General features: G+C 38.5%; 4 protein-coding genes and 1 pseudogene across 5 annotated transcripts; 3 read left to right on the top strand and 2 right to left on the bottom strand.

Moving 5' to 3' along the window:
* Window positions 1–28,195: 28,195 nt before the first annotated feature.
* On the top strand, window positions 28,196–34,390 carry GCK72_007931 (uncharacterized protein; the record flags this gene model as incomplete). Its single annotated transcript, XM_053726542.1, has 8 exons — window positions 28,196–28,225; window positions 28,362–28,547; window positions 29,253–29,785; window positions 30,519–30,715; window positions 31,399–31,669; window positions 33,348–33,435; window positions 33,497–33,697; window positions 34,283–34,390. 8 exons carry the CDS (start codon window positions 28,196–28,198, stop codon window positions 34,388–34,390), a joined length of 1,614 nt encoding a protein of 537 aa, XP_053590736.1.
* A 6,333-nt stretch (window positions 34,391–40,723) lies between these two features.
* On the top strand, window positions 40,724–42,006 carry GCK72_007930 (uncharacterized protein; the record flags this gene model as incomplete). The annotated part of the gene is made up of 4 exons (XM_003097118.2): window positions 40,724–40,820; window positions 40,885–40,958; window positions 41,106–41,198; window positions 41,995–42,006. The coding sequence occupies 4 exons, from the start codon at window positions 40,724–40,726 to the stop codon at window positions 42,004–42,006; spliced, it is 276 nt and encodes a 91-aa protein (XP_003097166.2).
* Window positions 42,007–45,240: 3,234 nt separating this feature from the next.
* Window positions 45,241–52,514, bottom strand: GCK72_007929 (annotated as a pseudogene). The gene is made up of 7 exons: window positions 52,465–52,514; window positions 50,211–50,304; window positions 48,333–48,524; window positions 47,484–47,634; window positions 47,283–47,376; window positions 46,747–46,890; window positions 45,241–46,324 (listed from the first exon to the last, which is right to left on the bottom strand). Coding segments are annotated over exons 1-7 (1,809 nt in total).
* Window positions 52,515–59,043: 6,529 nt separating this feature from the next.
* Window positions 59,044–61,127, top strand: GCK72_007928 (uncharacterized protein; the record flags this gene model as incomplete). Its single annotated transcript, XM_053726541.1, has 5 exons — window positions 59,044–59,204; window positions 59,252–59,364; window positions 59,828–60,028; window positions 60,075–60,250; window positions 61,071–61,127. 5 exons carry the CDS (start codon window positions 59,044–59,046, stop codon window positions 61,125–61,127), a joined length of 708 nt encoding a protein of 235 aa, XP_053590735.1.
* A 2,435-nt stretch (window positions 61,128–63,562) lies between these two features.
* Window positions 63,563–67,267, bottom strand: GCK72_007927 (uncharacterized protein; the record flags this gene model as incomplete). The annotated part of the gene is made up of 6 exons (XM_053726540.1): window positions 63,563–63,741; window positions 64,591–64,839; window positions 65,388–65,734; window positions 65,796–65,898; window positions 66,445–66,529; window positions 66,998–67,267. The coding sequence occupies 6 exons, from the start codon at window positions 67,265–67,267 to the stop codon at window positions 63,563–63,565; spliced, it is 1,233 nt and encodes a 410-aa protein (XP_053590734.1).
* Between the last annotated feature and the right edge of the window lie 2,797 nt (window positions 67,268–70,064).

Below are 70,064 nucleotides of genomic sequence, written 5' to 3'. Positions count from 1 at the left end.
GATCCAGATGATTCTGATAGGGATTATTCAGCATTTTCAGAGAGAATTTCAGCAGCTTTTGAGGGGGAAAATTGAAAAATTGGAAAATAAAAAGAGATCCCTGGGAATACGGTATTGGGAGAGATAAGAAGAAGATCGGTGGGGAGAGAAATTAAGAGAGAAACTTCAGATTTTTTCGGAGAAATGGGAGGGAAATTGATGGATTTTTAGGAATTTTCAGTGATTTTGGGGTTTTCAAGTGGAAAATAGCTAAAATTTCAAAACGGTGACATTTTTCAACCCCGAAAACTCAAAAAACGGAAATTTTGAGGTTTTTGAGCTGGAAATCGGCTAGAACTGAATTTTTCTAGTTTTCGCTCTGAAAACTTTGAATTTCGGCAGTTCTATTGTCAAAAATCATGGATTTTCGAGTTTGTTGAGCTTCAAAACCTAGTTTTGGCCAAAAAACTTGGGAAATGACCGGAAATTCAGTTTTTTGAAGTTTCGGAACCCAAAAAGTGAGAAAAATCTAATTTTTAACTGAAAATCCCACTTTTTCGATTTGAATAACTGAAAATTTGATCAATTTTTGGGTTAAAAACTCAATTTTCCTGCCATTTTCAAGCCAAAACTCACTATTTTCTCCCAACTTCCCTTAAAATTGATACACAAAATTGAAAAATTATACAGGCAGGGGGAAGAATTTCGTTGTAAGCACACTTTTGAAAAAGAGAAAACCCATAATTGAGGAAATAAATTAAAGTGAAACGGAGGGGAGAGATTTTCAGATAATTTGACAGTTTTAAGGAATTTTTTGAGGTAATTTGACAGATTATATATGAAAGATTGAATTTTTGGTGATTTTTTGATGAAAAATTGGTCAAAATTCATCAAATTCATCACAATTTTGAGAATTTCGACATATTCTAATGGTCCATGAGCTGTTGTGGTGGTGGAATTCCACCATCGTCCTCTTCCATTTCGTCTTCATCGTAATCGTCGTCTTGATTGGATGTCGTGACGTTTCCGCCCATATCGACAGCGTCCGTTTGGTCGAGGGATAGAAGCATTTTGCGGAACTGAAAGAGAGGGAATTGTAGTTTGTAGTGGGGTAAGCTGACCCAAAACTGATTGAAAATCAAGATAAGCAGGGCCTCATTAAATCAAAATTGCCTAATTAACAGGTGAAGCAGACCAGAAACTTTGTATCATGTCAAAAATGTCTGAAAATGCAGTTTTTTAGAATGAAAATCTGATTTTTCGTGTATTTTTTTCAGATTTTTAGCCGGATTTTCTGCGATTTTCCAGTCGAAACAAAACACTAACGCTCCGTTTTTGAGCTACACAGGGTCAAATTTTGTCCATATGAATTCAAATTATTTTCGCGCGAAACCGGAAGCTCAGTGAAGCGCGTTTGCACACAACTTGCACGTTGCCAATTGAGTCGCCGATCAGCATAATGCGGCCTTTGTATAACGTGGGTACAGTAAGACGAACGATAGGGAGTCAAATTTTTCGAATGAAGCTAGCTTTTCTTCCATTTTTCTCGCTATTTTCGAGAAAACTTTGCACAAAAAAAATATCGAATTCATTAAAAAGGAGAAAAATACAAATTTTTAATACACAAAAAAAAATTTTTTGGATGAATTTTTTGAATTTCGCGCTAATTTAACGCTAATTTTTTTGGAGCGCATTTGCTTCATATGGGCATTCTATGACCCTGTGAGCTAGAAATCAATCTTTATATCAATTTCCACCTTATTTTTGTTCAGTTTTCAGTCTAGAATTCCCAAATTCTGATTTTTGATAGGAAATCGTTGAAAATCAGGTTTTTAGTCGAAAAAAGTTGATTTTTTGCATTTTTCAGTAATTTTTAACAGATTTTGATCAATTCATTGCTAGAAATTGAGATTTTTGACATTTTCAGCCAATTTTGATAGCGTTCTCATCATTTATCACCGGAAAACATCGATTTTGAACTGAAAATCGCTTAAAAACGTCGATCTTGGACTGAAAATCGCTTAGAAACGTCGATTTTTGACTAAAAATGAGCCATTTTTCATACTTTTGGACCATTCACTATCACTATCTCTATCGGTATCGGTTTTGAGCATTTCTAGACCAAAAATCGGCATTTTTGAGACCTTTTCGATCAATTTTAACCAATTTTAACGTATTTCAGATAAAATTTTTTAGAGTTTTTAGTCGATTTTAGTCAATTTTAACACAGAAAACCCATTTTGACCCCCAAAAACTCACTGAACAAATCTTATCGGCGAGGAAAGTGAGATGTTGGAACGACGCCCATTCATAAGGGAAATTGAGTGCCTCGATTGCTGTGATCGGTTTAAACATTCCGATATTTCGACGTGTCACCGCCTTCTCGTACACTTTCACCGCTTCTGATGGCAGGTATTCGGCTACTTTTCTGAAACATTTAGACGATTTTTGGTGTCGTTTAGACTGAAAATGACACAAATTTGGCCATTTTTCAGCATTTTTGACTGAAAATCGCTAAAAATGGGGATATTCGGACTGAAAATGACTCAAATTAAGCAATTTTTCAGCATTTCTGACTGAAAATCGGTCAAATTAGCTAATGTTCAAAAATCGAGGTATTTGGACTGGAAATGACTCAAATTCTGCAATTTTGGAGCAGTTTTCAGTGATTTCAGCAGTTTTAGGCCTAAAATGATGGAAATTTCAGCCAAAAACTCATTTTTCCTGGATTTCAGTCAATTTCCAGAAAAAATCAATTATAAACGTGGCTAGAATTTCCGCGTTGCGTTTTTGAACGATTTTGGCTGAAATTAACAGTTTTTGAGGCAAATTCAGCCAAAATACCTCAAAAATAGCCAAATTTCAGCGTTTTTTGAATGATTTATCTGAAACTGACTCAAAATTTCAGATTTCTAAAGGCATTTTCAGCCAAAATACCTCAAAATGTATGAAATTTGAGTCATTTTCAGCTGAAAATAATCCAAAATTTATTGAATTTCAGCGTTTTAGAACGATTTAACTGAAAACAGACCCATAATTTCAGATTTCTAGAGACATTTTTAGCCAAAATACCTCAAAATTCGAATTTTATCGTTTTAGAACGATTTTAGCTGAAATTTTCAGATTTTTGAGGTATTTCCACTCAAATTCCTCAATTTTTCCACTACAAACTACAACTTACGCCTCATTGAATCCATACAACTGCATGAGGAATGTGCGAACATAAAGTAACAAAGATGGCACTTGTGAATCCAAAAACAATTGATGGAATACGTGAATTTGTCCCAAATCTGAGAGACGACTCATCAGATTCTGATCGATGAATACGACGTCTTCATCTTCGCCTTCTTGCATTTGGAGATGATGTTTGTATTGGACGAGCAAAGATTGACCCGATTGAGCAATATTCTGATCGATTACACGAATCACGAATAACACTTCGTCGATCATCTGGAAAAATGAGATTTTGGAAGGAATTTTGAGAATTTTCAGACTGAAAATCAGGATTTTAGCCGATTTTTAAGCTTTTTGAGTAAATTTTTAGAGTATTTGGTCGATTTTGAGCATTTTCAGACAGAAAATCCCACAAGTTGATTCCAGAACTAAAAATGCTTAAAATCGACAAAAAACTCTAAAAATTACATCTGACAGACTGAAAAATAGGTTGAAATTGATCGAAAAACTCTTAAAAATGCTCATTTTCGGTCTGAAAATGCTCAAAATCGAGTGAAAACTGTAAAATTTTCCGCTTTTCTAACGAAAATTTCGAGTTTTTAGTTGATTTCGAGCATTTTCAGACTGACAATCTGCATTTTTGGGTGATTTTTGATCAATTTCAGCCAATTTTTCAGAATTTCAGAAGAAATATTCAGAGTTTTAGAGTAAATTTAGTGCCATTTGGACTAAAAATGACTCAAATTTGGCCATTTCTCAGCATTTTTGGCTGAGAATCGGCCGAACTCGCTAATTTTCGAAATGTTCGAATCTTGAGGAATTCGGACTGAAAATGGCTGAAATTCATGGATTTTCAGAGCAATTTTCAGCTGAATATCGATTTCGAGCATTTTCAGAGCGAGAATTCGAATTTTTGGGATCGTTCTCATCGTTTTCATGATTTTTGAGCATTTCAGATGAAATTTTGAGAGTTTTCAGTCGATTTTGAGCATTTTCAGACTAAAAAGAGCTTTTCGATAAGTTTCAACTCATTTTTCAGCTTTTTGAGAACAATTTTCAGACGGTTTTGAGCATTTTCTATAAGGCATTTGCAATTTTTTGGGGCTCAAAACGTCAAAAACCACTCTGCAACATAAGAATTCAATTTTGAGAGAACAAATATTTTTTCAGCACGTTTATGCCAGTTTCTCGTTGAAAATCTAAAAATACGGATTTGATGCTGAAAATGACATTTCTATTCTATTCTTTTGCTAAAATTCGAATAATTTTCCAGTTCAGACTCAAAATTTCGTTTCTGACGATTTCAGCCAATTTTTCAGTGTTTCAGACGAAATTTTTTGAGTTTTCGGTCGATTTTGAGCATTTTCAGACCGAAAATCATCATTTTGACACAATTTCAGCCGACTTTTCAGTATTGCAGACGATATTTTTGCAGTTTTTAGGCGGTTTTCGCAACTTTTTGGTACTAACCTGATAAGGGAACATTGCGAGATTGTCGGCAATGAAGATGTACTCAGTGAGTTGTGGTTTATCATGAGAGAACTCTTCACTGAACAATTTGACCATCGATTGGAGGAATGAACGACGTTGTTGACGATTCGTTCGCAGACTTTGATATAATCCTGACAGTACTGCCATTCCATCATGAGTCTTTTCGGGGAGAGCTCCCGGATGAGTGTTCACTGAAATTTTTATCATTTTTAGATGATTTTTGATCAATTTCAGCCGAAAAAACTATTTAAAAACTGAAAAATTGCACTTTCAGAGCGTTTTTGAGCAAAAATCGCAAAAAATTTCAGACTTTAATCGACTTTTTATGCCGAAAAACTGTTTTTTGGGAAATTTAGGTCCAAACCGGTTTTAGGTCATAAATTTATCTCTTTTGGAGGGAAATTCGGTATTTTTGAGAAAACTGAGATCTAGAACGCGTCAAAGGCGCCCCAGTAACCATTCATAACGAGTTTTTTTGGCGAAATCTCGACTTAAAACGCGTTACAGGCGCGCCAGATTTACTTTTTCTGGTTTGGTGACGTAAATTTCTCTATTTTTGGCAACATTTCGACTTAAAACGCGTCGCAGGCGCACCAGACATCTTTGAATGGATTTTCAGATAACTGGCGCGCCTCAGACGCAATTTTGTACCCAAATTTACAGAAATTATGTGGAAAACGCGTCAAAGGCACGCCAGACAACAGAAAAATCCAGCTGGCGCGCCCCGGACGCGTTTTGGCGGATTTTTACAAAAAAGCGCGCCAAAGACACGCCAGCCGCGAGAATTGTTGTCTGGCGTGCATTGGACGCGTTTTTGATCATCTTTTCTGTGAAAATTCATTATTTTAAGTCAAAATCCAACATTTTCGACGATAAATTCTGTCTGGCGTGCCTTTGGCGCGTTTAAACTCGATAGCGTATTATTTTATTCCGAAAAACGCGCCAAAGGCACGCCAGAATCAGATTTTCAGCTGGATTTCGAAATTTTTCAGATTTTGAGACGATTTTCAGCCAATTTTCAGCCAATTTTTGCCGTAAAAACTCACAATGAAAATCGCAGAATCGGAATCCTCTCACAAACTTGTGAATATGAAGTTTCTGATGCAGTTTGAATGCGAGACGAACTCCGAGCATCGCTTTGCTCTGTACCATTCCAGAATATTTTGAATCGATCTCTTTCAGAAGGATATCGATTCGATTTCTGATAATTTCAACTGGATCTGTGATCATTGCGATTAGTGTTGGAATAGAGGCACCCGGAGTGACAAGTCCTTGATTCAGGGTGAGCCAGACGACCTGAAATAAGGGGGAATTTTAAAATTTCTATGTTTAAAAATCGAATTTTCAGACTGAAATTGGGTTTTTGGAGCATTTTTCAGCCAAAAAACTGGATTTTCGATTTTTGGTTGAAAAATAGGTTTTTTTTTGGACTAAAATGAAAATTTCGAGCTAGAAATCGCTTTTTTTACCAGGAAAACTAAATTTGGCACAATTGATGTAGGATCTTCAGCCAAAGTAAATTTTCAGCACAACAAGACTGAAATCACGATTTTCAGCCTGAAAACTGATTTCTGAGGGTAATTTCACGATTTTTCGTCAGAAAACCAAAAAACTAGCTCAACATTTTTTTTAAAACATCAATTTCAGACAGAAAAACATGAAAAATCGTATTTTCCAGACTGAAATTGAGTTTTGGAGCAATTTTCAGTCTCAAAACTGAAACTTGGAGCAATTTCAGTTTCAGTCATAAAAACTCGAAAAATCTACTTTTTCAGACCGAAAAAAACACGATTTCCGCTCAAACACATCAATTTAAGTCTGAAAAACTCAATCTTTGGTCTTTTTTAGTCTAAAAACTGAAAAAATCGAATTTCCCGGACGGAAATTGTGTTTTGGAGCGATTTCCATACTAAAACCTCAATTTTCGCTCAAAATAGCTGAAATTGTGGTTTCGGATCAATTTTCAGCCCAAAAACTGATATTTAGAGCAATTTTCAGCGCAAAAACTGGAATTTAGAGCAATTTTCAGCTCGAAAACCTCAATTTTCGCTCAAAATAGCTGATATTGTGATTTGGAGCAGTTTTCAGCCCAAAAACTGAAATTTAGATCAATTTTCAGCCCAAAAACTAAAATTTCGAGCGATTTTCATCCCAAAACCTCAATTTTCGCTCAAAATAGCTGAAATTGTGGTTTCGGATCAATTTTCAGCCCAAAAACTGAAATTTAGAGCAATTTTCAGTCCAAAAACTGAAATTTAGATCAATTTTCAGCCCAAAAATTGAATTTTGGAGCAATTTTCAGCCCAAAAACTAAAATTTCGAGCGATTTTCATCCGAAAACCTCAATTTTCGCTCAAAATAGCTGAAATTGTGATTTGGAGTAATTTTCAGATTGGTGATGCCAAAAACTCAATTTTCTCTTAAAAACAGCATTTTTGGATCAATTTTGAGCCCAAAAACTGAATTTTCCCTCAAAAATAGCAATAAATTCTCACCTGCACAGCGGCTCTTCTCAAATTCACATCAGTATCCACATAGCTCTCCAAGACCGCCTTCCAATACTTCTGAATGACAGAACTACCCAATCCACTGCCACTCAACTCCATCTCTTTCAGATTTTGTGCCTCTTTATTCTCCTCCCATTTCTCGTGGCTCGCAGCGAGTTTTTGCTCTTCACACTGCAAAAACATTTCGAGATTCTGAAGTACCAGAATCCGTTGTTGAAGGTGTTGAGGCGTCGTGGAGGGTGCATTGAGAATTTCCAAATAAGTCATCGTCAACTGTTTTTTCGTCAAATAAGTCGAATGTTGGGCACAAAAGTGTCCAAGTGACGTCAACGCCTTCTGACGGATTCCTCCTTTATTATATCGAGAGAAGAAATCGAGAACTATGAATACTTTGTCTTTAAGTGCACTCATCTCTGCTTCTGTAACTCCGCTTGAATCAATTCTCACGAATTTTTCAAACGAAAAGTATCTAGAAAGCACTCCGACCGTAAAAATCGATCTGGATAGAATCGCGAACGTCTTCGGATCCAAATCATATTTTGGATTCGTATCAAAATTCCTTTTGATGAGTTCAAGATGCTTCATATAAGTGCTGAAAATCTCAATCGTTTTCGTGGCGCCTCGATTGAATTTCCGATAGATTGAGGCGACGCATGCGACGGCTGAAACGACGAGAGCCATTCCGTTGAACATTATCACTTTTGATAGATTCTCATCGATTGAATCCAATACTTCATTACTTGGGAATGGAATCAGTGGGATCACTCGTTCCAACATTCCAATCATCTCTTTTGTTACCTGAAAATCGGGGAAAATTGAAGCTTAAAATCGATTTTTCCATCAAAAATCACTGAAAAACTGAAAATTTCAGTTTTAACACGCTAAAGACACGCCAGACTTCAGGCATAGCTCTCTCACTGAGACGTTCAAAAACCAGTCTGGCGTACTTTTGACGCGTTTTAAATAGTGTTTTCGGCCTCTAAATTGGAAAATAGAGGTTCTTAATCTATTTTTCGAGCAAAAATCGTATGAGAACGGATATTTCAGTTTAAAAATGAATTTGGCGTATCGTTGGCGCGTTTTTCTAACAAATCTGGCGTGCCTCAGGCGCGTCTAAGAAATGCAATGAATCTGTCCGGATGACCAGATGTCCAAATTCCCTATTTTCAGAAATCTGGCGTATTGTTGACGCGTTAATGGGTCTACCTGTCTGTTGGCATGCCCAGATGTCTAAATTTTGCGGATTTTGAGCGTCTGGCGCACCCTCGGCGCGTTTTCAGATGCTGAGAGCTTTTTGAGTGTCTGTCTGCGGTTCAGTACGTCCAGATGTTTCATTTTTGCACTAAAAGTGGGCGGAGCTTCATTTCTGCAGTAAGAACTCTCAAAACTTCAACTTTTTGACTGAAAAAGTGGACGGAGCTTCAGATTTTCATAAATTTGGAAATTTTTCATCTAATAAGGGGAAAAAGTGGGCGGAGCTTCATTTCTTCGGTCAGAACTATCAAAATTCAGATTTTCTTACTGAAAACGTCAGGTTTTTTGCGATTTTCCGCTTAAAAAGTGGGCGGAGCTTTATTTCTACAGTAAGAACTCTCAAAAGTTCGACTTTCTGACTGAAAAAGTGGGCGGAGCTTTAGGTTTTCATAAATTTTGGAATTTTTGCCTAAAAAGTGGGCGGAGCTTCAGTTTTCCACGAAATTTTCGATTTTCAAGTTTCAAGTCCAACTACTCACCTGATTCTCGGAATTCGTCTTGGCTCCAGTGAACGTGAGATACGGTAGAAGAACTTCGACATGATTCGCAAGTAAATTCGGTTTAATTTTGCTGAAAACGGCGAGTGTCGAGAGATATGCCATATATTTGTCCTCTTGCTCTTTCAATCTTCTCATTTCTGCGTCAGGCGCCGCCCCCTCGCCACGCCCCTTTCTCATTTCCAGATTTAGGATGTGATCTACGAGAGAATCGATGATTTGTTTCACTGCAACTGACATTCCAGATGCTTCTGTTCCGTTTTTCACGATATGCAGAATCAACATTTCCAGATAATCGTTCATTGAGTCCTGCAAAAAACAGAAATTAAGGGTAATTAGGGTAATTAGTGCAAAGTGCGATTATACTCAAAAATTATCAAATTCGTGCCATTTTCAGCTGAAATAATCTGAAAATCGCAGAATTTCAGTGTTTTTGGCTCAAATTTTCCGATTTTTTTCGGTATTTTCGGCTGAAATTACCCCGAATTCTAGAAACCCTCAGATATTTTTCGGTATTTCAGTTGAAAATGGCTCAAATTCCATAATTTTTGAGGTATTTTGGCTAAACATTTCTCAAAAATCGCAGAATTAATTTGAGCCAAAATCATTCGAAAAACGATGAAATACTGAGATTTTTGGATTATTTCAGCTGAAAATGACACAAATTCGATAATTTTTGTTTGAGGTATTTTGACTGAAAAAATGACTCAAATCCAGGAAAAATGAGTTTTCGGCTGAAATTTCTATTGTTTTTGAACTATTTTGCTTTAAACTGCTGAAAATAGCTCCGAAAATGCAGAATTCGTGTCATTTTCAACCAAAATCCACGAATTTCAGTCATTTTCAGTCAAAATACCGCTAAATTCGGAAATTAGCGAATTTTCAGAAAAATTCAGCAATTTTCAGCTAATTGAAGCCGAATATTTATCAATTTTAGTCGATTTTCAGCCGAAAATCCATTTTTCCTAGATTTCAGCAAAAATAAATTTATTTATTTATTTTATATACGCACTCGAGGTACGTGAAAAGATGAGTGGTATTTTTGGCTGAAAATCGCCAAATTTTCATCCATTTTGCCTCCAATTCCCACTATTGCATTACCTTAATGAACAATTTTGGCTAAAACGAACTGAAATTTTCAGATTTTTCGAAACATTTTTAGCCAAAACACCTCTCGAATGACATTTTCAACTGAAATAATCCAAAAATCGCAGTGTTTTTTGAACGATGTCAGCTAAAACCGACTCAAAATTAAAGAATTATCGAATTTGAGCCATTTTCAACTGAAATAATCGAAAAATCGCAGTATTTTTTGAACGATGTCAGCTAAAATCGACTCAAAATTAAAGAATTATCGAATTTGAGCCATTTTCAGCTGAAATAATCCGAAAAACGTTCAATTTTCCGATTTTTGACCAAAATCATTCCAAATTACCTAATTTGGATCATTCTCAGTCGATTTTTAGCTATTTTTCAGCTATTTTGAGCGTCTTTTTAAGTATTTCAGCTATTTTCAGACCCTTTTTAACTATTTCTCCATTATTACCTTAATACAATGCTGTGCGACACTACACATCGTCGTCACCTTCGTCGACACTCCATTCGGATTGATTCTGGGATCAACCGGCTGAAACCAGAGTGTCGTAAACGTCTCATACACCAATTTCTTGACACCTTCCTCATCCGTCACTCGTCGAATCATCCGTGCCAACATGTCAGGAATCTGTTCAAAGCTCGGAAATCGTTCACAAATATCCCTCATAATCCGGATAACTCTCTTGCGAACAGCAACTCCTGTATCCAAAATTCTCTCCGCAATTTGGCTATAATACTTCCTCACATAGTCCTCATCATAGAGCACAAATCGACCGATAAGTTCCACAGCAGACTCTCGAACCTGCGCATGGGAATCCACCATTCTAGTATGGACCGCTTGTTGGACATCTTCCAGAATCAACACCGACGAATCCGCTTCAATAATCGAGCTCAAACACTTCAACGCCTTGCTTCTCAATGCTACAATAGTCTCACTTCCAGCACCAAATACGATATGTTTCAGATAAGTCTCAAAACTATGAGTAAACTCTCTGCATTGCGCCAAGTACTTCACCGCCCATATCGCATCCGAATCCAACATTTTCACTTTATTCGACTTTTCCAGTCTCCGTTTTATCTCTTTCTTATCTAATAACTTCGATAGGAAATCCTTCATATCCGCTCCTCGTCTCATCATCCTCTCGTATTTCTTTTCAGCTTTTCGAGTCTCTTTTTCAGTCTGAGATGATTCAAGACTCGTTTTGTGATTCGTCCTGACACTATCCATATCTTCAACCACTTCCTTATACCATTCTCCGACATAAAACGAGCATGGATAGATAATTATCTCCGAGTTATTAGATATCACCAAGTAATCTATCAGAGACGATTCCAACATTTTCAGCTTCTCATTCTGTGTTAACATTGAGATATCCACTGACTCGTAATGATCGTATCCTTTGTCATCCATCAAATAGAACGCCTTCTTCACAACTGAATCCAGACGACGTTCACCGGCTATCGCTTCTTTCATATCTCTACGCAATTTCGCTGTGATATTGCCGAGATAATCCAGAGACGCCTGGCGGATCGTCATATCCGTAGATTTTGATCTGAAAATTTGGAGAATTTTCAAAATTTCTGGAGGAATTTGAAAGAATTCTGACTGTCTGGCGCTCCTTTGACGCGTTTTAACCAAATTTCAATTGAAACAGCGTCAAAGGTGCGCCAACCAGCGCTTCTAAACCATCAGAAGTCAAAAGTGAAATACTGGCGCACCTTTGGCGCTTTTAATCGATGTTTGATTTGAAAGCGTCAAAGGTGCGCCAGTATCTAATTTTTGACTTCTAATGGTCCAGAAAGCGTGTCTGGTGCGCCTTTGACGCGCTTTCATTCAAAATTCGGTCAAAAACGCGCCAGAGGTGCGCCAGTTTGTCACTTTTTGATGTCTTTCATAGAATTTTAAGCTTTTTCCAGAGATTTTTTAAAGCAATTTTCCAGTTTTCTTTATGTCTGGAGCGCCTTTGACGCTTTTTCAGTATTTCTGGCGTTCCGTTAGCGCGTTTCGCTTCGAGACCGATGGAAATATTGAGTCTGGGGTACCTTGGACGCGTTTTCGATTTGAACGCGCCAAAGGTGCGCCAGTATCTCACTGTTGACTTCTGGCGCACGTTCGACGCGTTTTCGGTTAAAAAACGCGTCAGAGGAACGCCAGACTTCATTTTTGTGCTTTTCTCAGTGATTTTGAGCGATTTCATCAATTTTTACCTAAAATTCTTGACCAACAACGATCCCAATGCCGTTAGAATCATCTCAGACGCTGGCCATTCGGGTGAGTTGAGTGCGACGAGAAGTTCTTGAAGGAAATTGGAGAAAAGTATACGGTAGTCTTCCTCTCCGTCCATTTTGTTTCCTTTTTGGGAGCATTTCGCAAGGAAACCGTTGAGGAATGCGTTCGTCACTTTTGACGCCTGGAAATTCGGAATTTTTGAGGGGTTTTGGGTCGAATTTTATAATTTTTTACTCAAAAGATTGTGTCTGGCGCACCTTTAACGCTGTTTGGCTGATTTTCAAGAGGAAATGCGTCAATGGAACGCCAGTCAGGGTTCGTACGTCTTGGCTGCTGTCAGGCGCACCTTGGGCGCGTTCTGACCATTTTTTTTGGGAAAACGCGTCAAAGGAACCCCAAGATTTGACAATTTTGGACTTTCAGACTAACTGGCGCAACTTTGACGCGTTTCGACCAATTCTAGCTAGAAAACGCGTCAGAGACACCCCAGTATTTGAAATCTTTGGACGTTTCGATGGTTTCGCGTTCGCTCGGCGCGTTATGACAAAGACAAATTCAAGCTAGTAAACGCGTCAAAGGTACGCCTGACTCGATCTGGATGAGTTTTCGGTCGAGATTTCTGGATTTTTGGCACTTTTTTTCAATTTCTAACCTGTAAAAACGCCTCCTTGACGAGTGCCTCATCTTTCTTTGCTCGTTTCGCGAGTTCTTCCTCATCCAAATGTCTTTTGTGTTTGGGAACTTTGATAACAGCCTGAACGAGTTGTATGAAGAGAGCAGTGGTTGTGGAGATCCATGATCCATCTGGAAGTGTGTATCCGTTGTTCGTATTCTTCTGACTGTATTGGGGCGCCCGGTGTAACGAGGAGAGGAAATCGGTGATCATTGAGAAGCGGAGAGAATCCTCGGCACGCGAGAAGATGTTCGCTGATAGCAGCATTGACTGAAAATAAGAAATGTTTTGGTGGAAAATGTCTGAAATTGGGTGAATTTGGCTGAAAATCGCAGTTTTCTAATGATTTTTAGGTGAAAAATGTCTAAAATTGGCTTAAAATTTGCTGAAAAGCGTGGTTTTCATCGATTTTTCTGTAAATTTTAGCGTTTTCCCACCAAAAAATGACCAAATGACTCAATTTTTGCAATTTTTGACTGAAAATACTCAAAAATAGCTCAATTTCAGCTATTTTTAGCCACAATTCCTCCAAAAACTCACCGCAATCTGCAAACTTCCAACATTTGCGACGAAGAACGGTGTCAACGAGATGGAAGCGATGCTATGTACAGACGTATCGGTCATTGAATCGGATTTCGCGAGAACTGCCAACAATTGGACAGTTTCAGTGACTCTCTCGTAGACATATTCTGTGAATTTGTCACGTGTACACACTCCGACTTTCTTACGGCGACGGGCGTCTTCTGGAGCACGGTCTGGAATTGGAATTGATGAATTTTGACTGAAAAAAAAAGAAAATTTGGGCATAGGTTCCCCGGAAAAGTGACAAATGCGCTCTATTGATAACTCGATGTCGGAAAATCCTATTTTGAGGAATTTACACTCGAAAAATCGCATTTTAACAACACCTGGATTATCAATAGAGCGTATTTGTCAGATTTCAGGTGACTTCATTTAGAAATATCCGGAATTTCGAATGATTTTTCAACGCAGTTTTTGCTGGAAATCTGTAACCCGAGATTTTCAGCGTATTTTGACTGAAAATCGCTTTTTTTCAATAATTGCTCATTTTCCCGTCGCTTTGGCGTAATTTTGGAGGTTGTTACGCGCCAACGATACGCCAGACTGTAGCTAGAAACTTCAAAAACTACATCTGGCGCATCTTTGATGCATTTTCAACCAGAATTTGGACAAAACACGCCAAAGGTGCGCCAGATCTTCAATTTCCACTAAAACTTTGGTTTTGATGGAGTTAAGTCCGTTTTCGACAAAAAAACTCATTTTCAACGTTTTTTTCGACTAAAAATCGTTAATTTTTCATATTTTCCATCGGAAAAAACCCGATTTTTAGAGTTTTTTGACTGGAAATTGACCATTTTTGACATTTTCTCACCCTTCTTTCTAGTATTCGCCATCTTATAGACACTATCCGATGCGGGATAGATCAAATGAACGAGTAGAAGTCGTGTCAGCCCAATGCATCGATCAATAACATCCTCAATGATAACTTGTTTATGCATTCGATGACTCGACATCACATTCAATGCGATCACTGCCGCATCGGTCGCCCTTTTCACTCGTTCCTCACAAATCTCCTTCTCAAATATGTCGCCGACGTCGATTTCATCGTTACACGGTACCAGAAGACGTGTATTATCAGCTGAAATCGCATCTCGGATATTTCGATCCAACATTGTCACCAATTTCATTAAACGATCCGCTCCGAGTGCCGTCAACGCGTTATTCTCACGGAGACGTGTCGAACCGCGACGCAGTTCTTCTAGGATTGGCAATTCGATACGGAGATCTGGAATTAATTGCATTTTTTTGGGGTTTCTAGATGAATTTACAGAATTTCAGCATCTGATGCCATCAGTATATAGTTTTTATGGGAAAACGCGTCAACGGTACCCCAGAATCGGAAAACTTGGGACTTTTTGACACATTTACTAGAAGAAAAAACGGTCTGGCGCACCTCTGACGCGTTCACATCAACTCTAGTTAGAAATGCGTCGAAGGCGCGCCAGACCGTGTTTCAGACGCTCAAAAGTAGGACAGGCGCACCTTTGGCGCAATTTGATCAGATTCTGGTTGAAATCGCGTCAAAAGCACGACAGTCTCCTGTTTTTACCCAAAGAAGTCTTTCTGGCGCACATTTAACGTTTTTCGCATTTTTCAATGGAAATTTCCTAAAGTAAAATGATTTGACTGAAAATACTAAAAGTACAAATCTGGCGTGCCTTCGGCGCCTTCCCCTCTAATTTTGGCTGAAAATTCGTCAAAGGCTCGCCTGAAGGGAATCTGGCGCACCTTTGACGCTTTTTGATCTAATTTTGGCTAAGAATGCGTCAAAGGAACGCCAGCTAAGGTCCAAACGCCCTATTTTGACTCAAAATCGCTTTTAAAAAAAGCTATTTTTGCAAAATTTCTCAAAAAAATAGAGTAATTTGTTATTAAATCACCACATTTACAGTAAAATACGCGATTTTCAGCAATTTTTCGTCAGTTCCAACGGAAATTACTCGAAAATTTGTGTAATTTGGGGCTAAAATCACCAAATTTAGACTAAACCAGTCGATTTTCAGCGATTTTTCGCTCAATCTCATCTTAAAGCATTCTAAAGCAGGAAAATTGAGATCTGGCGCACCTTTGGCGCTTTTTAATCTAATTTAGGTTGAAAATGCGTCATTTTTGACTCAAAACTGCTTAAAATACGCGATTTTCAGCAATTTTTCGCTCATTCTTTTGAAAGTAGATTAATTTCACTGAAAAGACTAAAAGTGGAAATCTGGCGCACCTTTGGCGCTTTTTAATGTAAGTTAGGCTGAAAATGCGTCAAAACCACCTAAAATAACCGATTTTTAGCGATTTTTCGCTCTTTTTCCCCGAAAATTGAGAAATTTGAGGCTGAAATCACCAAATTTCCACTAAAAACCACTTAGAATAGGCGATTTTCACTGATTTTCAGCGATTTTTCGCTCTTTTTTCTTGAAAAATGGAGATAATTACCGGGATCAACCTCATCCCAAAGCATACTAAAGCTGGCTGAAAATTCGTCATTTTTGACTCAAAACTGCTTAAAATACGCGATTTTCAGCAATTTTTCGCTCATTCTTTTGAAAGTAGTGTAATTTCACTGAAAAGACTAAAAGTGGAAATCTGGCGCATCTTTGGCGCTTTTTAATGTAAGTTATGCTGAGAATGCGTCAAAACCACCTAAAATAACCGAGTTTTCTCTCTTTTTCCTCAAAAATTGAGAAATTTGAGGCTGAAATCACCGGGATCAACCTCATCCCAAAGCATACTAAAGCTGGCTGAAAATTCGTCATTTTTGACCCAAAACTGCTTAAAATACGCGATTTTCAGCGATTTTTTAGCATTTTCCAATCGAATTACCGGGATCAATCTCATCCAACTCCTCCTCTTCCTCCTCCTCATCAGCTTTCATAAGAAAAAACGCCTAAGGCGCCCCCAGTTTTGACCAAAATCTGGCGTACCTTTGGCGCTTTCTGATTTAGATTCGGCTGAAAATGCGTCGAAGGTGCGCCAGCTAGGGATCCAAACGCCCAGTCTGGACTCAAAATCGATTAAAATTGGCTGTTTTTCGCTTTTTCCATCAAAAAATAGAGTAATTTGGCGCTAAAATCACCAAATCTCCACTAAAAGATGCAATTTTCAACAATTTTTCGCCCTAATTTCTCGAAAAATGTAGATAATTACCGGGATCAATCTCATCCAACTCTTCCTCTTCCTCCTCCTCCTCATCCGTTTCTCCATCATCTCCTCTTCCAGATTGATCAGATCTCCGTCTCTTCTTGCTCTTCGTCATTCTGCTCATCTCACTCTCCAAACTTTCCGCCTGTTCCAAAACTCCATCAACCGTTTGACAGAATCTCAAATAAGTCTCATTATCAGCAAGTGATTGTAGACTCCACGCATTCTGATGCTCATCATCTGCTTTTCTCGAATTCTCTCTCTCCATTTTCAACCGTAATCTCTCTTGCCACTCTGCGTCTCTCGACTCAATCACGTCTTCTGGCGTCGGAGATCTATCTTTCCTCGTCTTTTCCTCCTTCCGTCGTTTCTTTCGACTCTCAAAAAATTGCTGAACATCGTCTTCTGTCGTCGTGAATCCTGTGACACTACTCGGCAATTTCTCTCCATTTTCCATTGCTTCTATCAATTTTAGATCCCTCTGAAGCAGCTCCTCCTCATCGTCTTCTGAATTCCTACCACGTCGTCTACCACGTCTTCCTGAATCCGTCGGAACGAAATTGTCAGTGAGACAATCGTAGAGATCACCGACCATATCTCGTTTCTTTCGTTGAGATGTTCCACCGCCACCCGCTTTCGGCGCTTTTCCTGGAAATAGATGGGGATAGCGAGTTTGTAGTTTGTAGTTTGTAGTCTAGACTCTAGACGGTCTAGAAAAATTGAAAAATCCTTTTAAAAACCGAATGTTTAACAAAAAATAGTCCCAAAAATGCATTTTTGATGACTAGAAATAGAAAATGTAGTTTGTAGTATAGAAAGTGGGAAAATCACTAAAAATCAGAATGTTCGGCAGGAAAACGTCAAAATTGACGGTTAAAATTGACCGAAAACAGTTTTTAATTTTTTAGGTTTAGAAGAGAAAAACACGAAAAATTGCGATTTTTGATCGAAATTGACTGTTTTAACGGAAAATTGGTGAAAATGACGGATTTCTCGATCCAAAATGACTGAAAATCGGGGGTTTTTTGAGATCAGCTAGAGTGGAGGGGGCGGAGTCTCAAAAAATCTAGAAATGTGGAGGGGGTGATCATTGGTCGCTTATATTATCGGTTGGGAACGATTTCGAACGATCAAAATATAAATAAAAAGAATTCGAGAAAAAGATTTCTATGACTCACAATAATAGGGGATTTCAGATCTTAAAATATAGTTTTTGAGTCTAAAAGTCTAAAAAAAAAGCACTGAAAACATCGTTTCAGAGAAAATTGTTGTAAGAACGTGTAGTTTGTAGTCTGAGCAGCGCCAAAATTCGCTGAAACACGGAATTTCGATTGAAAAATCGTTCTGAAACGCATTTTTCTCATTCAAAATTCATATTTCCAGAAATTTTTGTTCAAAAATGTCGATTCCGGCTTGCTCAGCCACGAAGCGCACATTTTCAGTCAATTTTAAGTTAAATAGCGATGAAAAGTCATGTCAAACGCGTAAAAGGTGGGCCAGATGAAGAATTTCGAAGACTGGCGTACCTTTCGCGCGTTTAGATTAAATTCTAATTGAACTAGCGTCAAACGCGCGCCAGACGATTAAAAACTCTTGGCTATAAGCGCGTTGAAAGCGCGCCTGTGGGAAGCTTGGCGCACCTTTGGCGCTTTCTGAACCAAGTTTTGTCTGAAAATAAGTCATTTTTGACTCAAAACCGCTCAAAATACGTGATTTTCAGACATTTCAGCGTTGAATACTTACCAACAGACATCATTTGTCGTCTCTTTTCAATGGAAATGGGCGCGGGGGTTTCTGGAGCCGTCGTGGTCATTGAAGTAGAAGAAGAAGGCGTCGTTATGGATGTAGAAGACGTAGGAATCTGGGAATTCTGATGATTCTGATAGACAGAAGGTGTCGTAACAGAGTGATAATACGGTTGTGGGACACTCGATGTGCTCCGTGTGATATCTTCAGTCATCATGACGTCTTCATTCTCCAAAAGTTCCAAATCATTATGAGAATCGACGTCTAAAGCGGACGTCGAGTGTTCCACAACTTTCTGAATAATCGGCGGCAATTTGTCCATAAATAAATCGTTATTCTCCTTATCATCAGGGCGGAGTTTATCCATTCGAGTGATTATATCATCGACTGACGTGGCATTCAATGCCGTACAAATAGATGCAATCACTTGTTGACTACATGAATGAAGAATTCCACCGTCACGTTCGATATCGAATACGTGCGGAAGCGTCGAATCGGACATACTTTCGTATGGGAATGGAATCATGTCGAGGACTGCAAAAAAATAGAGATAATTAGTTGATTAACGTGATTTTCAGCTGAAAACCCGAATTTTCAGCCCAAAATCAGGAATATGGGAATAAAATCCGAAATTTATGTCGGAAATCGGCTTGGAAACGTAGATTTTTTCATAGAAATCAGATTTTTTCAGAAATTTTCAGGAAATCGGTTGAGTTGATTTCCAGTCCATAAGCTTAGTTTTAACTGAAAAAATTGGAGAAATTTTGAATGGAAATTGAGGAAAAAGCAAAAGTTTTACTGAAAATTGAAGAATATTGAGTTGTTGATTTTCAACTAACTTCTAAACACCTCATCTGGCGTATCTTTGACGCGATTTCAACCAGAATTTGATCATAACGCGCCAAAGGTACGCCAGACTGTGGCCCTTTATCTGGCGTGCCTTTGATGCGTTTGAATAGAAGTTGGATTTGAAAGCGCTAAAAGTACGCCAGCTTTCAGCTGAAGCTGTGAAAGTCTTATCTGGCGTGCCTTCGATGCATATTTCATTTTCAGAAATACGCCAAAGGTGCGCCAGGCCTACTTTTTGAGCTGAAACACAGTCTGGCGTGCCTTTTGACGCGTTTTCTAACTAAATCCAGCAAAACGCGCCGGAGGAACGCCAGATTTTAGTACTAGCTAATTTTGAGTGAAAAATCTATAATTTCGTCTATTTTTCTAATGCTTTAGTCGATTTCTTTCAATTTTTGTCCAATTTCTGTCTAATTTTCATTCAAAATTCGGATTTTTAGTCAATTTTATAAATCTTGTCACGAAAACGCGCCAAATGCGAGCCAGACTCGATTATTCTGACTCAAATTCGGTGGTTAAAGAATGTTTTTTGAGCGAAAGGGCGTCAAAGGCGCGCCTGAGTCTGATCCAGCGGAGACGCGTCAAAGGTGCGCCAGACTCTAATTTGAACAATTTCAGCCGACTTTGACGGATTTTCTCAAATTGTTCTCTATTTTCTTCAATTTTCACTCATAAATCTGGAATTTAGTCGATTTTTACCATTTTTCCCCATTTTCGTCAGATTTTCCCTCATAAATCTGAATTTTCAGTTCATTTTGAGTAGATTTTTGTCCAATTTTCTCGTTTTTTCGTATAGAAACGAGTTAAAGGCGCGCCAGCCTCCGATCCAGCGGAGACGCGTCAAAGATGCGCCAGACTCTAATTAAAGCAATTTCAGCCGATTTTCAGTCGATTTTTGACCATTTTTATCAAATTTTGAACTATTTTTTCCCAATTTTTACTCCAAAAACTCACAATTCGGCAAAAAATGCGTTCCAACGAGTGTCAACGGCTGCCCAACAACCCCTTTAAACCGTTCCTCCATTCCACTTCTCTGTTTCAACGCTTCCTGTTCTCTCTTGTATTGTTCCTCCGCAAACTTTTGCATCTGTTCCCGTTCAATTCGTTCTTTTTCCTCCTGAATCCGTCGTTCTTCCAGAAGACGTGCCGCTTCTTCCATTCGTTTCATCTCTTCAATTCTCTCTCGTTCCATCGCTTCCCTTCGTATTCGTTGCTCTTCTTGAATCCGTTTTTCCTCCAGAATCCTCAATTTTTTCGCTTCTTCCGCTCGTTTTTTCGCTTCTTCCGCTTCCATTTTCTTCCGACGCTCTTCTTGTTCTTTTCTCTCTCTTTCTATCTGTCGACACTGCTCTTCAAATAGTTTCTGATGGGCGGAGAGTGGTTGGGCGGAGACTTGAGGGGGCGGGGCTTGTTGATGTTGTTGATGGTGTTGTTGAGAAAGGGGCGGAGCTTCTCTCTGATGCTGGAATTGATTTGAGGAGGATGGAGGCATGTGTTGGGCGATTGGTTGAACGATCGGCTGAAAATTTCAGATTTTCAGAGTCAGAAACGCGTTAAAGGCACTCCAGTTTGCTGAAATAACGCGTCAAAGGTGCGCCAGCCGCAAATTTAGACGATCTTTATGGTTAAAAGGGCTAAAATTAAATTTTTGGCGCTGGAATTGCTGAAAATCCAGTTTTTGATAGCGAAAATCGATCAATTCCGAGTTGAAACGCGTCAAAGGCACCCCAGACCGGGGAGTTTTAGTGGTGATTTTTTGGGTTTAAAATTGCTGAAATAACGCGTGAAAGGTGCGCCAGCCCAAGAATTAGAGGGTTTTGATGAATTTTTGAGAGAAAAATGTTATTTTTGGTGCTGAAATTGCTGAAAATCCAATTTTTGATGACGAAAACTGCTGAAAATGCAGTTTTTCGAATCAAAACGCGTCAAAGTCGCCCCAGGAAGAGCTCGGAGAGAAGATTAGTCGCTCGGTCACGCCCGTATCGAAACGTTTTCAGTCAAACGACGACTTGGAAAACTCAGAGTGTTTCAACGTTAAACCGTCAGTGATCTGTATCGTCATTGCTCTGGGGGAGAGGAACGCGTCAAAGGTGCGCCAGATAGAGGGATTTTAGTGGGAAAATCATACTTGTCACGGGCCGGGCCGGGCCGGGCCGGGCCCGCTAAAAAAATCTTCCGGCCCGGCCCGGGCCGGCCCGTCAAAATATGGAAAAAAAAAGCTTGCTGCGGGCCCTGCGGGCCGGCCCGGGCCCTGAAATTTTCAGAGGGCCCGGCCCGGGCCGGCCCGTGATTTGACAAGTATGGGGAAAATGTCTTCAAAATTGAGAAAATTCGCCGTTTTTCGACGCAAAAACGCGTCAGAGGTGCGCCAGACTCTGATTCGATGGAGACGCGTCAAAGGTACGCCAGACTCTAATTTAAGCAATTTCAGCCGATCTCAAGTCGATTTTCAACCGACTTCAGTCGATTTTCTACAAATTTCAGACGATTTTTGACCGATTTTGGCCAATTTCAGCCATTTTTCTCCTATTTCCCGTCAAAGGTGAACCAGACTCTAATTCAGTGGAGACGCGTCAAAGGTGCGCCAGCCTCGATTTCAGCCGATTTTTTAAGCAATTTCAGCCGATTTTCCACTGTTTTCAACCGATTTCAGTCGATTTTTGACAAATTTCAGCCCATTTTCAATCAATTTTCTACAAATTTTAGACGATTTTAGCCGATTTCAGCCATTTTTCTCCTATTTCCCCCCTCAATTGCTCCGTACTTGCTGTTGCCTCTGCAAAACGCGTCAAAGGTGCACCAGGCTTTGATATAAGCAATTTCAGCCGATTTTAACCGATTTCAGTAAATATTTGACTAATTTCAGTCGATTTCAGTCATTTTTTAACCGATTTCAGCCAATTCCAGCCGATTTTCCACTTTTTTCAACCGATTTCAGCCAATTTTTCACCAATTTCAGTCCTTTTTCAGCTCTTTTTTCCCTCAACATACTTGTTGCTGTCTCTGTTGTACTTGAGCCCTCTGAACTTGTTGAACTTGTGGTTGTTGTTGATGTTGTAGCATTTGTTGAATCATTTGTTGTTGTTGTGGATTCTGGAACATTCCATGTGGATGTTGCTGTTGTTGAACTGGATTCTGTTGTTGATGTTGTTGATGATGCATTTGATGTTGTTGTTGTTGCATCATGTATTGCTGTTGTTGAGCTTGAAAATCGAATACCGGCTGAAAAAAAACCAAAAATTGAAGGTTTTGGGTAAAAAATTGGGTGAAAAATGGGGGTTTTTAGCTAAAAATCCGTAAAATTTGAAGTTTTTCGGATCGAAATTGCGCTGTTTACTGTTTTCCATGAGAAATTGGACGATTTCGGTGGTTTTTGACGCTAAAAATAGCAAAAAACCCAGATTTTAAGTTCAGAATCGACTATTTTGAGCTTGAAAAGCGAATGTTAGCCAATTTTTTTGGTGGTTTTTACCTAAAAATCCGTAAAATTTGAAGTTTTTCGAGTCAAAAATAGCAAAAATTCACTATTTTCACCCCAGCATTTTTGAAAATGATGCGAAAAAATGAGAGGTTTTTCTGAAAATCCAGCGTCTGATTCAGTGAAGACGCGTTAAAAGTGCGCCAGCCTCTGATTAATTTTTCAGAACACAATTTCAGCCAATTTCAGTAGATTTTGACAGATTTTTTTCGATCGATATTTGACGATTTCAGCCAAAAATGTAAAATTTAGGTGATTTTGTGGTGGTTTTAAGCTAAAAATCCGAAAAATTTCGAGTTTTTCGACGAGAAACGCGTCAAAGGTGCGCCAGACTGTAGTTAGCCAAGTTTTGGCTAATTCTGGCTTCCGTTTGTGTTTTCCATGTGGCCAATGATGATTTTTGCGGTTTTTTAAGTCAAAAATAGCTAAAAACCCAGATTTTCAGCTCAGAATTGACAAAATTCATACTTTTGAGCTGAAAATCAATATTTCGGCTGAAAATCTCGTTTTCTGATGTCTAAGCGTTTTAGAGGTATAAAATCGCAAAATTTCACCATTTTTACCCTAAAAATCACATTTTTTGACTGAAACTGACATTTTTAGACAGATATTGGGATTTTCGCATTTTTCAGCTTTTTCCCATGAAAAAAGTGATTTCTGGGTGAAAAATGACAATTTTGGTCGTTTTTGCCGTGAAAAACAGCAAAAAAAGACGATTTTCAGTCAAAAATGCTAATTTTTTACCAAAAAACTCAATTTTTTCGGGGTTTTTTCTCGTTTTTCCACACTTTCCTACCTGATTATTCGCATAATTCATCGGGAAACCGAAATTCAGATATTGTTGATTCAACAACATATGATTATACTGTCCCGATTGCTGTTGTTGCTGTTGTTGTGGTGGCACTGCCCCCGTTTGAGCCATCTGATGACCGAAACCACCGGAATTCGATGGAAAACTGTTCGAATGGTGGACAGGAGCCCCTCCACCGCCCGAATTTATCGTATTCTGCATGTTATTCGGGTCCATTTCTCATTCGAGCTGTGTGTCTGCAAATAAAATATTCCAAATTTTTTTTGAATTTTTTTTTTGAAAATTTTCGGATTTTTTCCAGTTCTCTAGGATTTTCAGTGTTTTCCTACGATTTTCATGCGAAAAATCCAGTAAAAACAGCCGAAACCAGTCGAAAAACAGATTTTTAGCCAATTTCACGGACTGAATTTTTTGAAAATGTTTCTATTTTTTGGATATTTTCCAATTTTCTCCGTCTTTAGTGGTTTTTTTAACAATTTCCATTCAAAAAATCGAGTCAAAACACCTAAAATTGGTCCTAAAACTGATTTTTTAAAACAATTTCACGGACTTATTTTTTATTGAAAAAATTTTTTTTTCTCCAATTTTTTTTTGAATTTGTTGAATTTTTTCGAATTTCTAGTAATTTTTCTACGATTTCCATGCAAAAAATTGAGTTGAAATACCCAGAATCGATCATAAAACTGATTTTTTATCAATTTCACGGACTAAATTTTTTTGAAAATTTTTTTTTCGAATATTTTTTTTGGATTTTCTCATGTTTTTGTGGGTTTTTAACGATTTCCATGCAAAAAATTGAGTAGAAACACCTGAAATTGGTCGAAAAACTGACTTTTTATCAATTTCACAGACAAATATTTTTTTTCTCCATTTTTTTTGGAATTTTTTCCAATTTTGTTGGATTTATAGTGTTTTTCTACGATTTTTATGCAAAAAAATAAGTTAAAACACCCAAAACTAGTCGGAAACATCAATTTTACGGATCACTGAAGCGGAAATTGCAGTGAGGTGTGAAAAATGGGTTTTTCTACGATTTTTCCGGGAAAAATCGATATTTTTAGCTTTTAAATCTCAATTTTTCACTCTAAAACCAAAAAATTTCAAAAAATTCTGTCTTGAAATCACAAAAATCGATAAATTTAAAATTAAATCGGCGGCAAAATTGGCGTTGGCGGGTGGTATGCTAACGCGCTCCACTAGACTCGAATGGCAAGCGGCGCACGCGGTTTCGCAATCCGCCGCACGGTTTTGTGGGCGTTTTTTGGGAATTTTGATTGTTGGAGGAAAAACTGGGTTTTATGCGGAAAAAATGGGAAATAGGGGTTTCCGGGGTGAAAAATGACAGAAAAATCAATTATTTTCGGTAAAAATTGTCTAAAAATCTATAAAAATCTATAAAAAACGAGAAAAAATCACCGAAAGACAGAATGACAGGCAAAACACTAAAATATCAATTATTCAGTATGAAAATTACTCTGAAGCATTTGAAAAACAGTTGAAATTTGCTGAAAATCGTTAAAAATCAAGAAAAAATCGAGAAATATCACTTTTTCAAGATTTATCGACGTGAAGCCACCTACCGTAATCCAATTCGTGATGAGACCCAAAATTAATGGATATATTCAGAATCCACAAGGCAAGAGCTTTCAGAAAAGTATAATCATGCCTAGCTTTGAAGAAAATCGGGTCCCGCGACGAAATTTTCATTTTTGGGGTACTGTAATTATCGTGGTGGGACCCAACATGCACCAAATCTAGACATCATCATACTCATTAGAAGCGTCTTGGCGCGCTGAACCTATTGGTGTAGTTTTCATAATATTTGCGTAAAAACTGACAAAGTTACAGTAGAAAAAGTGATTTGGTGTGGTTGGGTTACTGTAGTTATCGTGGTGGGACCCCATTCGCTTCAAACCTAGGCAAGATTATACTTTTCTGAAAGCTTAAATTGTCTTGAGTCGATTGCTGCAGTTTTCATAAAAATCGGAGCAAAACCCACAGAGTTATAACAGAAAACGTGATTTGAGGTACTTGGGTTACTGTAGTTTTCGTGGCGGGACCCAATTTGCTCGAAACCCTGGCATGATTATACTTTTTTAAAAGCAGAGATTGCGCTGAGTTTGAATTTGCTAATGAAATTGAGTTTGGACCCAATCTGACGGATTTTCATCTAGATTCATGCTGAAAAAAAACGAAAAAAAAAATTTCCCATTCCCTTACCTTCCCATTCAAGACATCATTTCCACATTCATGTATATCCTATAAAAAGAAAAGAAAAAAGAGACAGATTATGCATCAGAAAGGAAGGAAACCACCCCAATACTCGGGGAGAGAGCAACAATTATCTGTCGGCAGGGGGGACCGGAGAGAAATGGGAAAAGGAAATATTTTTGAGAGATGGAGGTATGGAGGTATGGAGAGAGGCGGAGCTTGTTATAACATGTGTATACATTTTATGAGACAGATTATTATGGGTATATAAGGAGAAGCTCGGTGGAGAAGAGGTTCCCTGGTTTTTTCGAGATTTTTTTTTATCTACACCTCTGGAATTGTTTTTAATATGATTATTTATTAGTTTCAGAATGTCTAGAATGTTTTTCTGACTGAAAATCACGAAAAAGACCTCTGAGATCGGTTGAGATCGGCTGAGATCGGCTAAAATCGGCTAACTAACTTTAAGATCCCGTCACGGCTTACGGTTTTGATCTACGTTGTCAAATTTGCATTTATTTTGTAGATCAAAACTAGTAGATCATTTTTGTAGTTGACAACTTTTCGATAGCTCCGTCCACTTTTGAGATATGCGCCTTTAAAGATCGACTACTGTAGCCGGGGCTCCTCCTCTCTCTATCTTTAAAGGCGCATATCTCAAAAGTGGGCGGAGCTATCAAAAAGGTGTCAACTACAAAAATGTGTGAAATTTGATGTAAATTAGTTTATCAGTTGACAACTTTTTTGTAGAAACAATTCCGGGAAAGTTGTAAGCGCTTAAAGTTTTACTGGTACACTTTTGATAGCTGCGTTTAGGTGGCGACTTGCTTCAATAGCGTCTAGCTAAAAATTTCTCTACTACAGTATACCATTTTGACTGTCAGGATTTCATTTCTGCCATCAAAATTTACTGAAAATTGCTAGATAACAAAGTTCTACCTAGGTTTTTCAGCACTCTAGTTATAAATTGGTAATTAACAGGATTTAGGTACCATTCTGAAGCCTAGTTCTCAAAAATGTACCTGTTCAGGTTCAAGCGCCTATAACTTCCTAAGGCTTGTTTTTTCAAAAAAGTTGTCAACTACAAATTTGATCTACTTGAAATTCTACACATTTTACTAGTTGACAACTTTTCGTTAGCTCCGCCCACTTTTGAGATATTCGTTTTTAATTATTGACTACTGTAGGTGTGCGGATTTGAACCGTGGAGAATTTCACAAGTTTCTCTAGAATTGATAAGAATTTCAAAAATGTCTACGTATCATATATTTTTTCTATTACATTGTCTGTCGCTATGACGAGTTCTTTGTGTATTCCAGAAGAAAAGAAATTACAAGAGTGTTAATGTGTCCGAAAGACGGAGAATTGACAGTATATAAACTGGTCAAATCTAGTGTTTTGATGATGCCAATCTTAATTTGATTTCTTTTCTATATTGTAAAAGATTGACTAACTTATTGTGGCACAAACTCAGTTATATTGATTAAAGGATAGTAGATCAAACCTAGCTCTCCATTTTTGTAGTTGATAATTTTTCGATAACTCCGCCCACTTTTGAGATATGAGCCTTTAAAGATGGGCGGGGGGTGTCTGCTTTGCTATCTTTAAAGACGCATATCTCGAAAGTGGGCGCAGCTATCAGAAAGTGATCAACTACAAAAATGGAGAGCCAGTCATGATCTACAAAATTCATATAAATTTGAGAATCTAGATTAAAACCGTAAGCCGTGACAGGATCTCAAAGTCAGTTAGCCGATTTTGACCGATCTCAACCGATCTCAGACGGCCACTTTAGAGATTTACGCCTTTTAAGTTGGAAATTTCTCAAATTAGTCATTTTCATCGCCAAAATGTGATTTTTACATCAATATAACCGGAAAATTTTATTTCTGACATTAGAAACTATTCAAAATCTGATTTTTCATGTAAAAAATCACTTTTTTTTTTTAAATTCCGCTTGATGTTAATTTTCGAATTTTTGATTTTTTCTGTTTTTAGTTTATTTCATGTTGTAGATCAAACTTAGTAGATCATTTTTGTAGTTGACCACTTTTTGATAGCTCCGCCCACTTTTGAGATATGCGCCTTTAAAGTTGGGCGGGGGTGTCGGCTCTGGTATCTTTAATAGCGCGTAACTGAAAAGTGGGCGGAGCTATCAAAAAGTTGTCAACTACAAAAATGATCTACTAGTTTTGATCTACAAAATGTGTGTAATTTTCAATAAATTGGTTTGAAATGGTTACAGCTAGACGGGGTCTCAAGTTCTGGACCGATTTTAGCCGATCTCAGCCAATTTTCATAGACTTTTTTGGCTGAAACTAATCTTTTTTTTCATATTTCGTGCAATTTCTTTGATTATTCTGATATCACTTCGCTTCTAACCAACTAACTAACCACGCCCACATATTCCAGAAGAATTGTCGTCCACGTCTCCACTGTCAAAACTAATCGCGGCGGTGAACGTCGCGCGGAACGTTTCAATTAACATGTCGTCACTAACCAATCCTACTATCATGGTACAGTAACCCATTGATCTGAAAAAAAGCTGAAATACCGCGGATTCTGAATCCATTTTCAGATTTTTTCTAGCTCAAAATCCAACTGAATTATAGCGAAAAAAAAATTTTTTTCAAAATTTTTCCCTATTTTCAGGAAGAAGAAACTCCTCCTCCTGCCCCACCAGTAGATCAAAAAGGGGGCGGAGCTTCGTCGAAGAATCCACGTCGATACAGTTTGGTGCATCAAGCGAGTTGTGAGACACAACATCATATTGGGATACGCAGACAGAACACTATTCAACACAGGAAACAACTCACTGATCAGATGAGAGGACAGAAGGTGAGCGGAGTCTAGAGAGAAAAAGGGGCGGAGCTTAGGAATTTAGTTAGATCCCGCCCACTTTGAGAACCGAGTTGAAAGTCGAATTTTTGAATATCTACAAGTGGGCGGAGCTTTGAGTATCAATAATTTTTGTTGAAAAGTAATCATTAGGCTCCACCCCTCTTTCAAAATTGATAGTTCTAAAAGTGGGCGGAGCCTAACTTTAATTGAATTTCTTTGCAAAAAGTGGGCGGAGCATGAACTGATTAGATGAGAGGACAGAAGGTAATTGGGAGGAGACCACGCCCACAAAAAGGGGCGGAGTCTAGAATTATTGTCCACCCTTAGACTCCGCCCACTTTGAAAACCGAATTGAGATGGCTGAGAAAAAGTGGGCGGAGCCTAATTTTGTTAGAATCTGCGGCGAAAAGTGGGCGGGGCCTAAATTCTTTATTTGTAATTTTCTGTGGAAAATTAAGCTCCGCCCCTTTTCAAAAAAGTGGGCAAAGCCTAACCAATTTTTGAGCTTCCTAAAGCTCCGCCCCTTTTCAGAAAATCAGAAAATATCGTCCACGAGAAGAAGGGGGCGGAGCCTAGGTGGGCGGAGTCAATTTTTTTATATTTTTCCTCATTTTTTGATCTCCCGGACTCAAAATTTTAAGAGGAATCCGAATCTGAGCTCAGATTTTGTCTAAAATCAAAAGAAAACCTTCAAAATTTCAGATCCTCCAACAACTAAACGACGAGGGTGTCGAGGTGATCTTCGCGGCGCCTGACGTCTCCTTACCAATCGAATTTTCAGTCATCGCAACGTCCACCGACTCGTTGACACCGTTTCTCACAGATATTCTCAAGAATATGGAGACCGCCCATGTCACAATTGGTCACGTGGAGACACGCCCCTCCAAGAAGGATTCTGAAAGGGGCGGGGCCTCTTCTGAACCGTCAGACTCCGCCCACGACGTCCTTCTCTCGTGCCGAGCCACAAAAACCCAACTAATCCATGCCGCTGAGCTGCTTACCCAGAATCACGGCGCCCTGCAAGCATTCTCAATTTTTTCGATCAATAAATCGAAATCAATCGATAAAAATCAATCGATAATCTGGTTTCCACGTCATATCTCTGAATTGGATCGGTGCTCCAAATGCATTACGAAATACGAGCCGACGACTGATCCACGTCATCCTGGACATGGAGACACGGCATACATTGCGAGAAGGAAGTATTTGAATGATTTGGCACTTGAATTCAAATTGTGAGTCTTCTGCAGAAAAGGGGGCGGGGCTGAGAGATGGGGCGGAGCCTAAATCTAGAGATTCAACTTTCAGAGAAAGTTTAAAGTGTGAAAGGTTGTGGAGAGCTTAGGCATACGGTCGAAGTTAAACTGGGAAAAAAAAGGGCGGAGCTTAGGCTTAGGCTTAAGAATTGAAGGCTGAAAAGGGGCGGAGCTTAGGCTAAGGATTCCGAATGCAAAAAAAGGGCGGAGCTTAGTCTTAAGAATTGGAGGCTAAAAAGGAGGCGGAGCTTAGGCTTAGGCTTAAGAATTGGAGGCTAAAAAGGAGGCGGAGCTTAGGCTAAAGATTTGAAAGTAAACTAGAAAAGGGGCGGAGCTCAAGCTGCGGCTTAAAGATCGGAGGTTAAAAAGGGGCGGAGCTTAGGCTAAGGATTCCAAAAAAAGTTGAACGGGGGGGGGGCGGAGCTGATGATCAGATGGGCAGCCTAAGCTCCGCCCCTTTCTCTAACCCTCCAAACATTGGAAATTAGAAGCGTAAGCTCCGCCCCCTTTTTCGTCTCCAATTTCAAGATTTGAAGCATAAGCTCCGCCCACATTTGTGAGTGATACTAGGCTCCGCCCGCTTTGAAAGTCTTAAGCCCCGCCTACTTTTTGACGTCCTAAGCCCCGCCCACTTTTTGAGATACTTAGCACCGCCCACGTTTTGACGTCCTAAGCCCCGCCCACCAAACCAAAATCAGTTTTTTCATTGCAGTGGTGACGAGATCGACTATGTCGAGTACACTGAGGAGGAGCACGCCACATGGAAAGCGGTCTACGAGAAGTTGTGTGATCTACACGTGTCACACACGTGTACAGTATACCGTCAGAATCTGAAAATACTTCAGACGGAGCGTGTGTTGACGGCGGATCGAATTCCACAGATTCGCGATGTCAACAAGTTTTTACAGAGTGAGTTTTGGAGAGGGGGTGGGCGGGGCTAGAAAAAGGGGCGGAGCTTGTGAGAGGGGGCGTGGCTTAGATATGAAGAAAAGGGGGCGGCGCTTGCTTAATTCCACTTGGGAAAACTTAAAAAATTCAAAGAAACAACTTCTTAGCGAATATTTGAGTCAATTCTACAAATCGGAAAAAAGTGGGCGGAGCCTGAAAAATGGGCGGGGCTTAGAATATCTCAACTTTTGTCTTCAACTCGATTTTGCCACCCTTTTCTTCAAAATTCCATCAAAAAGTGGGCGGGGCTAAGAGTCACCGCATGAAAATGAAAAGTGGGTGGAGTCTAAAAGAGGCGGGGCTTAATCGGACATTCATTTGCCAAAATTAAGCTCCGCCCACTCAGAAGCAATTACTCAGAATAAAAATTCAGAAATTGAGAAAAGGGGAGTGGCCTATTTCGTCTTGTTTTGTTCAGAAAATGAATTAAGCCACGCCCACTTCGAGATTTCAAGCTCCTAAATAAGACTCCGCCCCCTAATTTGGTAACCACACTCTATTAAGCCCCGCCCCCTTAAAAGGCTCCGCCCCACATTCTGTTAAGCCCCGCCCCTTCCCCACCTAGTTTTAACGAATTTTGATCGAAATTTTGAGATTTTTTCAATGAAAACGGTCTAAACACCCTCATAATTCATTATTTCCAGAAAAAACGGGATTCGAGCTGCGCCCATGCTCGGGTCTCCTCTCGGCGCGTGACTTCTTGGCCTCCCTGGCGTTTCGTGTATTCCAAACGACAACTTATCTCCGTCATCACGCCTCACCCCATCACTCGCCGGAGCCCGATTTGATTCATGAGCTCCTGGGGCATGTTCCAATGTTTTCAGACCCGCTGTTGGCTCAAATGTCTCAGGATATCGGATTGATGAGTCTCGGAGCATCTGATGAGCACATTGAGAAGTTGGCCACCGTTTATTGGTACGTCATGGTTGAAATTTCAGAGGAAAAGTGTCAAAATTGGATTCAAGACAAAATTCTGCATCGATTCATATAAAATTTGAGAAATTAGGCCTCGCCCCTTTTCAGGCTCCGCCCATTTTCATTTCCACGTGTAGATTCTTAGGCCCCGCCCACTATTTGATGAAATTTTAGAGAAAAAGTGGCAAAATCGAGTTATAGACAAATTTCTGAGTAGATTAATACAAAATCTGAGATATTCTAAGCCCCGCCCATTTCTAGACTCCGCCCATTTTCATTTCCACGTGTAGATTCTTAAGCCCCGCCCACTTTTTGATGGAATTTCAGAGAAAAGGTGGCAAAATTGGATTCTAGACAAATTTCTGCGCCGATTTATACAAAATCTGAGATATTCTAAGCCCCGCCCATTTCTAGACTCCGCCCATTTTTCCATTTCATGCGGAAACTCTTAAGCTCCGCCCACTTTTTGATGAAATTTTAGAGAAAAGGTGACAGATTTGAATTCAAGACAAAATTCTGCGTCGATCCACACAAAAATTGAAAAAAATCAAACCCCGCCCCTTTTAGGCTCCGCCCACTTTACATTTTCATAAAGAAACCCTTAAGCCCCGCCTACTATTTGATGAAATTTTAGAGAAAAAGTCCCAAGTTAGGATTTTCGGCAAAATTTTGCGTCTATTGATATAAACTTCGAATTTCTAAGCTCCGCCCATTTTCCTTTCTACATGAAGACTCTTAATCCCCGCCCACTTTTTGATGAAATTTCAGAGAAAAAGTACCAGAATCGGATTTTAGACAAAATTCTGCGCCGATTGGTACAAAATTTGAGAAATTAGGCCCCGCCCATTTCTAGACTCCGCCCACTTTTCATTTCCGCACGGAAACTCTTAAGCCCCGCCCACTTTTTCATGGAATTTCATATAAAAAGTGTCAAAATCAAATTCTAGACAAAATTCTGCGCATCGATTCTGAAATTGAGCCCACTTTTTTGAGCCGTATCGCTATTTTCAGCCCTTCCGGGCTTCCAAAAATTGGTTCGGCGGGGAGTTGGACGAAGCCATTTCCGGCTATCCGACAGTAGAAATAGTACTGTATACCTCCATCCACCTTGCACTAATAGAGTGACATTGCGATTTACACAATGAAATGGAGGGTAGACATGCGGAGAGAGCAGCGGACACTTCACGGGTTCCGCCCGTCGCTATGGTATGTGTGGGGAGTGGGCGGAGTCTGGGGGGACACGGAGGGGACATGAGAGACGCAGAGAAGAGGCGGAAAGTTTGAGAGGACATAACTCGGCTCCTCACAGAGACTCGGCTTCATATTTAGCAGGTTTTGACATCGGAAATGGACTTCTCGTGGTCGAAAGTACCTGTGACCAAATTTATAGGTCGTTGGAAAGCTCCAAAGACCTTCTCAGCCGGCTTTATCAGTTTGTCCCAAACAGTTTGTCCCAAACGGGCAGTTTGTCCCAAACGGGCAATTTGTCTCAAACAGAACCAAATAGTTTGTCCCAAACGGGCAGTTTGTCCCAAACGGGCAATTTGTCCCAAACGGGCAATTTGTCCCAAACGGGCAATTTGTCCCAAACGGGCAATTTGTCCCAAACGGGCAATTTGTCCCAAACGGGCAATTTGTCCCAAACGGGCAGTTTGTCCCAAGCAGTCTATTCCTTCAGGTTCATTGTGGAATTCGGATTGTGCAAAGAGGATGGAAAGTTGAAGGCAATCGGAGCGGGATTACTGTCGGCTTATGGTGAATTGATGGTAAGTAACGCAATTAGGCCACGCCCACTTCTAAACCCCGCCCACCTCCGCAATTTTGCAGCACGCGTGCTCCGACGTGCCAGAGCACAAAGATTTCGAGCCGGCGGTCACTGCCATCCAAAAATACGAAGATTCCGACTACCAACCGTTGTATTTTGTGGCCGACAGTATCCATGATGCTCTTGCAAAACTCCGAAAATACGCCTCGTCGATGGACCGCCCGTTTTCTGTCGTCTACGATCCGTTCACAAAGTCTATTGAGGTAATTTCTAGTGGATTATATAGAAAACGTTGTGATCTACATTTTTGTAGTTGATCACTTTTTGATACGGAGCCAACTCGGCGAGTTATAGCCAGTTTTAGCTGAAATTAGGAAAAAATCGCCTAAAAACAAGTTCAGGCAATGTGGGCGGAGCTTAGCGGAGGAGGCGGGGTTTGAAAAGTGGGCGTGTCTTATGAAACAAGTTATGATCTACATTTTTGTAGTTGACAACTTTTTGATAGCTCCGCCCACTTTTGAGATATGCGTCTTTAAAGATAGCCCACTCCCTGTAAGGCGCAGAGAAGCTAGTGAGTTTAAAGGCGCATATCTCAAAAGTGGGCGGAGCTATCAAAAAGTGACCAACTACAAAAATGTAGATCACAACTTGTTTCTCAAGACGCGCCCACATTCTAAGCCCCGCCTCTTTCTCAAACTCCGCCCACTTTGCCTAAAGACTGCTTTGGCGATTTTCTCTCAATTTTAGGCTAAAAACGCCCAAAAAATCGCTGATTGACTCAAAATTTTGCGAGAAATCCGATTTTCAGCAATTTTTTTTACCAAAAATCAATAATTTCCATGTTTCAGACGATTGAATCGAGTGCCGACTTGGAGAAGGCATTCAGTCGACTGTCCAACGACTTGAGTGCAATCACCCATGCGGCGGATCGCATGAAAATTAGTGTTTCAATGTGAATTTTATTGATTTTTTGACTATTTTTTATATTTTTTGGATCACTCTAATAGACAGGCACCCATCGAAAAGGTTTCAATGGAGCGCACTTGCATTATCGGGGGGTGCCGGTCTATTAGAGGTAGTGTTTTAGGGCTTTTTTCATAAAAATTGTGCTTTTTCTTCATTTTTTGTATGAATAAATAGATTATTAGCTGGAAAATTGATAATTCTGTATATCAAATTGCTAAAAATTGACATAAATTGCCAAAAATTGGCAAAAATCGCTCAAAATTGTCTAAAATTTCTTAAAATTCACTGAAATTTAGACAAACCCGGCTGAAAATCGGATAAAAATGCTCAAAATACACTTTTACTCTCGTCTGCCTGTGTGTCCATATATGTCCAAATAACCGAATAAAGTTTCAAACCAGACCTGTCTGGCGCGCCTTTGACGCGTTCTCTTTTCCAAAGCCTACGAGTTTCCCACAACTACCGTACCCCTGGCTCATCATTTTTGGAATTACAGCGAAATTTTCAGAATCCTAATACTCGTACTCGTTACTCACCATATTTTTTGTGGGTCCACTGGTGGTGTTGCGGCCTGTAGTGGATCCTTGTAGGGGTTGGTGGTGGCTGTAAAACTTATTCAAGAGAATATATTAAATTGCTCAAAAAACGAAAAAGAACAAACAAAGACTAGCAAGTCCCCACATCGAATACGAGATTGACAAAAGAGCGAATGGAGAAATGCGCGCGCGCGCCCCGGTAGGTCAACCGCCAGACATGTCTGGTTTGCTTTTTTTTTTGGTTATTTGGACATCCGGACCAGGGCAGTGCGAAAAAAAGTTTCCGAAAAATTTTCGAAAAACTTTTTTTCGAAATCTTTGTACCGAAAAAATCGAAAAACTTTTTTTTTTCGAAAAATTTTGACCGAAAAAACCGAAAAATTCGAAAAAAAAAAGTTTCCAGAAACCTGTCTGAAAAATGTGTTTTTCGGGCCAAAAATCTTGAATTTGTGTAAATACTGTAAGTATTTCGAAGAAAGACTGATAGAAACCTGTTTTTGAGTACAGAATTTCAGGAAAAATCGAAAAATCACTATTTTTGTAACTTAAATTTTGAAATTTTAGGCGAAATTTCCAAAATTTTTCGAACGGTTTTTTCGAAAATTATCCGAAAAATTTTCGTCCGAAAAACTTTTTCGAAAAGCACCGAAAAAACCGAAAAAATTTTCGCCGTTAAATTTTTCGGATAATTTCGGCCGAAAAATTTTTCGCCTCAAAATTTTTCGAAAAGCACCGAAAAAAACCGAAAAAATTTTTCGCACAGCCCTGATCCGGACATCCGGACAAACAGACAGACATCTGGACATCAGGAAGCACAGACAGACGACTAAAAATGTGTATTTTTGAGCCGATTTTAATGGCTAAAATGATATTTTTGAGCAATTTCAGTAGATTTTGTTCAATTCTCCAGCTAATATTCTATTTATTCATACAAAAGTTCAAGAAAAATCACAATTTTGATGCAAAAAAGCGCTATATTTTTATATTTCTGAATGTCCGGGTGTCCTCTAGGTTTCTCTGTCTGTGTGTCTGTCTATTCCGGATGTCCAGTTGTCTTTTTCACCCCCCCAAGAAACCACGAAAGCTACAATTTCCCATAAATTGAAACAACTCTCTCCTCCCGATTTGCAAAACTCAAAATGCACATTAGTAGTCTTCCTTCAAAAGAGAAGAATCACAAATGCCAACTAATTCCAAATCAAAGTGACATATAAGTGTGTGTACACACCCATCTCTCTCCCTCCGTCATTTTGATTCCTTTTTCTCTTCTTTTTTGGTCTAAATTTTGGTCCAGAAGATTTTAGACAACATTTCAGTCAAATTTTGTGACAAATCTGAATGAAACATATCCATTTGTCCAGATGTCTCGAGTCTGTCTGTAATTATCCAAATTGGCTTCAAATAACTCTGTCTGTACATCTGTTTGTCCTGATGACCAAAATTCTTATGTTATTCCATGAGATTCAGAATCCACATAATTTCAGCAATCTTGTGATATCAAATTTGAACGCCATAGACATCGGATGTCCTAATTCGGGACACACAGATAGACACCCTAAGGATAACTGAAAATGTGACACTTTAGAGACCTGGGGGGCACAAAACTCAAGAAACGCGTCACAGGTGCGCCAGATATATAGCAAACAGATCGAACTCATGAAAACGCGCCAACGTCACCCCAGCCACACGCCTCAGGTGCGCCAAAGTTAAAAAATTAACCCCAAACGGGATCGAACCCTGGTACCCATTGGCCCACCTTGACCAAAATCTTTTCGGCCAAATTTTTGCTAAAAATGTGGTTTTTGACATGGAAAATTAGGTTTTGAATAGTTTTTAACGTCGGAAACGGAATTTTCCGGTTGTTTTGATGTAAAAATCACATTTTGGCCTTTTTTTGTTCGAAAACGCATATCTCAAAAGTGGGTGGAGCTATCAGAAAATTGTCTACTAGAAAAATGAAGAACTAGGTTTGATCTACAAAATGAGTGTAAAATCGAAAAAATTTATTGAAAATAGTAGCCGTGACGGGATCTTAAAGTTAGACAGCCGATCTCAACCGATCTCAAATTTAAAGCTCTCAAAAGTGGGCGGAGCTATCAGAAAGTTGTCAACTTCAAAAATGTAGTGCTACTTTTGATATACAAGATAATAAAAACCAAAAACAAGAAAAAAACCTTTCAAAAAAAAATTAACCACAAGCAGGATCGAACCCTGGTACCCATTGGTGCACCTTGACCAAAATCTTTTCGGGGCCAAATTTTTGCTAAAAATGTGGTTTTTGACATGGAAAATTAGGTTTTAAATAGTTTTTAACGTCGGAAATGGAATTTTCCGGTTATTTTGATGTAAAAATCACATTTTGGCGTTGACAATGACTTTTTCTTCAATTTTTTGCAATTTTCCAACTTTGAAGGCGCATATCTCAAAAATGGGCGGAGCTATCTGAAAATTGTCAACTAAAAAAATAAAGCGCTAGGTTTGATCTACAAAATGAGTGTAAATTTGAAAAAAATTATTGAAAATGGTAGCCATGACGGGATCTCAAAGTTAGTCAGCCGATCTCAACCGATCTCAAATCGATCTGAAACCCGCTTTAGAAATATTTTCCCAATTTTCCCCCAATCTTTCTCGTTATTCTTATTATTAATCTCCCAAAATGTAAAAGTGTATACCCTGATTCATCCAGATTCTTGTTTTCCATGTGCTCCGGGGGCCATCTTGCTCCTTGATGACGCCAATAGATTGGAGATGAAGAGGAGAAGAAGGTTGTAAATTAAATTAAATTCTGAATCTCACCGCGAGATTTTTTCGTATAATTTTCGTTTCTCTTTGTTTGTTTGCATTGTCAACTTTTCCTTTGTGTGCTTATTGGTTAGTTTTCGGGCGGTTACATTGAAAAATGATATTATTAGATAGCTGAGATCACAGAGATTCCAAAAATATATTTATTTTTGTTCATAGTTTTTAATATTGCTGGAAAACAGCAAATCATGAAGAAATATAGCTCAAATTACACATTTTACTCGCCTGTCTGTGTTTCCAGATGTCCGAATGTCTGTCTGTTTGTCCGTGTGTCCGGATAATTAAAAAAGTTTCAAACTAGACTTATCTGGCGTGTTTTCGGCGCGTTTTCTTGGTTAGGGAGTGTCTGAAAGATCTCTGGTCGGTCTAATCGGAAGCGTTCATCTCATGGCCATCCCATTCTTGATATCAAAATCAAAATCCAGCCGATTCCTTATGCTATTTAGACCTCCCCACGTGTTGTGACTCTAATAACTTAAAAGAGAGACAAAAAGAAGAGCGCCTAATGAAAATTAATGGTAGTATTCATAAAGTCTAGAATTACCAGGTTGTCTGGCGGTCTGCAGCACAAAAAACTATTTTTTATTTCAAAATTTTTGGTCTGAAACGGTGCCTAGGTACGTTTTAGAAGGGCCCGGAAAAAGATTGAAATACATTACTAGACCGCAGATGATTCAGTTTAGAGCACTTTTTACCAACTGGAAACGCGTCTAAGGTGCCCCAGACGAGTCATAGGCGAAAATTGATTCTAATTTTTGAATCCAGCGTTTCAAGAGCTTTCAAATGAATATAATCATGACTAGGTTAGCCTCAAGTTGGGTCCCACCACGCTAACTACAGTAACCGAGAACTGTAGATCACGTTTTCTGACATAACTCTGTGGGTTTTGCTATAATTTTCATAAAAATTACACCAATTGACTCAGCGCGGCGAGACTGCTCCAATGATCATAATCACGCCTAGGTTTGAGCCAAGTTGGGTCCCACCACTAGAACTACAGTAACCCCAAACTGCAAAACACGTTTAGAACTGTAACTCTTCAGATTTTGACGCAATTCTAATGAAAGTTGTATATCCGAATTCAGCGTTCCAAGAGCTTCCAGAAAAATATTATCATTCTTAGGTTTACTTCAAATTGGGTCCCACCACGAAAAGTACAGTAACCCGGAAAATCGTAGTGAGACCCAGCATGATTATAATCAGGGCATGATTATACTTTTCTGAAAGCTCTCGGAACGATAAATTCAGTTTTTAGAAAAGTATAATCCTGCACAAAGAAAAAAATATTCCGTCTGGCGCACCTTTGCCGCGTCAAGATAAAAGACTAGAGCTATTGCTCACTTGGTAATTTTCAATGAGTCCCATTTTTTAATCTGGCGCGCCATCGACGCGATTTTGAGGTCTAATTGAAAGCTCAACATCTACCGTGTGTTAGAGTTGTTAGAAGTCACGGCTGGCGCGTCTTCGACGCGTCTTGCTCAAGAAAGCGCCGCCCACTTCCAGACGCCCTAAATAACCTTATTTTTGCATCAGAATCCATAAAATTCTCAACGTCAGCAACCAGTTTTTCCAGTTTTCCCTATTTTTACTCAGAATATCCGGAGATATTCTTTGATTCTCAAGTTTCCCATATCCCATTGTTTGTTGTTTTTCCTCATCTTTAAACATGTGACATCCCCATTAGGCTCCGCCCACTTTCGCCCCTGTCACCAGGAAAAGGGGGCGCCTCTAAAATTCATTAAGCATAATGGGTTTTTGTCATCACTCTCGGTGTGCTCCTCGCTCCTGCTCAACACGTCTTCTTCTTGATTATTTGACGTCTTCTGAGTTTGACGTCGTGGATTTTTATAAAAATTTTGAGATTTTCGGTCTAAACCAGTGCCCAAACTTCATTTTAGCATTTTTAAAAAGTCTGGAACCCGGAAAAACATGTCAGATGACTTAATTTGTAAATTAGGGCACTTTCCTGCTGCTTTTTACCGATTATAACAAAACAAACGCGTCAAAGGAGCCCCAGATGAGCATCTTTAACATTTCGAACATGATTTTCAGACTCAGCGTGATCCCAGCTTTCAAATGAGTATAATCATGACTAGGTTTGAAGCCATTTGGGTTCCACCACGAAAACGACCGTAACCCAGAACTACAAATATGTTTTCTACTGAAAATTTGTTAGTTTTGACGCAATTTTTACAAAAATTACATCAATCGATTCAACGCACCAAGACGCTTTTAATGAGTACAGTCATGACTGGATTTGAAGCAGGTTAGGTCCCACCACGATAACTACAGTAACCCAGAACTGCAAATCTCTTTTTCTACTGTAACTCTCTTCATTTTAACACCACCGAAATGAAATTCGTATTTTTGAATTCAACGTTCCGAGAGCTTTCAGAAAAGTATAATGATGCTGAGGTTTGGAGCCAGTTGGGTCTCATCACGAAAACTACAGTAACCCGGAAATGCAGGTTTTTGTGGTGGGACCCAACATCTGTCAAACCTAGGCATGAGTATACTTTTCTGAAAGCTCTTAGAACGCTGAATTCGCATATAACATTTTTACAAAAATCCAGTGAAAACTGGTAGAGTTACAGTAGAAAACGCGATTTGCAGTTCTGGGGTACTGTAGTTTTCGTGGTGGGACCCAAATTGAAGTGAACCTAAGCATGATTATACTCATTAAAACCGTCTCAGCGCTCTGAACATATTGGTGTAATTTTTATACAAATTGCGTCAAAGTCAGAAGAGTTACGGCTCAAAACGTGTTTTGCAGTTCTGGGTTACTGTAGTTTTCGTGGTGGGACCCATACCTACCTCATTTTAAAGCTCTAAATGTTTTATTTTTGATGTTTTACTTGTTTTTTCACAGTTTCCTTCTCCAGGCCTTGCAAATCTCAATTTTTCAGGGTTACCCAGCTCACCGAGCACCAAAAAATCCATTTTTGACCAAATTTTTTGGGATTTCTTTTCGAAATTCTCAAAAAAATGTTAATGTTCTCGTCTCCATCTCATCTCTTCCTAGCCGCAATGCTAGTCATTTCGTGTTTCCACGTGGCACACGCTGGCACATGGCTCTCCTTCAGTAAGTGCGCTCTATTGAGAAAAAGGGGCGGAGCCTATTTCAAAAATATTTTTTTCCTATTCAGATGACTTCAAAGAGGACGGTTTGGGTGAGCCGTCACGTCGTTTGGGAGACGTCGTTTCGTTGTGCAAGGAAACGGTGAGTAGACGCGTCAAAGGCGCGCCAGCCATTCTCATTTTCAGTTGTTTTTTCAGTTTTTTGATACTATTCGACTCAGAATTTCACGCTGAATCTGAATCCGTTATTAAAATTTGAAAAATACCTTGAAAAAACCAAAAGTTTAAGCAAAAACGTCTGGCAAAACGCGCTCAGATGGGTGAGCGCGTGATTCGCGCTCAACAGGAGAACGAGGCGATCTGTAGACTCCTCATGAAGATGGTAAGGCGTCTGTCTGTGTGTCCACGGAAAGGGTGTCCGGATGTCCGGTCTGTGTGTCTGTGTACAAATATCCGGATGTCCAGATATCGAGCCAGTAGGACCACCTCAGAACCAGACTTATTTCGGTTGTTGTATGTCTGTCTGTGTGTCTGTCTGTCCAGATGTCCACATGTCTGTCTGTGTGTCTGTGTTCAAAAGTCCGGATGTCCGGATGTCCAGATGTCAGTCTGTGTGTCCGGATTTCCAGATGTCCAGACATCGAGCCAGTAGGACCACCTCAGAACCTGCCTCATCTCGGTTTCTGTTTGTCTGTCTGTGTGTCTGTGTGTTTGTCTGTCCGGATGTCCACCCGCACACCAAAATGTTATATGCCTAAAAAGCTGAAGACGTGAGAATTCTGAATCCGTTAGAATTTTTGAAATCGGATCAGTTTGACTCGAGATATAACGATTTTAAAGTGACTTATTTGTATCTCTGTCTGTTTTTTTCAATCTCTGCCTGTCTGTCTGTCTGTCTGTCTGTGTGTCCGAATATCCTACCCACTAAAATTATATATGTCTGAAAAGCTGAAGACGTGAGGATTCTGAATCCGTTTACAGAAATTAAATTGAAGAAAAATGAAGGGAGTTGCACCGATTTGAATTCCAGATTTGAATTTCAGAAGATGGTATCTTCCCACTCAAAGCTTTGTAACTCTCTTCATTTTTTTCCAATCTAAATTCTGTAAACGGATTCTGAATCCTCACGTCCTCAGCTTTCTAGTCATATAATTTTTACCTAATTTTCATAATTTCAGGGTCGCCGTTAATCCTTCCTTCTTCCCTTCTCAATTTGTTAAAAAATCAATTTCTCCGCTTCTCTCAAATCCACGTCATCGTCAGAATCCGTCCGTCCGTCTCTTCGCTCCGCCCACTTTTTTCTGCTTCAGAATCCTCCCTCAATTTGGTTTTTTTTCACTACACACGCACACACACACAAAAACGATCACACATGTTAATTCCATCCCCATCAAAATTAGTTTTTAATAAACTTTGATTTGTTAACAAGATTTTTTAAATATTTTATAATCTGAAAATGGAAAAAATTACATTCTAAAGACATCAGTGCTTTCAGAATCAAAAAATATCGAGTTTGATGCAAGTTATAACGATTTAAAGTTGATGACCTAGAAATACACAATTTGGGTTTCTAGGCCACCGTCATGTTACATTAAAATATGCAAGAAGACATTTTAAACACATTGGGGTTTTCAGAATCAAAAAATATTGAGTTTGACGCAAGTTACGACGGTTTGAAGTTGGTGACCTAGAAATCCACCATTTGGATTTCTAGGCCATCAACTTTGAACCGTCATAACTTGGTTTAAACTCAAAATTTTTTGATTCTGAAAACATGAACAGATTCACAAAGACATTCTGCGTCTTTTAATATATAACATGGCCTAGAAATCCAAAACTCGAGTTTTCTAGGCCACTGAGAAAAATAATCGCAGTTCTTTCATCTTTTTATCATTGAAACAACACAAGGAAGTGTCTAAAACGGAAATCAGAATATTCAATCAGTTGGGGGTGTCATACATATGTAAATGTGTACATATATTATAATCATATGGAGTGATTATGTACATATATTGTCACAGGCCAGTCTCTGACCTGTCTCTACTCTCTTTTCCTCGGGTTCTCTCTCGACTGAGATGACGTATTGCTCTCGGCTCAGCGGGGCGTAAACAACCCAGCGGCCGGCCGAGAGTCCCCTTTTCTCCTCTTGACATTCTAGTTTCTATACTGGTGCGGGTGAAGGACGGCAAGTCCTTCTCCTTGCTATACCGGGAAATAAATGATTGCAATCATAAACTAAATGTGTACCAAAAACAGACTGAAATGTTAAAAGGATGAGCAGGCGCATTCATGCCTTTTACATGGAGGTCCCACCTCGAGTAGGGTGATAAAGTTGGCGCCCTATTATTCAACTTTATCATCTGCGAACTCAGGTCGTCGCAGGATTCAAATCTGTCCTGAAGTGCTACCACTACACCGCTACACCCACGGAACCCACCACCCCCATTTGAACCCCCCACTACCCACCCATTTCTACTATTCATTCTATAACTTCTATTATATTACTCTAATATTCATCGTCGTCAGTCTCAGTGCAATGCAGTTGCGATGTTCTCGATTTCAATCGATCGCGGATTTTGGTTTGGATTGTTTTGGCCTCAATCACTGGAAAAGGATTGGCCTGATGTGAAAAGCTGTCAAGGGATCTTCAATGCCGGAAAGGAAAGTCAATATAATTATAATTTTTTTAATACCATTTTGAGAAATTTCCCACCCCTAGTTGAGACAAAAAGTCACTAGTGTGAGTGTAGGATAATGAGCGGATGAGCACATGCGCGGAAGCGCATGGTTATTAAGTAATTGACTGTTCAAAAATTCAACAGCTAAAATGAGTCTGATTTGAATAGAACCAATAATTGAGAAGATTGTCCCCCCAATTGTTAATTGAATTGTATAATACAGCTTCAAAAATTTTTAATTTTAGAATGTTTGATTTTCTTCTTGTAGATACTCGCCTCAAAACATCATAGTTTATTATTGTATGTTACCGCAACTTCCTAACGCCGCCAGTTTGACAAAACTTCGGTCACTAGATAAGATTAGGGCAATAAGACGCTATGAGAATCTGATTTTTGTATTTGAGACCTTGATGACGACTGTTTATTTTTGTGTATTTTATGTTGTTTTATAGTTTGTTTCACTGTTTTAGGCTCTTTTGGACTGTTTCACCGCAAGTTCTCAACCACTTTTAATTCCAAGTTGGTTGACTCTTCGGGACGAAGCAGTTCTCGAGAGGAGGGGAGAGCCTTAGGGAAACCCTTCGGAAAGTGGTCTCTAACTTGATCTCTTACATAGAGTTTCGAGGACGAAACCTTCTTTCCAAAGAGGGGAGGATGTCACAGGCCAGTCTCTGACCTGTCTCTACTCTCTTTTCCTCGGGTTCTCTCTCGACTGAGATGACGTATTGCTCTCGGCTCAGCGGGGCGTAAACAACCCAGCGGCCGGCCGAGAGTCCCCTTTTCTCCTCTTGACATTCTAGTTTCTATACTGGTGCGGGTGAAGGACGGCAAGTCCTTCTCCTTGCTATACCGGGAAATAAATGATTGCAATCATAAACTAAATGTGTACCAAAAACAGACAGAAATGCTAAAATACAGATAGGCGCAATCTGGTATTTTACAATATGCATACAGCGGCAAGGAACAATCGGATGAAGGCTGGGGCGCCTGTGACGCGCTTTAGTAACTTTTCTGTCTGGACTCATAACTCTTTCCGCGCTGCTTCTAGAAAAAAGTTGTCAACTACAAAAATAATTCATGTAAAATTTTACACATTTTTCCAGTCGACAACTTTTTGATAGCCCCGCCCACTTTTGAGATATGCGCCTTTAGAATAGTGTAGAGATTGACTGAGATTGCCTAAAATAGTCTGAGATCCCGTCACTGTTTCCTTAAATCCATCTAGTGGAAACCAAATTGATTTATTACTGGAATAATTAAATATATGACAATTAGATAGATAATTAAAGACAGAAAATTGTGAGAGGTGGGTTGTGAGCAACAGTAGAGATACATATATTGCAGATGATTGATTGAATGACATTTTGGGAAGGGAACATGAAAGGTGAATGTGAAGAGAACATAATAAGAACACGTATAATAATGGGAAAGGGATTTTGGGTAGCAGGGGGATAAGGTTTGGCAATAATATAGAGGAAAATGGGTATCTGGAATAGCAAATACAATTTCTATAATAATTGAATAGGTTAAAAATTAGTGGATTTTAATGCATTTTTGACATTTTAGGGCTAAGAATTCTCTGAGGTTTAGTTTAGGTCAAAAATTGGCTAATTGGCATTGTCTCTTTTAGTTCAAAAACAGTACTTTTCATAGTCAGGAGGTTCCAGTACATTAATTTTTAGAGATAACGGTTCAAAATGTGACAAAAAAGATTTTTTGTTACAATTTTTGATTTCAGCTGTGTTCTTACACTTCTAGCTGAATCTCCACATCGAAGGGGACCTCCTCCATACTTCCAAGTGCTCGACACGCTCGGGACGGTCGTTTTTTACAGGGAGACGGTTTTCTAGGGGACGTTGGGCGCTTCAGGTTCTTCACTAGAATAGATGATGCGTCAGATTGGGATCTGGGGGTCACAGGGGTTTCAGATTTCCGTGGGCTCGTTCTCCTGGACTCTGGAACCTTCTGGATCTTCTTGGAAGATTCAGAATTCTTGACTTCATGAGTTGCATTCAGATTCTCTTTCATCGGGCTCTCCAGAATCACTTTCCACACGAGTTCAGCGTCTTGTTCGGATAGACAGCTCATGTTCATTTTGCACGTACGTGTTGGGCGTTTAGTGGGCGTCGAGGGTTCTGTAGCTGGCGGAGCCGTCATATTCTGGGGTGACTTTTGAATCTCCGGAATTTCTGGAGGCGGCGTGACACCTTCGGATTCTGAATCCGAATCTTCTAAATCCTTGGCAACGCTTCGAGACAGTCGTTTTATCAGAATCTTTCGTTTTCTGGGAGTCCTCACAGCTGTCGAATCGGAACCCGAATCTGTAGCGGTGGCAGATTCAGAATCTTCTAATCTTACTGATGTACTTGGAGCCGTTTTCTTGGGCGTGCCTTCAGAATTCTGGCGGGGCGTCCTTGGCTCCGACGTCGTCGACGACTTGTTGGGTGTCCTGGTCATTTCCACTACCTCCTTCGTCTCCACTTCTGAATCCTCTTCATAATGAGCTTTGAGTTTCGGCATCTCATCGATATCACTATCGATATCCTCCACTTTCTTCGCTTCCTCAATGAAATCTGGTGGTGGAGAGATTTCTTTTTCGAGTTGTTTGCATAGAGTGTCTTTCTGTTCTTCCCTCCACGGCATCCGTATCCTGACGGCATCTATCGGCGGAAGCCCCGCCTCCTTCCTCCTCCTGGCATCTCTTGCCTTTATCATCTCCTCGGTCATTTTCCGTCGAATCCGTGTCGGACGATTTGGTTCCGCCCGTTTGAAGGCGCCACGTGGCATGTTGTATTGGTATTTGGAGGTGGATGGTACCATGGGGAGTTGGCTGGAATTGGATAGATAAATTAGTGATTAGATTCAGAATCCTCATGCATTCTGCTATCCAAAAATACAAAATTTGGACACCCTGGACATCGGGGCACACAGATAGACACCCTAATGGATATCGAAGCTATTTAACAGTGTTTAACGATTTCTAGCAGTCTTTCTGTGCGTCTGATTGTCCGGGATGTCAAAATTGTTGTATTTTGCCTACAGATTCAGAATCCTGATGAATTCAGCTATCCAATGATACAAAATTTGGACACACTGGACATCGGGACACACAGATAGACACCTAGAAGCTATTCACTGTCTATCTGTCTGTTTGTTTGTCCAAAATCTTCAAATTTTATATGAAAAGAAAGCTGAAATCATGATGATTCTGAATCTGGTCACCTATTTTATGTAAATTGACTCTCAACTCACTCATAATCAAAATAGTGAACCTGTGCCCAGTACTCATCGTCTGCCAATGGCTTTCCATCACAATCCAAGTCGGCTTTCACATATCCATCCGGGAATACGTAGCGTGGACCATCCGAATACTCCACTATTGTTGGTTTGGTTACACTGGAAATGAAATTTCGAATATTTTGAGCCAAAAATCAAATTGATAGCTTGAAAATGAAAAAGCTACAACAATTCGAAGATTTTCGAAAAATTTCAAAAATTTAGGATTCGCAAAAAGTACCGGGGCAAGATTTGACACTATCTTAATTAGGCTTACACTTTTAAAATCAGCGCTTCAAGAGCTTCCAGAAAAGTATAATCATGCCTAGGTTTGGAGCAAGTTGGGTCTCACCACGATTTTTCGGGTTACTGTAGTTTTCGTGGTGGGACCCAGCTTGCTCCAAACCTAGTCATGATTATATTCATTTAAAAGCTAAAACCACGCTGGATTCAAAAATGATATCCTGGGGTGCCTCAGACGCATTTTTCCTTCTCTAGCCCTTAAAACTCACATTGGTGCTGGTTTCCAACTGACTCTTCCCAAACCATGGATTTCAAAGATCTGGTTTGTGGGCTCCGGTTCCGGTGGTAATGATGGTTTCTTTTCTGAAATTTATTTTAGATTTCAAAGGTATTAGGCATCAGAAATTGCATTTTTCCAGTATTTTGAGATATTTTTCCCCCATTTTTTGTTGTTTCCCTCAATTAATCACCCTTCTTCGGCTTCATGGAGTGATATCTTCTGACGTGAATCTCCAATTCTTGACTTGTCGCTTTCAGTGTGTCACATCCATCGAATAGACACTTGAACAGCTTTGCACTTCGCGCATGCCGCGTTTTGAAGTGGCATTTCATCCATTCCGTCTGAAATCAAGATAGTTGAATTGGGCTAGAATCGGGCTTTCAGAAAAGTATAATCATGCTATGGTTTTGTGCAGGTTGGGTCCCGCCACGAAAACTACCGTAACCCAGAACTGCAAATCTGTTTTTCTACTGTAACTCTCTTTATTTTAACACCATCAAAATGGAATTTAGGTTTTTGAATTCAACGTTTCGAAAGCTTTCAGAAAAATATAATGATGCTGAGATTTGTAGCAAGTTGGGTCTCACCACGATTTTCCGGGTTACTGTAGTTTTTGTGGTGGGACCGAAATTGAAGTAAACCTAAGCATGATTATACTTTTATGAAAGCTCTCCGGAAACTGATTTCAAAAATAAAAATTTCAATAGAATTGCGTCAAAACTAACAGAATTACAGCAGAAATAGCAGTTCTGGGTTACTGTATTTTTTGTTGTTTTTCGTGGTGGGACCTAAACCTAGACATGATCATACTTTTCTGAAAGCCTTTCACTTTCTGACTCCGAAAATGACGTTTTCATTCAAATTGTGAGTTACAGCTCTATTTTTTCTAACTAAAAATTTCGAAAAGTTTCGAAAATCTTCAAAACACTGTAACATTCTTATTTTTCAAGCTATCACCTTGGTTTTTGGCTCAAAATATTCAGAATTTCTACGTCTTGCCTATTGTATTTTTTTATTGAAAAAATCAAATATAGCTCACCTTCTTCTTCAAATCGCCCCTCGTCGTGCTCATCTCACAGTTCGCCCATTTGCACACGACCGCTTCCAGTCCATCCTCTTTTGACTTTTGTCGTGTTGGAATGTGTTTTTCATTTACGTGTTCCAACAACGCCTCGATTGTCTCAAAGTGAACAGTCGACTGTTTACACCGGCTCCATTGGCAAATGTGCTCCTGCAAAATTTCAGAATTTTGAATTTTTGTCAAAAAATTGGCTATAACTTATTGATAACAAAGGAAAAATGGAAATAATCTGTCACAAAACTGATCTACTTAAAATTCTACATATATTTGTAGTTGACAACTTGGCTGGGGTGTGGACAACGCTTCCTTTGTCTTTAAAGGCGCATATCTCAAAAGTGGGCGGAGCTATCGAAAAGTTGTCAACTACAAAAATAAAAAGCTAGGTTTCATCCATAAGGAAAATAAATCAAAAACAAAAAAAATCAAAAATTTAGAAAAAATTGACCCCAAGCGGGATCGAACCCTGGTACCCATTCTCATAGTGGTGTACCTTGACCAAGACCTTCTCGGTCAACTTGTTGCTAAAAATGTGATTTCCGACATGGAAAATAGGGTTTTGAGTAGTTTTTAACGTCAGAAATAGAAATTTATGGTTATTTTAGTGTAAAAATCATGTTTTGGCGATAAAAATGACTAATTTAGGCAGCTTTCCTCAATTTTTTCGAATTTCCAACTTTAAAGGCGCATATCTCAAAAGTGGGAGGAGCTATCGAGAAGTTGACAACTACAAAAATAAAAAGCTAGATTTGATCTACAAAATGAATATAACCGATTCTATCCAATCTCAGCAGTTAAAAATTTATATTTCCTTCCCTCCCATGTCAATTTCCTCAAGACACCCCATTTTCCCGCATTTTCATTGTCATATTGAGTTTCTATATTATTTGAATAGTGTTATCAGTTGGAATAATTATTATCAGAATGTACTTCACACCCACCAACTGGTCAAATAGATAGGCTCTCTATGTTTGCACAGGTATGACGCAGGGAATAGAGAGAAAGAGAGAAGAAGTAACAATAAAAATTGGGATTGAGTTAATTGCTTTTAATTTTAATTATTAAGAAAAAACAAGAACTCCATATTTGTAGTTGACAACTTTTTGATTCAAAAATTCTAAAAACTCCTCGTTCCCATCATAACTAACAAAATTACAACGTGCTATTTACAAAGTTGGATATTTGTTCAACACAAATAGTCTTTGATCTTTGTTGGTTTAGAGAGTCAACAATTGGTCGACATAGTTATACTTATACTAACCGTCCCATAACAATCAGAAATAAATTATATATTGAAAATACATAAAAAATGTTCACATTTTTGAGTCGAAAGTTAGACATTTTTGCAAAAAAATTTGCAGACAAGGCTCGGCCCGGAATAACTAAACAAATGTGAATAACTAAACTAAAATCAAAAAAGAACATTGTTGGCTTATATACTAATTAATTAACATATAAGTCGACGGTGCAGCAATAGTATAATAATATTATCATAAATTATGACACTATTATTAATAGCGTTGGAATGTTATAGCTTTCTTAGTTACTTTTTTACCAGAAGGATTCAGTGCATAAATTTGATCAATCTGCAATTTTATCAATTTTAGACCTAAAAACTCATTTTTAGCGGAAAATGCTCCAAATATTCTGAATTTTTCTGTGAAATCTGACACGAAATCTAATTGTTCAGTAAACATAGTCTAAATCCTGTTTGGTATTGAAAAAAAAACAACCAATCATTTCACATTCTAAATGAGCGGAATTTTATCAAGCTTATTTTTAGCGGAAAATGCTCCAAATTTTTAAAATTTTCTCAGTTTTCCAGCTAAAAACACTCACCTCCTCCCATTCTTCTTCCTCCGCTGGTTTTGCTCCACTCGTTGATGTCACTTCCGATACCATTCCCAAGTCACAAGTTGAGATGATCTTTTTTCTGAAAAAAAATTATAGTTATTGATGTAGATCAAAAAATTAATAGGAGAGAGTGAGGAGACGAGAGAATGAAAAAGAAAAACCAGCTGCCCCCTCGATTGTCATGGCCAAACAAAGCATTGAATGGAATTGGGAAGTAGAAGAGACAGAGAGAGAGAGAGACGCAGAGAAAAATGGTCCAGCAGCTAATGGACACAGACGCTACTAATGAATCGGGATGGGAAGATTCTTATCTCGATTCCATAGAAATACACGTACTCACTGCTAATATGTATGTCTCAAGTGAGAGAGAGAGGTGGCCTTGACTGTTTCTATCTCTCTCTCTCTCTCTCTCTCTCTCTCTCTCTCTCTCTCTCTCTCTGTCTGACTGATTGACATTGGGTGATTGATAAGAGGGGGGGGGGGCTGAATGAATGAAGTGAGTACACATTTTGATTGATTTTAGAAGTTTGTAGGGTGACAAGTACCGGAAGTAGTGTCCAAATGAATCATTTCGAGCATAAAAGAGCGAAAATTGGCTGGAAATTGGTTTAGAGGGCATTTTCTTATTCTGTCTGTGTGTCTGCCGGGATGTCCGGAAGTTCTCCTGGGTTGTAGATGTCTATCCGATGTATCCCCAATATGGCGCGCCTCAGACGCATTTATAGTAAGCGAAACGCATTTTTACAAAAGTCTGGCAAACCGTTGACGCGTTTAGATCACTTTGGTGTAAAATCAATTTCCAATGGCCAACTTATGATATAGGAAAAACGCGCCAAACGTGCGACAGCGTCTGAAAATTTCCAAATTTTCCAATTTTTGAGTCTAATTTTAGACTTTATAAGCTGGAAAAATATCAAGAAGTGCTAAAAATTGCTGAAAATCAGGGTTTTACTAATTATTATTTGTTAAAAACCGGTTTTCTAGGACCAAAATATTGTACGATAGTAAAAAACGTCAAAGGCGCGCCAGACAACGTAATTTGTCTTTTACAAGTAACATAATTGAGATAATGGATCAGTAAATCTTGCCAAGAAACACAAACATTGATTTTAGTGGGGAAGCGTCAAAGGAGCGCCAGATCATTAGGAGACCTACAAGCTTTAAAAAAAAGAGAACATACAAACAATGAAAACGGAACATTATTTCAACCAGCGTGACGGTATGTTTTTAAGACTGTTATAATCCTCTTTTCATAGCATAACACATGAATATCAGACAGGAAATAGAGAGTAGACAAATTTTGAGTCTACTAGACCATGTTTTACGTCAATATGTATCAAAGTAGATTAACACCTTCCTTACCGATAGAAATTGAATTTAATATGAAAAAGTGCAGGTGTCTACGTGCTTCCAAAAGTGATTAATGCGTCAAAGATCCGCCAGACACTCCAAAAAAACAAATGAATCAGACGTCAATTCTATTCCAGTAAAATCCGGAAAATGCAGGTATTTTGTACTTTCATAGGGGTATATCCTGATTAGAGCTTATTTATTAGAAAATCTGAACTTGCCAAGTTTTCTATAATAAGCTTAACACAATTAGTCATGTCTATATTCCAAAAGAAGCCAAAGTCCAGAAGCACTTTCAGGACTACAAGTGCACTTTTTTTTCTTTTCTGCTCTTTTCATTCTGCTCGCTCCCGTTTCCCGCATTCATTGAGAGCGAAAGTGGACAGAGGGAAAAAATGAGTTGGAATTGAGTTTTGAAGCATTTTCAGCTAGATTTTAGCATTTTCTATGCATTAAAACACATTTGTATTGAAACAGTGACGGGGAAGCAACTGGAAAACAGGAAAAAACAGAGAAAAAAGTATCCTGATATGTTAATTCATATGAAAATATGACAATAAAATGCATTCAGACCTTAATTTACATACATTTTCTATTTGAGTGGAAATAATATTACAATTACCCACAAACTATGCTATCTATCTATTTAATTTTAGATAGATGATAATAGAATCTTCACTGGCTTCTAGAAATTTCCAGAAATCGATATCTGGTGTCAAATTGGATGGCGAAAACGAATGAGTCACTGTCTAATATGAGGGATTTCCAGGTGTTAAGTCTATTGGATTAAAAAGGCAGCTGGAAATTCTGGAAATAATGGTGTCACGTACTAGGAATCAACTGAATCTTGGAAATGAGGGATTTCTAGGAAATTTGTTTATAAGATTACCAGCCTGGCTGCCGCGCCTTCGGCGCTTCATCCGGCTGGCCTCTCCTCATTTACTTGTTCACCTTCTCAGAAATGTATCCGCGTGGCCGAGTGGTCCAAGGCGGCGGTCTCTGCGCAAAAAGCGCAAGTTCGATTTTGGGCCCGGCCGCTTTTCTTTCTCATTTCTCAAAATTTGCGGACATTGGGACAGATGGACAGACTCCACATGCGTTTTATATATAAGAATGATCGGAAAACTGAAATTGAGTCCTACAGTAGTATTTTCCAAAGCTAAGATACCTAAAGCACAATTTGACATTTAAAAACGGTTATTTACAAGTCTGAGACACAAAAAAGGTTTACTTGAGATTCTATATCAAAATTAAACAAAAATATTTCTCAAAAATATCAAATTTCGGCTCCAAAATAGTCTAAAACAGTATTAGCTACAAAATTCCAATGATCATTTTGGAAAACACCCTAGTCAGCAAAAACGGGACAGACGGGTGTCTCTGAACAGGCTGAGACTGGAAAAAACCGATTTTAACCGAAAAATCAGGAAAAAGATCAACGTTTGACATAAAATTCCGGTGAGAACAACGCTAATAGTCTCAAATCATCAGTTTTACCTATTTTCATATATTTTAAGGTTTAAAACATGAAAATTCAGGGTGGGGGGCTTAAAACCTTAACCATCCTTCAAAATGTAGTCCTGACAAGCTGAAGTATTGTTTTGAACTACTAAAATTGAGATTCCGAGGTCGAGAATAAAAAATGTATAGAAAAGAGGTTAATGTATGATAAAATTATGCAAATCCAGCAAAAAATGTATAATTTTATGCATTGTTTTGTTTTTCTGAGCCTCTATATCATGTATAAACGTTGAAAATCAGTATTTTCCTGAGTTAGGGATCCTTAAACCCAATTTAAAGCTTTACAAGAGATTCTATATTGAAATGGAGCCCAGAAATTGTTCAAAACTGTTGAAATTCAAATATTTTAGGTCACGAATCCCAAAATTCCCACAAAAATTGGGATCAAAACAGGATTAGGCTAGTATACTCTCAAAATTCGAATGACTATTTTGAAAAAACACCCCACAGCCAGTCAGCAAGAACGGCTAACAAGGAGGGGACAGCCGGGTGTCTCCCCCCGGCTAGTCAGAGGTGTTCGTAGTGGTCAGTAGGGTAGGCCCCCCGACGAGAGAAATAGTGTGGGATACAAAGAGACAGAGACAGAGAGAGTGGTCAGCTAGAAAGAGAAGAAGCGGAGAGGACACACAGGAGGGGCCGTATATATCTGTCAGGGACAGAGGAGAAGAGAGATGTAATGAGTGGGTTGGGAGAGAGAGAAATGGGGGTTACCAGGCACAAGGTCATTTTTTATTTGTTGGGGAGGGAGGACTGGGAGAGAGAGAGAGAGAGAGGGCGTGCCATTTGGACTACGGACGGACTTAGAGGGTGCAAAGTCCGCGAAATTGGTCTGGAGGGGAAGATGGAAGGGATGGGGAATGCTCGATAATCGAGAAATAAATAATTTCATTTGTAAATAGGTTAGACCCTTCGAAATGGAAAAACTCATACTTGTCAGCCGGGCCGAAACGGGCCGACACGGGCCGACGCGTAACTCGCTTGAAACTTAATATTATGGGCTCAAAAATATACCAAAATGTAGATCTCGACGAGTTCTATGTCTATGATATAATACGGGCCGGATGTCTATTCGTTAATGTGCCGCGGGCCGGGAAAAAGTGCCAAAAAACGCGAAAATGGCCAAAAAAGCCATTCTAGCCCGGCCCGCGGCACATTAACGAATAGCCATACGGCCCGTAGTAAATCACAGATATAGAACTCGTCGAGATTTACATTTTGGTATATTTTTCAGCTCATAATATTGAGTTTGAAGCGAGTTACGAGCCGACCCGTGTCGGCCCGTTTGACAAGTATGGAAAAACTGAGTTTTTAAACTTTAATTATTATCAAAAACTCTCCAGATCATTCAAAAATCCGGAATCCTCGTTTTTTACGCTCCAAATCCGGATTCCGGAAATGGAAAAATGTCATTCCGTACAACTCACATCCAAATTTGGCAAAAATACCAAAAACTATCGATTTTCATCAATCCTACACCGAAATTTGTGGCTTTTAGCCGATTTTCACAGAAAAATTGCTGAAAGTCCCATGCAGTTCTAAGCATTTTCGAGAGTGACCTTGTTGAAATTCAGAAAATATCAAGTTTCACTTGTTTTCAGCAGGATTTTTAAAAAGAATTTCAGGTTAATTAAAAACATGCCACACTGATGAAAAACATTGTTAAATATGCAGAAAGAAAATGCTGAAGAAAGTAGTGAAGACGTTTTTTCTCATTAGGGAAGGATACCGAGTCTAGATGGAGTTTCAGGTCGAGATATATATTATTTGAACCGAAATTTTGCGCTGATTTCAAATCTGTATTCCAATTTTGCAAAACAATTCTATGAAAAAAAGTTATTGGCGTTTTTGTGGATTCTCAGTGCAAAAATGAGCATTTTCAAGAATCTCAAAATTAACGATTTCCATATTTTTTTCAATTTTTTTTGTTTTGTACGTATGAGTGCGGTTGTAAAGATAATTTTAGCATAGTTTGATTTCAAAATTTATTTTCAGAAAATTTTTTGTCGAGTTTCTTAAATTTTCAAAAATGATGCATCTACAAAAAATTTGTCTGAAAATTTTCTGAAGTTCCGTTCCAAGACAAACAATACAAACTACATGATTGGAAATACACTTACAGCACAAAAAAATTTGAAAAAAAAGAAGAGAAAAACGTTATTTTTAGGAGTCTTGAAAATGCTCATTTTTTCACTGAGAAGCTACGAAAACGCAAATAACTTTTTTCACAGAATCGTTTTGCAAACTTGAAATACAGATTTGAAATCAGCGCAAAATTTCCGTTCTAGTGATATATATCTCGACTCGGGATCCTTTCCCTAGTCAGCACATTTCTATTGAAACAGTGACGGACTGGACAACACGAAAAAAAAGAAAAAAAAGTGTCCTGATATGATAATTCATATGACAATATAAAAATATACGCACTTTTCCATTGAAATTAAATGAGATTCCCCGAAAATCAGTGGTTTCCAATGCATTCAGACCTTAATTTACATGAAATTTGCATTTCATCTCCTATTACCAACAAACTATGTTATCTATCAATTTAATTTTGAAAATATACTGATAGAATCTTTCCTGCCTTTTGGTAATTCCCAGAAATCGATATTTGATGTTAATTGAAACATATACATACAAGTGAATGCTATAAAAATATGAAAATATACGGAATTTTCCATTAATAAAAACGGTGTCCAATGCAAACATATCATAATTTAAATACAATTTTCTATTTGAGTGAAAATAATTATCAATAAACTATGTAATCTATCTATTTAATATTGAAAATATATGTACAAACACAATTTTCCCTCTTTAAAATGAAATATCGACGTCACACACTCATTTTTTGAGGAGATGAGGAAAATGTCTGTCAAACGGGAAGAGAGATTGCAATTGGAGATTAGGCGAATCGAGAGAGGATCTTGATTTTGGAAAGTACATAGGGATATTTGTACCGTTTTAGTCCATAAACAAAAAAAAAGCGATTAGAAAAAAAAGACTGAATGTAATAATAATGTCTGCCTATTTCTATTCACATACGTTTCTTTATGCAATGAGGCCCTTCTATACACATACTGTTAATCCCTGGTACCAGTTGTCTAATTTCCTGAGATCCTCTCCTTCAGACACCACTTTGCATTGTTTTGGAACTGTCCACAAAAAATTTGGAGCATCAGAAACCGTTTGACACGAAAAATATAAAATTCTGGTGATTCTGCTAGTCAAATGAGCACAGAATCTTGGCTACTGGTTTAACGACACTCATTTCATTATGGATGCTGACAAAAATCAAAAAATCCTTAAGAATTTTAAATGTTCCATTGCTTTCTTGAAAAAATCACAAATTCTAGCTTTAAATCATTAAAAAAATATACGAATTTAGCTGAAATACTGAGCAAAAGTAAAATACCAAGAAGTATCGATTCTGGCCAATTTTCACACTAAAAATTGCAATTTTCTGTGTGAAATCGTAGAAAATAGCATAAAATCAGTCCTAAACATTCGAAATACTTAAAACTATCGGATTGCATTGAATTTACCTCAATAAAAGGGTAATTTTCAAAGCAGACTAGATGGAAAACATTCAAATCGGTCAAAATATCGATATTCATCCATTTTGGGCTGATATTCATGTATTCGAACTTTTCGGTAACCTAAAAAACTATTTGTCCCGTTTTAGAACTCTCCAGCAACAAAAAAAAACTGCTTACTGAAAAATTAGAATGACGGAAGATAAAAAATGTCTGCCTATTTCTATGCAAATACGTTTATTCATGCAATGAGGTCCTTCTATGCACATATAGTTAATCCCTGGTACCACCTGTCAATTACTTAAGACCCTCTCCTCCACACGTCACTTTTTCCCACAATATGCATAGAGTTAATCCCGGCAAATTTCCACCGTATCTCACAAATGTGTGACAGAACACCTGTCGGGGAGCTAATTGACTTGTTAATCGCCTTACTAATTAGTTATGTACCCTATGCTAATAGATATATAGAGAAGATTAGCATCTGATTACTTCATAACTGTTGCTTATCAATAGGAAAATTCGCAAAAAAATGAATAAATTAGTCATTTTTATCGCAAAAGTGTGATTTTTACATAAAAATAACCGGGAAATTCCATTTCTGCCGTGAAAAACTACTCAAAACCTAATTTTTCATGTCGGAAACCACATTTTTAGCAAAAAACTTGACTGAGAAGATTTTGGTCAAGGTGCACTATGAGAATGGTGTTTAACTTTGAGAGCTCAGTTTGAACTCAGTTTTTGCGCAATTAAAATTTTTTTATTCATTTTGTAGATCAAAACGTGTAGATCATTTTTGTAGTTGACAACTTTTTGATAGCTCCGCCCACTTTTGAGATATGCGCCTTTAAAGACAGAAAAGAGCGCGCGACTTCTCTCCACTACAGTAGGCTGTCTTTAAAGGCGCATATCTCAAAAGTGGGCGGAGCTATCAAAAAGTTGTCAACTACAAAAATGTGTAGAATTTTACGCAAATCATTTTTGTACTTGACAACATTTTTGTAGAATCGGGTTTATAGAGCCAGGCGTGTCGTTGGCGCATTTTTACATTGTAAGTTTCAGCTAACATACAAATACCAAGTTTTATTTCAATTTTGCCATAAAAATATACCGAGAATTAAAGGAGTTGAAGGAGAAAAAATTATGACGATGATGAATTTAGGTCAAACAAAAATCGAAAAAATCGAAAAAAAAATGCACAAAAATTTTTCGTGCAAAATTTTTTTTTTAGAGATGATGTGAATGTGTGTGTAAAGCAAAACTCAAAATTAAGAGATATCAGAACAAGGTTAAGAAATATAAATTGAAAAATAGAGAGAAAATGGTTAGATTTTTAGAATTTTTAAAATTTTGGGTGGCGCAAACGTGCTCTAAGGAACTTTTGTAGTATACCTACAAGAAACTCGAAATTTTGGGTAAAAACTATCGTTAAATACTCAGGAATTCAAAAAAAATCCGACTTCCGACTTCCGGATAAAAATATCCCATTCCGACTTTCGACTTCCGACTTCCGTTTTGAAAAGTTTACTTCCGACTTCCGTCAATCCACAACAATTTTCCCCCTGATTTTGGCAAATTTTATGATTTTTCTCTTGGAGTTTTGATTATTTGCGAAAATTACTACTTCCGACTTCCGACTTCCAAAAAAACGACTTCCAACTTCCGGATAAGAAAAACTCTTCCGACTTCCGACTTCCGCCTTCCGCTGTCCGATTTCCGACTTCCGACCTCCATATTAGAAAAAACCACTTCCTCACAACTCTGTTCTGATATCTAAGTTAGTTGCCCTTATATAAAACGCGCCAAAGACGCCCCAGACAAAAATTTTCACGTGTTCCAATTTCCTTCCAACAAACTTCCCCCCCCCCCCCCCCGCTATTTTTTATCGATTTCGCGTCAAAGGCGCCCCAGCAATAATAAATATTTCCATTTCTCACGTGCCCTCTCTACCATGACCTTTCCTCCATCATTTCCCACGTCAATCTACTCATTTTTCCTTCTTCCGTCAAAAAATTGTGAAAAATATTCATTTTGACCTTAATATATCGTCTCCATTCTCCATCCATCTACTGTTAGTCTCTACTTCTGAAAATCAGCTCAAGTGAGTTTATCTAAAAATTCCAATTTTTGCTTGTGAGCTGGCTGTCGCACCTTCGGCGCCTTTTCCTAAAAGGCTGCAGTGTTCTCTTTTTCTTTGTGTGACCTTCTTTTCCTCATTGTGAATGAGGGTAATCACATATTCCTCTCAGTTGAGCTATACACACGCGACGCGACACGCAAACGCGTTCGGCAAGAGTGGAAGGGGGAGACGTATCTGTGGGCAGCAGAGACGCATCCTTTTACCACATTCTAAATTTTGTGAATAGAAAAGAGTTATCCTTTTTTCTTTGTTTTCAGATTCAGACTCGTCTCAAATGGCTAAAACCATAAAAATAAGAATGATGGACAATACGATAGAATTAGATTTGCCGTGCAATATACTAACACAAAGCACAATTAAAAGTCAATTCCTTCTGGATCGTGATGCAATTGTATCAATGAGCTACGAGTCTAACGGAAGTAAGTATGGGTGCTTGTAAGTTAAATATTTGAATCATTTGATTTTAATTTCAATTAATTCAGAATGAATGAATCTGGTACAGCATTTATTCTACCAGATGGCTGGCCAGATATCGATTTTTTTGTGGAATCCAACAAGACACCTTCTCGACCTTGTTCTTCATGGAGTTTCGAAGGTTTGTATAATTTACGATTGAATTATTTTTTTAATTACCCATCATTAATTTCTATGTTTAACATCATATAATAATATGTCTTTCCTTCGACTTCCTTCTTCCTTTTCAAAAATTTTACTTCCTTCTTCCTTGTTCCTTCTTCCGTTGAAAAGTTTACTAAAATTTTGTAATTTTCGACGGAATTTCGACGGAATTTCGACGGAATTTTCGACGGAATTTCGACGGAATTTTCGACGGAATTTCGACGGAATTTTGGTGGTTTTCGACGGAATTTCGACGGAATTTCGACGGAATTTTGGTGGTTTTTGACGGAATTTCGACGGAATTTCGACGGAATTTTGGTGGTTTTTGACGGAATTTTGGTGGTTCCTTCCTTCTTCCTTCTTCCCTTTTCAAAAATTTTACTTCCGCACAGCTCTGATTCCAAGATTTATTTTAAACATTAACAATTTATCAATTCTAGCCGCTCCTGCTCCTCCAAAGAAACGCAAAATCGAGCCGGAATATCAAGAAATGCCTGTTGATGGTGACTTGGCTGCTACCATTGGAAGATACGCTTTATACTACAATCTAGACAAAGACAATTATAAGAGAAGTGCGATCCCATTGACTCCAAGACTTGCTGCAACTTTTCGACACGGCGAGAATAAATCATTTGAAATAGGTTTGTTAGTAATGGGTTTTTTTTTCATTTAATTGTCTATTTCTAGGTGACCAACTTGTTATCCGTTCTTGGTCGGACAAAACACTTGAAGTAACAACACGAGTTGCAAAAATTATTGAAGAACTTGACACGATTATTCTGGAATCGCTTGGATCAGATCTTTGTGATAAAGATTTAATCTCGAATTCAGTCCTACCTCGAAAGGGAATGCAGTACCTGATGGTAAATTTCTATCAATTGAAGTATTTTACTGAATTATTCCAAAAAAAGCACTTATTTAGCAGAGTTGTACGGAATGCGATTTTTCAGTTTCCGGAATCCGGAATCGGAATGCGATTTTTGAGTTTCCGGAATACGGAATCCGGAATCGGAATGCGATTTTAGATTTTTCGGAATCCGGAATCCGGAACCAGAATGAAAATTTTCATTTTCCGGAATACGGAATCGGGAATCGGAATGCGATTTTTCAGTTTCCGGAATCCGGAATCCGGAATAGGAATGACAAACAACTCGGGATTCCGGAATTTCGGAATCCGGAACTCGGAATCCGGAATCCGGAATCGGAATGACGAAAAAACCCGGAATTCCGGAATTTCGGAATCCGAAATCAAATTTTCATTTTCCGGAATCCGGAATCCGGAATCGGAATGCGATTTTTCAGTTTCCGGAATACGGAATCCGGAACCGGAATGAGATTTTAGACTTTCCGGAATACGGAATCCGGGATCGGAATGCGATTTTTCAGTTTCCGGAATCCGGAATCCGGAACCGAAATGAGATTTTAGATTTTCCGGAATACGGAATCCGGAATCGGAATGCGATTTTTCAGTTTCCGGAATCCGGAACCGGAACGAGATTTTAGATTTTCCGGAATCCGGAATCCGGAACCGGAATGACGAAAAAACCCGGAATTCCGGAATCCGGATTCCAAAAAATGCACTTATTTAGATGGGTTATTCCATTATTCATCAAAAGACAAGTCATCAATCGCTGTCAACAGGAATCATCGTGAGCGATGTGACTCGAAGATTACGGTATACAGGATCGAGCGGCTCAGGCTACAGTGGTGGGAGCTGCTGGAACGAACGCGGCCAACTGATAGGCATGCAGATAGAAGATCAAAACGGACGATCTACATCATCTGGGGACCGTTGTTGTCTTGTGGCAATGATATCCATTCTTTCTCACATTCAGGTAATATTAACTGATAATAATTACCATGTAACAATTTTTGGACTTTAGGATTTATTGCCAACGGGCCGACACGGGCCGGCTCGTAACTCGCGTCAAAATGAATATTATGAGTTGAAAAATATACCAAAATGTAGATCTCGACGAGTTCTATGTCTGTAGCCTACTACGGGCCGGATGTCTACTCGTTAATTTGCCGCTGGCCGGGCTAGAATGGCTTTTTTGGCCATTTTCGCGCTTTTTGGCACCTTTTCCCGGCCCGCGGCACATTAACGAATAGCCATCCAGTCCGTAGACGGCCACGGATATAGAACTCGCTGAGATCTACATTTTGGTAGATTTTTTAGCTCATAATATTGAGTTTGAAGCGAGTTACGAGCCGGCCCGTGTCGGCCCGTTTCGGCCCGTTGACAAGTATGGACTTTAGGATTTATTGCCACCGGTCGAATCTGATGGAGAAAGCGAATGGAATGAATAAATTTTCTTCTTTTACTGTTAAATATTTGTCGATTACATGAAATTATGTGTGAAATTTAACAAAAGCAAAAAAAAAATCCGATAATGCATCTCTCATAAAGATTCCGTTGAATAAATATTTAAATTTTACATGAATAGAAACAGAATGTTCTCTTCTATCATATTTTTATCCAATATTATAGAAATCGCATTTTCTGCTCCCGATAGCCATGTTGCTATATATCATACTTGCAACGGGCCGGGCCGGGCCGGGCCGGGCCGGGCCGATTTGAGAATTTTCACCGGCCCGGCCCGGCCCGGCCCGGCCCGGCCCGGCCCGGCCTGGCCCGGCCCGGCCCGGCCCGGTCGGCCCGGGTCACAGTACAAAAATGTGAAAATTTGAATTTTTTGAAATTTTTTTGATTTTTTCGCAAAAAAGTCGAATTTTCGACTATGTTTTTACATATCGATAAAACTCAAGTGTACATAGGATTTTTGACTATTTTTGATGAAAATTTCAAAAAATTTCGAAAAATATTGTGAAAAAATTGTGCTCATTTTTTGACTCCGGGCCGACCGGGCCGGGCCGGGCCGACAACTTTCTCTACCGGCCCGGGCCGGGCCGGGCCGACGGGCCGAGCCGGGCCGGGCCGATATTTTGCAAGTCTGCTATATATTGTTCTCAAAATCCCTTTCCCCTTATTACACGTGTCTCTAATGTTCTTCACATTCACTCCCTACCCAAAATGTCATTCATCTGCAATATATGTATCTCCCATTTGCTCAGAACCCATCTTTCACCATTTTTGTCTTTCTAATTGTCATATATTAAAATATTCCAGTAATAAATTCATAATGTAATGTTTTTCCAGTCTGGCGTGTTGTTGACGCGTTTCTTTTTTCAACTAAATAGATGGATCCAAGGAAGAAGTGGATTACCAGTTTCTATTGACTCTGGCGCGTCGTTGGCGCGTTGTACAATATTAGGTGGGAATTGCAATTTCAGGCACATAAATCCTACGTACTTATATTATGATCCCTGGGTGTGGCTGGCGTGACGTTGACGCGTTTTTTTCCAATGGGATTCCAGTGAAGAAAACTTTGACATAGCATAACTATTTTTCTAAAAATGAAAATTCCATGGTTTTTAGCTTAAAAGATGCGGAATTTTATGGAGAATTTATTGAATTAATTCAGAAATTTGAAAATTTTTGTCCAGAAAAGTTAGAGGGTCAAGTTTGCCTCAGCTCCTGAGGAAGCTTACCACCGAACATACCAGAATAACTTTTATTTCAATTTTGCCACAAAATTATACCGAGTATTAAAGAGAGTTGAAGGAGAAAAAATTATGACGATATTTAAAAAAATTATAGAAAAATACAATGATACATTGGGGGGAACCGAGACAAGGGGACACAAAAAGTGAAAAAAAACAGTCAAAAAGCGAGGGAAATGGAACGAAAAAGCGGTTTTAAGGCAGAAAGGAAAGGCACAGCCATGATGAATTTAGGTCAAAAAAATATCAAAAATTTCGAAAAAAAAAATGCAAAAAAAATTTTTTTTCCGATTTTTTTTCAGTCAGAGATGTGAATGTGTGTGTAAAGCAAAACTTAAAAATAAGAGATATCAGAACATGGTTATTAAATATAGATTGGGAAATAGAGAGAAAATGGTTAAATTTTAAAAATTTTGAAATTTTGGGGGTGCAAACGCGCTCTAAGGAACATTTTTTGAAATTTTGAGTAAAAACACCTTATTTAAAAGTTTTAATCAAAAATTTGAATGTCTTGTCAAGAATTCCATAGAGCACGTTTGCTACAAATAAAAATAATTATTAAAAAATTTTCAAAAAAAATTTTTTTTTTCGAAATTTTTTTTCGAGAAAAATCAAATAATCTGTTTCAACATTAACTCCAATTTTTCAGAAGAGCTCAAACTTGTAATATTATTATTGTTTAAATTAAACATTGGCGGATTCTGAATCGGAAGAATCGGATGGATTTCTTCGGGCATTTGGGAGGAGGAGGCGGCTGTGTTGGTGGTGTTCTCTTTGCGGAGGGCGGGGTCTGGAAAAAAGGAATTTGGGGGTTTCGGACGGGTTTTTGGGTACTTTTAATAAATTTTTTGAGATTTTTAGGCTATTTTTGACCTTGGTAAGGCTCTGTGGTCGGTTCAGATGGATTCAGATCGGCTCAGATCGGTTAAAATCGGCTAAAATAGGATCTGAATTTGAGATCCCGTCACGGTTTACGGTTTTGATCAGCGTTTTTAAATTTATACTTATTTTGTAGATCGAATCTAGTAGATCATTTTTGTAGTTTACAACTTTTTGATAGCTCCGCCTACTTTTGAGATATGCGCCTTTAAAGATAATCTTCTGAGAAGAGAATGTCACACACACTGCCGAGTTTTAAAGCGCATATCTCAAAAGTGGAAAGAGCTAAGAAAAAGTTGTCAACTACAAAAATGATCTACTAGATTTGATCTACAAAATGAATATTACTTTTGTAATTTTTAAGCAAAAATAAGAGCCGTGGCGGGTTCTCAAAGTGAGTCTAATTGAAAATGGCTGTTCTAACCCATTTAGCCCATTGTTGGCCCAAATTTAACCAATTTTAATCAATTTTTGCGCAAAATTTCACAGAATTAAAATGTATTTTTTTAGTCTATAAAAAATCTTTTGTAAAATCACAGTTTTGAACAGTTTGAACCACTTTAAGAACACAAAACCAAAGAGTGTTCAAAGTAAAAAACTGAAAGAAGTTGATTTTAGCCGATCTCAACCAATCTTAGCCAATTTAAGCCAATTTTAAGAGATTTTTGACAATTTCAGACAATTTCAACCGATTTTTTGCAATTTTAGGCAATCTTAGACAATTTTAGCTCGTAAACTTCAGCCCCAAAACAAAACTTACCAAAAACGGTCGGTCCTGCCACTGTTCCAGTCGTTGACGAGGGCATCACAAACTCTCCACACATCTCTCTACTCATCGATTCAGATATTCCAAGAATCCGGATCACCTGAGCCATTTTCGAGGCGCTCGTCTCGAAATCCACTCCTCGACACAGATTCTGAGCGAGGATTCCGAATTCTCGGGAGATTTTAGTGAGGACGAAAGTGGACATCTTGGAATGCATCGTTTGGGTCCAGAATTGCGTGGGGTCTAGAAATAAGATAATGATTATTGTAGATCAAAACTTGTAGATCATTTTTGTAGTTGACATTTTTTTGATAGCTCCGCCCACTTTTGAGATGTGCGCCTTCTCTCCAAAGAACTATCTTTAAAGGCGCATATCTCAAAAGTGGGCGGAGCTATCTGAAAATTGCCAACTAGAAAAATAGAGAGCAAGTTTTGATCTACAAGATAAACTAAATGAAAAACAGAAAAAATCAAAAAATTTACCCCAAGTGGGATCAAACCCTGGTGGAACCCATTGGTGCACCTTGACCAACACCTTCTCGGCCAAATTTGATTTTTGCTAAGAATATGATATCCGGCATAGAAAATTAGGTTTCAAGTGTTTTTCATTGTCAGAAATAGAATTTTTCCAGCTTTTTTGATGTAAAAACCACATTTTGGCGATAAAAATGATTAATTTAGGCAGTTTCCAACTTTAAAGGCGGATATCTCAAAAGTGGGCGGAGCTATCAAAAAGTTGTCAACTACAAAAATGATCTACAAAACATGATCTACAAATCTTTAACACTTACCATTATCTATCAAATTCCTAATCGCCGTCTGCTTCTCCGCCAGCTTCCTCTCCGCCTCCTCCTTTCTCTTCTGATTCTCAGCGTTACAATGGGCGGCGAACGCCGCCAAAATCGTCGGATTTTTCATGAGTTCTCCTTGTAACAACTGAGTCATCACTGCCGTCTGTTGCTCTTTCGTGTGGGGTGCCGAAGAGTGTCTTCTGGGCTCTTTGGGCTCTTTGGCAGGTCGATGGGTGGGGCGAGGCAACGTCCCTCCGTTTTTTGTGATATAGTTACGGGAGTGACATTTAAAGGAGCATGTAGTGTGGTGGTTGTAGAAATCGAGTTGCTTGAATTCCATCAGGGTTCTGAAAATGATACCAAAATGGTATTGAATGCATCATTTTGCTGAAAGTGGGCGTGGCTTACCGTAACATCTTCCCATTGTGCTTGATGGCTCCTTTCCAGTCCTTTTGCTTACTTTTTTCAGCTTTAATAGTGAATTCGACAGGGGTTAGGAAGTGCGGGAAGTCTGAAACACAAGAATTTGTTAAAATCGGTCAAAAATGACCAAAAATAGCCAAAAATGGGACAAATGGATTAAAACAGTGTGAAAAGTCTGGCTCCCTTTGAGACGGCTCTTATTTTTGCTCAAAGAACTCAAAAATTCAAAAATTAATGTTTATTTTATAGATAAAAACGTGTGAATCATTTTTGTAGTTGACAACTTTTTGATAGCTCCACCTACTTTTGAGCTATGCGCCTTTAAAGATTGGCTGGGGTGTCGGCGGCGCGCGCTCTCTCTTTCTTTTTAAAGGTGCATATCCCAAAAGTGGGCGGAGCTTTCAAAAAGTTGTCAATTACAAAAATGATCTACACGTTTTGATCTACAAAGTGAATATAAAATTTTTTTAATTGAGCAAAAACTGAGCTCAAAATAAGCTCTCAAAGTTAGCATAGAATTTTACTGCGTGATTGACCGTTTTCACCAGTTTTTAGTGCAAAATTTAGCATTTTTGCCATTTTAATTTTTTTTCATTTGAAAAATTTTTCATTTTAAAAATTTTAAAAACCTTACCGGGAATCTCGATACAAGCCTCCCGGATGCCAGGGCAGATGAAGAGCTCCGTGTGAAGGACACCAATGAGGTTGCCGCATTTTACCTGGAATAATAAATTTTAAGATGATTTTGAGCAAAAAATTGGAAAAAATTGGTTTAAAATAACCAAAAATTGAGAATTTTCGCTAGAAATCAATCGAGTATAGGCCAAAAAATCATGGTAGGAGCTGAAAATGCCTGGAAATACATAAAAATAACCGTTTCAGGTTAAAAAAATCAAATTTTTTGCTCAAAAACTGTTATTTTTTATTCAAAATAAGCGGAAAACAACCAAAATTTGAGTTTTTGCTGAAAATCGAGTTGGAACTGAAAATTGGTTGGATATCATAGTTGTTAGATTAAATACCTAAATATAAACTAAAAATGTATAAAATGATAGTTTTAGGTTAAAAATCAAGATTTTTCAGTTTAAAAACCCCATTTTCACCTTAAAAAGCACATTTTTCACCCAAAATCCGTAAAAATACGTTTTTTTTTTCAAAATTTTCAGTCAATTTCCAGTATAACTCACCTCAACCAACTTCGGCATAATAACCTGAGCAATGGGTTCGACCACCAATTCCCCGGTGACGTCTACATTTGCATCTGGAGCAGAATTTGAGGAAGAAGATGTCGTCGGAGATGGAATGGACTCAGAACCCGATTGGATGAGCTCATCCTCCTCGTTTTTCACTTCTAGAAGGGGATTCTCGTTCTCGAAATCAGTTTTCGATAGTTTAATGGGCGGAGTCGAGTAGGACGGTTCTGGGGAGACAAGACCGATGGAATGGACGCGTTTCATCTGGAAAATTGGATTTTATAGTAGTGCGAAAATGAGAAAAGTTAGCCAGAATGAAAAAAATTAAAAAAATAGGGAAAAATCATTCAAGATCGGTTGAGATCGGTTGAGATCGGCTAAGATTGGCTACTGACTTTGAGATCCCGTCGCGGCTTTCTATTTTTATTTATTTTACTGAATTTACATTTATTTTGTAGATCAAATCTAGCTCTCCATTTTTGTAGTTGACAACTTTCTGATTGCTCCGCCCACTTTTGAGATATGCGCCTTTAAAGTCAGAAAACCGAGCGCGACTTCTCTCCACTACAGTAGGCTGTCTTTAAAGCGGCAAATCTCAAAAGTGGGCCGAGCTATCAAAAAGTTGTCAACTACAAAAATAAAGAGCTAGATTTGATCTACAAGGCAATTATAATTTTAAATTTATCGGATTAATAACAAAAAAGTTACAGGGTGCCAAAGTGGGGCAGTTTTTTGAAATATATTTTTTCTGATTTTTGCCGAATTTGATGGAGTACAAGTAGATTTGTTATAATGTTTGACGTTATAACTTGAAAAAAATCAAAAATCAAAAAAAAACCACAAAAAACAGCTAAAAATAGCCGGAAAACTTTGAAAAATCGATTTGTACCTTTTACAGTTTTTACAGATTTTTTTTTACAAAATCTTATAGAAAACGCAATTATTTTTATGTTTTTCAAAGATAAAACCATTGAAATTTACTGTTTTCGAATCAAAAATAACTTGAAATCTAGACATCGCCAATATTAGCCGATCTCAAGCTATAAAACGAACTAAGAATTAAAAATTAAAAATAGGTTAACTATTTTAAAATCAACCAATTCCTAAAACAATTCATGCAATTCAACTATTTAAAATTGTCACGTAAACCCTAAAACCATGACTCATCGCTTCCAAACCCCAAACCAACTGTCAGGGAGGATAAAAACCCCATAAATTAGGTAAGAATTTGACCCAGAACCCAAAATCGATTTCTAAATTCTTAAAAGTAAACTCAAAAAGCGTTTATATATAACAAAAACAACGTGGACGGGGTGGGGACACGGAACAAAAGTAAACATATATTTATTTTAGAGAGGGTAGAGAGGGCAGACGTGTGTGTAAACTGGGGGTATCGAATGAATCAGTGACCAAACGTCACGTAAGAGTTTAGATGGAGAGGTCTTGAGGGGAAATAAGAAATAAGGGGGGGTACTGTAGTTACAGTAATACAAGCTGATATGCAATCAAAGGCGCTTTAAAAAATGGCTAAAAATAGCTATAAATGAAACGGTAAGGAGCTTATTAAGGAGAGATGGCATACTGTAGTTACAGCATAAATTTTTACTTAGAAACCGGATTTTGAAGGTGTCAAAGAGGATTGTAGTTACTGTAGCTACAAAGATCTGAAGAGCAGAGTTGCATGGAAGTGAAAATTTCTTATCCGGAAGTCGGAAGTCGGAAGTGAATTTCCTTATCCGGAAGTCGGAAGTCGGAAGCGATTTTCCTTATCCGGAAGTCGGAACTCGGAAGTCGGAAGTGAAAAAACGCCCGGAAGTCGGAAGTTGGAAGTCGGAAGCGATTTTCCTTATCCGGAAGTCGGAACTCGGAAGACGGAAGTGAAAAAACGCCCGGAAGTCGGAAGTTGGAAGTCGGAAGTCGGAAGTCGGAATTAGATTTTTTCTCAAATTTTCAAAAACTCCAAGAGAAAAAGTTCATAAAATTCGAGAAAATCAGTGAAAAATTAGTTTTTGGCTGAAGAAAAGCCTATTTTCTGTCCTTTTAGACCATTTTTCCATGCATTTCTGCAAAATTCACTTTTCGAAAATTCCACAGTTATGGAATGACGAAAGTCTGAAGTGAAATTCCTTATCCGGAAGTCGGAAGTCGGAATGAAAAAATGCCCGGAAGTCGGAAGTCGGAATTCCGTGCAACTCTGCTGTAGAGATCTGATGCCAAAGTGATTTGAGTAAGAAAGATATTTAAAAACCTTCAAAACGCGCTAGAAATGGCTGAAAACACTCAAAATCAGCTGAAGATGACTGAAATTTGCTTAAAAACCAATGTTCATACTGAAACTTGATAATGGAAAAGTAGTCAGAGTAAGAATAAAATTTAATCAAAAATTGTATTGAAATTATATTGAAATGGTAATGAATGCTAATGAACTAAGTGAAGAAATGCCTAAAAAAGTAATTTTTACTCAAAAGTAATGATTATTGGTTAGATTCGTTCAATTTCAGAAACCAATAATCAAATAGTGTTAAAAAATTAAAACCCAGTTAAAAACGTGTAAAAACATCAGCAAATGAGAAAAACCTTATTGCACGTGCAGTTAGAAATCAGCACCTTCAATTTTCACGTGTTTACCTCACTGAATTATCTACAAACAAGGTAAACTGACAATATATTAATATGGTGACATAAACTAAAGGTCGGAACTGATAAGGAGAACACTTGAAAACGGTAACGGCTATACAAAACTGAGAACAGTAGAAAATGGCTGGAATTAAAAATAGGCTATTATAGATTGGTCAGAGCAGCACTAATAAAGAAACATGAGAAATTTGGCTGAAAAAAAAACGTTAGAAGTCGGTTCAAAACAATAATAAGCATGCTTAGAACAATTACAAAAAGTTTCAAACATCCTAAACCCATTTTCATCAGCAAAATATTTAAAAACTGACTCCAGGGGACCATATTTGTCGAAAACTCAAACTTTAAAAGAAGAAATAACAAAAAAACCGCCAAAAGGACACTATGTTCAAAAGACTTCTGTTCAAAAGGTGTCTACACAAGTTTC

Source organism: Caenorhabditis remanei, chromosome II (assembly GCF_010183535.1).
Source record: "Caenorhabditis remanei strain PX506 chromosome II, whole genome shotgun sequence".
In the NCBI taxonomy this organism is placed as follows: Eukaryota; Metazoa; Nematoda; class Chromadorea; order Rhabditida; family Rhabditidae; genus Caenorhabditis; species Caenorhabditis remanei.
The sequence above is the reverse complement of the archived record's forward strand: the minus strand, read 5'-3'. Positions and strand labels throughout refer to the sequence as shown.